The 72,089-nt window shown below is 41.5% G+C and overlaps 2 protein-coding genes across 4 annotated transcripts; both read right to left on the bottom strand.

The window, feature by feature from the left end:
• Positions 1–17,212: 17,212 nt before the first annotated feature.
• On the bottom strand, positions 17,213–21,562 carry CRLK2 (Protein kinase superfamily protein). 3 transcript variants are annotated; one of them, XM_078992835.1, is made up of 9 exons: positions 21,224–21,562; positions 21,069–21,127; positions 20,047–20,432; positions 19,287–19,440; positions 18,912–19,038; positions 18,412–18,497; positions 18,251–18,322; positions 17,784–17,987; positions 17,213–17,665 (listed from the first exon to the last, which is right to left on the bottom strand). In XM_078992835.1, the coding sequence occupies exons 3-9, from the start codon at positions 20,373–20,375 to the stop codon at positions 17,369–17,371; spliced, it is 1,269 nt and encodes a 422-aa protein (XP_078848961.1). In that variant the 5' UTR covers positions 20,376–20,432; positions 21,069–21,127; positions 21,224–21,562; the 3' UTR covers positions 17,213–17,368. The 3 variants fall into 3 exon arrangements, with proteins under 3 accessions (XP_078848961.1, XP_078848960.1, XP_078848962.1); XM_078992834.1 differs by lacking the exon at positions 21,069–21,127 and having other exon boundaries at positions 21,224–21,561; XM_078992836.1 differs by lacking the exons at positions 21,069–21,127; positions 21,224–21,562 and adding an exon at positions 20,816–21,057.
• Positions 21,563–22,923: 1,361 nt separating this feature from the next.
• On the bottom strand, positions 22,924–40,359 carry BIG (auxin transport protein (BIG)). Its single transcript, XM_078992833.1, has 14 exons — positions 39,931–40,359; positions 39,686–39,795; positions 38,710–38,857; positions 32,688–38,626; positions 31,822–32,439; positions 31,567–31,747; positions 31,271–31,505; positions 26,675–31,192; positions 26,351–26,573; positions 25,864–26,268; positions 25,627–25,770; positions 24,518–25,543; positions 23,923–24,441; positions 22,924–23,839 (listed from the first exon to the last, which is right to left on the bottom strand). The coding sequence occupies exons 1-14, from the start codon at positions 40,169–40,171 to the stop codon at positions 23,117–23,119; spliced, it is 15,030 nt and encodes a 5,009-aa protein (XP_078848959.1). The 5' UTR covers positions 40,172–40,359; the 3' UTR covers positions 22,924–23,116.
• Between the last annotated feature and the right edge of the window lie 31,730 nt (positions 40,360–72,089).

Raw genomic sequence — 72,089 nt, 5'->3', positions numbered from 1 at the left:
TTAACCTTCAAGGTTCTCAGTCAACAAGGTGTTGACTGTTGGTATTTTCGCTCAGAGAACATTTATTTTTTGTTTTCGATCAGATTTTTTTGTTGGTGAATAATGAGTTTTTCAATCACCAAGAAGGTAAGTGAAACCTCATGTTCTCAATCAGGTGATGATAAAGTTAATAAATATCGTGAGCATAATGAGTTATTAGTTAGAGAAGTTTCGATCTTAAAAATGAAATCTATGAAATTAAGAAAGTAAATAAGTCTCTTAAAGAAAAACTAGATGCTCAAAATAAAGATTTAATTAGGATTACAGAGGAATATAGCACCAAATGTGTTCACCATCGTTATGCCAAAGAGAAAATTGTCAAATTAACTGCCGAACTTAATGCGTTAAAAGCTAAACTTAAAGATGTTGAATTTAACTTTTAGAAATTTGATGTATCAAGTGAGATAGTTGAATCTATGATAGAAAAACAATTGAAATGGAAAGATAACCAGGAAAACGGCTTAGGATATCATATAGTATTCCACCTCCTTTTAATGATAATTATGTTTCTACCTCTAAGACCATAGAAACAGAAAGACCTACTCAATATGGTCAACCCCTGTATCAAATTCAGTTAAGACTGAACAACCTGGCTCCACTAAAAGTGTTGAGGTGAATGATACTGACGTCTCTACCTCATGTGCAGATCAAGTAATAGTGGAAGATGTGGACAATAAGGACGTTGTTAATGCTAGCTCTGTTGAAAACATTTCAAAGACTAACGTAACTTTTTCTTCAGTTTCAAATAATTGTGTGAACAAAGATATTAAAACTGATGCTTCGGATCATTTAAAAATTGTGGTGATGTTGCTTTTCATTCAAATTCAAAAAGTCTTGTTTTTGAAAAATTAAAATCCTCCATATGGGCCTTACCCTAAAGCCCAATAATTTTCCTTAGTCCAAAAGGTTGATTTCAGATGGCCCAATAAGGTCCAAAGAAGTGGCCCAACCGAGGCCCAAAAGATTTGAAGCCCAATCAGACTGACTATATGATGCGTACTCAACTGTACGCTAAGCGTACTCGTTGCATGGCTTGTACGTTGCGCGTACTGACTTGTACACCCAGTGCACTCCTTCATTAAGCTCTTAATGCTTAAGTCCAACGGTCCAAAACACAGATCTTAGCCCTAAAGCGTATTTAGAACCATAAAGTCACTGACTTGGTGACTTTGTGTGCCCCAAAAGATCCCAAATTCAACTTATAACATTCTACTTTCATAAAACTAGCCATAACACATGCATGGAAGGATCTAAGCTTCAAAGATGACAACTTTATGAATCTAGGACCAAAAGAACACCAAGAGTGGCAACTCTGAGCTTCATAAGTGATATTAAACCACAAGATTTCATCTATGGGACCAAAAAGGGTCCAAAACTCAATCAAAGGAGATATAAGCTTCTAAAGAGCAAGATTAAAACTGTATACCTCAAACAAGCCAGAAATGGAGCAAATAATCCGAATCTACAAGCTCCTCCTTGAACCACCCCCTTTCTAGGAACCTTCTCCTTCTTGAAAATGGGACAAAGCACACCAAATCGACACTACAAGCTCAAAAAGCAAGATAGACGCTTAGGATTTTGAATATTATGCTTAAGGATCTAAGGAGGCCGCGAAATGAGGGTTTAGAAGCCATAAGGATGCTTATATAGTGCCCACACTTGAAAATTAGGGTTTTCATTAAACCTTGCGTACGCCCTGCATACACCATTATACACCTGGCATACATGCCCGAAGGCACAATCCTGCCTCGCATCAGTATGCCCCGCATACTACTTAACCCTTAACCCTAATATACTCTGAAGGCCACAATTTCCTCATTATAAATCTGATTATGACGATCCATATATCCATGAAAAAGGAAACAAGAAGCTCTACAGTTCAACCAACCCATACCTGCCTTACCATTTCCCGAACAAACCTCTAATTTCCATAAAAGCCCGAGTTGACGAATTACTGAAATACCCTTTGGCTCCAAAGCACAAACCGAATACCCAGATCATCCAAATTACATCATCCGCCCCCAAAAGAGTCCAAATCTCCATTTTTCAAGGGCCCTAAGCCTGCTAATAGCCAATCCCTGATCGGCACTCCAAAATGGGAAATGATTCGAAACAGTGTGTTACAACTCTCCCCCACTTAAATTAGATTTTGTCCTCAAAATCATTCCTCGCCATTCTTGACATGCCAAACAACCTAAGCAACACGTCCACAACCCCGAGCATACCCTAGCCTTCCCCAGGGCAACTGAAACCAACCCTCGTAAGGCTCTCCAACCCGGAGATGAACGAATCACTTGTAACATAACCACATTTACTCAATCTGAAATCTGAAGTCTCAAGATGGTCTGACTCCCTGACAGACCACCCATACTGAATCATTTTTTAATCCATTCCACTTATCTCCCAACTAACTACTCAACTTTTGATAACTTCATGTTCCCATTAGAAAACGGAATTACATACCAAATATCCTTACAGAACACTTATACTTGACAGAAGGCCCGGATAATCCTTCAAGTACGAGACTTATCCCTACGAATAATTTACTCTGAGATTATACAAACCCAACTGCCAGTGACCTAACATTTCCTCCGAATAACAAGCTACTCCACTTATGAGTTCCAAATCAATAATATCACCTTGACTTATCTTGATGCTCGTCACAAATAGAACCCATATAAGGCACAATCACAAGAGCTTGATTTATCAACCAAAACTGAATCCATTCATTACCCTTGAACCCTTCGATCGATGCCTTGGGGATAGAGATACCCCAACCCTTATCCCACTAAAAAGAAAATATGTCTCTTTATCTCGTTAATAGATCTTCTACTACTCTACAACATCCCAAAATCATGACAAATTTTTCATTTTTAAAACCATTCCAAAATCCATAAATTACACAAAACATAGTTTCCAAAAACCAAAATCATGAATCAGAGTATCCCAAAATCATAATTCAGATAAAAATCCAGGATGATGTGTACAATCACGCCTTCGCCTTTCCCCTGTCATCTAATGTACTTGAAACCATGAAATCAAATTGTAAGTCAAAGATTAGTGAGTTCCCCAAAAATATCCCACACATAAACATATAATAGCATGCATACTGGGACAACAGCCATCGGGATGGATTGCCCTCGGGTCCACAGTCATTGGAATGGATTACCCCCTGAATCTACAACATAAGTCTGGATTTCCCTCCCGACCTTCGTATTATGTATGGATTGCTCCCAATCCCACAACATAAGTCTTAAATTCCCTCCCAGCCCTTATTTTATGTTTATATTGCTCCCGGGTTTCATGGATCTCGCACTAAGCAGTATTTACTCAACCTAACCGTACTATGTTGACATATGCAACAGATAGACATATAACTAGCAATAGATAATCAGGTAGATCTATAGATCACTACAGAATAGCAACATCTTGTATACCAAGATACATCATACAACCTAGTGGGACGGCCTTGGTGCCTTCAACCCACAAGTGTGTGAGGAAAAGTCACCTTAATCAGCTATCAGAGAGAAAACACGAGCTAGATTTGTTGACCTCAAACTCCTTACACAATCAATTCACCATAACATCCTTAAGTCAAAACAAAGGTAAAAACTTCAAACCGACAAGTCCTTAGACTAAGACTAATTCTCCTAAGGGCAAAAGGACTTGTCGCCACAAGTCCTTAGACTAAGAATAATTGACCTAAGGGCAAAAGACCATTGTTCCCTGCCCGAGACCTACCCTAATAGTTGACCAAAATTCAACAGGTCAAAAAGGCAATAGTCAACTTCCATTGACCTACGCACTACGTACTCTAGCTCTACGCATGGCATAGAGCCTTATTCCAAAATATGGGGTCCATATCCAAAACTTCACATTAAACACTTATTTCCTTAATACATTTCACCCAATACTCAGATCTAACCCTAATGAGCATTCTAAATCCTAAAATTTCCAACTTTATGACTTTGCATGGCTAAAAAGTGTCCCGGTCTAAAACCCTAGCTTATTACACAATCCTAAGCTCCATACCTCATGCATGGATGGAAAAAAAAGGACCAAGATTGCATTTTTGTGACTCCATGCACACAAAAACATCTGAAAATGCTACTCATAAGGTTTGGAGTAACTCATGCCCAACTAGACCAAGAATACGGGACAAAAAGGGACATAAACCTAAAAGTTAACAATATTTATCAACATATTCATCAAGTTCTAAACTTTATACCTCCTGGAGAATGCTTATGAGATGTAAATATCAGATCCACAAGGCTTGAAGCTTTCCAAGTGCTCCCCAATGGAATCCTTCCTTCAAAGATGAACCCAAAACACTCAAACAAGCTCAAAACTCACCAATAGAGATTAGGGTTTCGAGGTGGCTGCTTAAAGGGCGTGGATGTTAAAAATAAAAGGCCTCAAGGGGTTAAAGCCATTAAATAAGACTAAAAATCCTGAAATTTATTTTTGCACTCTGGCACGTATGCCCTACATACACAGACTTACGCCCTATGTAAGTCATCAAAACTCTGCCTCCAAGCATCCTTCTACACGCTGCATAAAAGGCCACATTATGCCATGCATAATGGCCAAAACTTCACCATTTATATTTTAATTAGAGATAGAAATTTACCTGTAGGACTGGGTGTTACATACTCGACTAGTACTTAACTCATTAAGTACTTAATCTCAATATATATGTTTATTAACACTTATGTATTCTATACAATACCAATAGTGTCTAGACATACTTACATACTCATACTTATGATTATATTACATATAATCATACTCTTTCTGCATCTAAAATGTCTTAGGTATTTAACAAATACCTTTCTCAACTAACAATACATTCTCTAGGTATACGTACATGTTCCAATACATGTTTCTAAACGTATACTACATACATGCTCTAGATATACATACATTCTTTGTTACAAGATTTAAAACTTATATTCATAGTCTATCTTCATCTACTAACTTGAGGGCATTCACTTAGTGCCTCAAGATCCAACATATATATATATATATATATATATATATATATATATATATATATATATGTATGTATATATATATAATCATCTAAAGAGAGAATGAAAGCTATAACTCATATTATTAGTTAGTGAAAACTAACTACCCTTTGCTCCATTCTTCAATTGATGCATTTTGATCCATCTTCTTTGATCTTATGCCTATTCATACACATATACATGTTTCTTAATACTTGTCTTATCCTATTAAGAGCTTAATGACTTATGTCAAAATGACCACTTAATGGATCAATATTCTAACTTCACATTTTCTACTTCTAATATATTCTAACCAATGAGTTAAGCATCACATACTACCTAATTCATTATAATCTACATCTAATGCATCAAATTCACATTACCACTAGTTAGGGTTTCAAACCCTAACTTCACATATATGGATTTCACCATGGAAATCACATATAAAGCTTGTTCAAGGCTTCTAAACACTTGATTAAACATTACTAACAAGCCTTCTTAGAACAATCTTACATAACTTGCTCAAATCAACAAAACACCATTAAGCCCTAATTAGCTTGAAATTGGAGAAGATGATTACCTCATGAGCTCTTGATGTTCAGTCCAAGCCACAACACCCTTGCTCGCCTCTTGATCGTTATCCCATCTTAAAATCGTTGGAGCTTAGCTCCAAAGGATATGGGAGTGTTTTTTGTAAGAATGAAGCTTAACAAATCTTTAATTTGTATCGACACTAACTGCAGTGAAGTTTCTATCGCGTTGTGGTGCGCATAAGTATATCGTGGTCAACCTCATGTCGAGTCGCGGTGTATTTCTCCCATAACAACCTACTTTGGCCACCGCGTTGTGGTACAAAGTAGATTGCCTACCTCTTATGATGAAGAATCTCGTCTGAATCCTTGTCATCCATCACCGTGTTGTGGCAATCTCCTTACTACGTCATGGTATCTGGAGATCAACAAAGTGCATTGTTGATTCCAATCTAGCTTTGGGGATAACTTTTATCCTAAATTCTAATGCACATAACTTCTTTGTTTCAAACCTGTTTTCTATGATCTTTATATCCACAAAAAGGTAGGGACATGCTTTATATAACATCCGGAATCCCAGATATATTATTCAATATGTATTTTTTTTAATTATGAGAAGGGACTCGGCGAGTTGATGTGTAGACTCGCCGAGTAGGGTCGTGATTGTTCATCCGGGTTCGCATTGGACTCGGCGAGTCCATGCTGTTTAATGAAATACTAATCCTACGGGGTTGGAGCCTATTTAAGGGTACTCTTAGCCTCCCATTGCGGCTACCAGTCCCTTGAGAGCACCCTTAGTGATCTATATCGTTTGGAAGGAAGGAGAAGCCTTCATTGATCTTTCTTTCCTTGGCTTGGCAAAAAGAAGGTGATCAAGAGCAAGAGGAGGCTGAAGAAGGTGTGATTCAAGTGGTTTCAGAGTCCAGAGATTCCAACTTGAGGTATTCATTCGAACCTTCTTCAGTTTTAGTATTGAACTTAGAGATTAGGGTTTTCTAACCTCTTGTGAGGATGTTTATGTGGAGCAATTGGTCTCTTATCGAGTCTATGCTTTGGATCTGGACTCAAAGAGGTTCAGAGACTTCAATACAGTATGCTTTATGGGTCCTTGAGGGGTGATTGGACTTAGGTTGCCATTTTTGAGACTAAATCTCCATTTAATGCCATTATGTATGTTTTTAAGCATCAAGTTTCGAGCTTTATGTGATTATATTGATTGGGAAGGTCAGATCTATGGAATTGAGGAGCATATCTCACCTCAGGATATCAAAAGAATTTGTGCATATCATGTACTCGCCGAGTTGTTCTCGGGACTTGGCAAGTTGAGTCAAGGTAGCCCCGCGATTAATGCCTGGGGACTCGTCGAGTAAAGGAAGGGACTCGACATGTTAAATGGGACTAAGGAGTTAAGTGGAGACAGGTGGACTCGCCGAGTTGCCCAAGTGCACTCGCCGATTCGGGTCAAAGTTTGACCGTTGACTTTGGTTGACTTTTAGGGTTTGGTCAGCAGCGAGGCCTTTGAGTCAGAAGAGGGGTAAAATGGTCTTTGACCCTTCTGAAGATGTTAAGAAAGGTTAGAGTACAGTTATATTTATGGGATTATTTGCCTTATGTGTTTAGGCGGAGGCTAGATCGCATTCCTACCGAGTCAGTGATTTACCGAGATATCAGAGGTGAGTCTTCTCACTATACTGTACCCGGAAGGGTGTCTATGTGTGACCGGAAGGTCGGATATGTCATAAGTTGTATGCATTGTATGTGATTAAGTTAACCGTTTGTATGTGCTATGTATGCTATGTTTGTTATGGGCTGGAAGGCAATATGTTATGGGCCGGAAGGCATTGTGATGTGGACCGGAAGGTCGACGCTGGTAGGACCGGAAGGTTTACCGGGTTGGGACGGAAGTCCCCTGAGACACATGGACTGGAAGGTCATGGCCTGGAAGGGCGTATGCATGTAAGTGGTATCTTGGGGAACTCACTAAGCATTTATGCTTACAATTGTTGTGTTATGTGTTTCAGGTACTAGTGAGGACCGTGGGAAGGCGCCGACGTGATCTATACACATTGACGGAAGATTTATTTTATGATCTTGGGATTTGACATATTTGTACTATGATTATGATACATTGGATTTTATGGCTTGTTTTGGATGAAACCATGTTTTAAGAAATGAAAATTTTGTTTTGAAATTTCACGTTGTTACAAGTTGGTATCAGAGCCTTGGTTTGAGTGATTCGGGTGCACCTTCGGGCGTAACTGAACTCAAACCGAGGATTTGAGAAAAAAATTCAAAAAAAAGCATAAAATTTTATAAGAGATTTTGTGATAACCAAAGAAGAAGCAGTGTGTACGGTCATCCAGCGCCCGAACAGTAAAATCCCCGAAATACCCTTACAATATGTGTTATGAGATATGTTATGATATGTTATGCATGCTTGAGTAGACTAGGTATTCATATTAGGACTAGAGTGGTCTGATTTGTGATGCCTTAGTCTAGGGGAATCCTGCTACTATGAGATGCCTTGAGAGCGAGTAGGTAGCCTATGCATAGCAAGAATAGAGTACTCGCGTTCCGGGGTCCAAGGAGGAGGACTTGGGGTGAATGCTGATGCGGTGTAATCAGTAGTATAGGGCCCATACTACTGAAGACACCGGATCAGTGGGCAACCCAAGTAAGAATCCTTTGGGTATCGGAGGCCGAGTAGGGTTGCGTTATCGAGTGCGAGTATGCTTGATCGAGTCTCTGACATTTTTATGTTTTATTTCAGAGGCAGTATGGTTGGGACACGCCACAGACCTAGGACTAGCGGTGTGAGTGACGAGGAGCTTCGTCAAATGATCCACGATGAGGTGGCTGCGGTAATCAGGGTCAAGATTCCGGAGATGTTTGGGTCTATCAAGACCATGCTGTTGGAGACTTTTGATGAGCGGTACGTCGCAGTGACTGAGGCCGCAGCCGCTGCAGCTATAGCAGTTGTGGCTGCTGCCAGACCTCAGGGAGGTGACTCGTTCTTGTTCTGGGAATTCGGCAACACGCAGCATCCGGAGTCTGATGGGATGCAGGACCCGATCGCTGCGATGAGATGGATTGCTGACATTGATGGATGCTTCTATACGTGTTCATGTCCGGAGCATTTGAGGGTACGGTTCGCTTTAAACTAGCTCCGCCTAGGAGCGAAGGATTGGTGGAAGTTCGTGACGGCGAACTTCACTCTTGCAGAGATTTCAGCAGTGACCTGGGAGAGGTTCACCACCATGTTCAGAGACGAGTATGTTCCCCCGGTGGAGAGGGAACGACTGATTCAGGAGTTCTTGACCCTCAAGCAGGGTAATGATTCAGTTGTCGTGGTCACCCGGAAGTTTCATGAGAGGGCGATGTTCTGCCCTGAGCAGGTATCTACTGAGCAGGCACGGATGAGCTGATATTTAGGTATTCTGAGGAGGGACATTCGGGAGTTTGTATCGAACTCGACATACCGGAAATTTGTTGAGCTCCAGGAAAATGCTCGGAAGAGGGAGATTGAGTTGGAGACTCAGGCCAGGGAGGAGGCCAAGTCTCAGAGGATGGATCGGTGGTCAGCTCAGTCTCAGCCGGCAGCCAAGCGGAGCAAGTCCGTCGATTCGAGGATGGGAGGCCAGAAGGGCCGCACTTGCAGAAAGTGCGGCAAGGGTCATGAGGGGGCCTGTCGATCAGGTGCTTGCTACAAATTTGGCAAGGAGGGGCATATCACCAGGGATTGCCCCAAGGGATTTATGGTTTTCTTCCATTGCAACTAGATCGGCCATCGGAAGGCTGAGTTTCCTCAGCTTCACTAGGGATCAGCACAGGGATCTATGCTTGCTGCTAGGGTTACCGAGACTAGACCGGCGAAGGCCGAGGCTCCGAAGGCTCGTGGGAAAGCTTTTCAGTTGATTGCGGAGGAGGTATGCGCGGTGCCCGATGTCGTGGCTGGTATGTATTCTTTCGTGTATTTACTTTCATGTTGAGATATTGTGCTTATAGTATGATATGCGTAGGTATTTTTCTTGTGAATTCTGTACCTGCCTTGGTATTGTTTGACTCGGGTGCGAGTCGTTCTTTTGTATCTTTGGCTTTTAGTCAGCACATCAGTATTGATCGGGAGGTGATGAGTCGACCCCTGAGGGTTTCCATAGCTGATGAGAAAGCGGTATATGCCACCGAGGTGATTCGAGGATGTGTACTCGAGATTTTTGGTGTCAAGTTCCCTATAGATCTAGTTCCTATCGCGATGGGAGATGTCTGTGTCATCGTGGGCATGGACTGGTTGAGTAAGTTTGGAGCGGTTATTGACTGCGAGAGACAACTGGTGACCATACGATACCCTAGTGGGGGAGTGCTTACTATGTATGGCGAAGGGACCCGGTGTGGGTCAGCATTTTGTTCGGTTGCCAGGGCGAGACAGAGTTTGCAGCAGGGCTGCAGTGGATTCATAGCCTATGTGATGGACACACGAGTGGCCGCGGGGAGGCCAAGTTCGGTTGACAAGGTTCCGGTAGTGTGCGAGTTTCCGAATGTTTTTCCCTAGGAACTGTCGGGCGTGCCTCCGGAAAGACAAGTGGAGTTCCGTATTGATTTGGTTCCGTGAGCAGCACCTATCGCCAAGGCACCTTATCGCCTCGCGCTGCCAGAGATGCAGGAGTTATCCTTGCAGCTTCAGGAGCTGTTGGGGAAGGGGTTTATTCGACCGAGTAGCTCACCTTGGGGAGCACCGATCCTTTTTGTCAAGAAGAAGGATGGTTCACACCGGATGTGTATTGATTACCGGGAGTTGAACAAGTTGACGGTCAAGAACCGGTATCCGTTACCTAGGATCGATGATCTGTTCGATCAGTTGCATGGGGCATCTTGGTTCTCCAAGATAGACTTGGGGTCGGGTTATCATCAGATGAGGGTTCGGGATGAAGATATCCAGAAGACTGCATTCAGAACTCGTTATGGACATTACGAGTTTGTGGTGATGCCTTTTGGGCACACCAATACCCCAGCTCCGTTCATGGATCTCATGAACAGGGTGTGCAGGCTGATGCTGGATCGGTCGGTAATCGTATTCATTGATGATATTTTGGTATATTCGAGGTCTAAAGAGCAGCATGAGGAACATTTGAGGGAGATCCTTGGAGTTCTGAGATCGGAGAGGCTGTATGCCAAATTCTCCAAGTGCGATTTCTGGTTACGAGAGGTCCAATTCCTAGGGCATCTTGTTAACCAGAAGGGGATATTGGTCGATCCAGCCAAGATCGAGGCGGTGATGAGATGGGAGGTGCCGAGATCACCCACTGATATCAGGAGCTTTCTGGGATTGGCCGGATATTATCGGAGGTTTATTAGGGATTTCTCCAAGATTGTCGTGCCACTTACCAAGATGACCTGGAAGGGTGTTGCATTTTCATGGGATCCGGAGCAACAGTCCTCATTTGAGACACTTCGCAAAAAGTTGTGCTACGCTGCAGTGCTCGCACTCCTGGAAGGGATGGAGGATTTTGTAATATATTTTGATGCATCAATATCTGGGTTAGGGGCAGTGCTTATGCAAAGGGGGCACGTGATAGCGTATGCGTCGAGGCAGCTGAAGCCTCATGAGTCGAGATATTCCACCCACAATCTGGAGCTGGGGGCTGTGGTGTTTGCCCTCAATATCTGGCGGCACTATCTGTATGGGGTTTGGTGTACCATATACATGGACCACAAGAGTCTGAAGTACTTGATGGATCAACAAAACCTGAATATGCGCCAGAGGATATGGTTGGATGTGGTGAAGGATTATGATTGTGAGATCCTGTACCACCCGGACAAGGCTAATGTCGTAGTCGATGCTTTGAGCCGTAGGGCGGAGAGCGCCCTGATTCGAGATGTTTGTATGAGGTTGACAGTGATGACTCCAGTATTGGACACTATCCGAGGGGCCCAGGCTGAGGCTGCGAGACCAGAAAACCGAAAGAGGGAGCGGGTTGTCGGGCAGGTATCGGAGTTCGTTACCGATATTCGGGGACTTATGACATTTCAGGGTCGGATTTGGGTACTGTTTGTGGGCGGGACACGTACCATTTTGATGGAAGAGGCACATCGATCGAAGTTCTTGATTCATCCAGGGGCCACTAAGATGTATTTGGACCTAAAGAAGGAGTATTGGTGGCCCTGTATGAAGAGGGATGTTGCATGGTTCGTCGAGAGGTGCCTAACTTGTCGCCAGGTTAAGGCCGAGCACTAGCATCCGCATGGTAAGTTGTAGCCGCTGGAGATTCCCGAGTGGAAGTGGGAACAGATTACCATGGATTTAACACCAAATTGCTAAGGACTGCGAGGGGAGTCGATGCAATTTGGGTGATTGTTGATAGGTTGACGAAGAGCGCTCATTTTCTTGCTATCAGTGAGAGCTCTTCTGCTAAGAGGTTGGCAGATTTGTATGTGAGGGAGGTGGTATCGCGGCATGGGGTTCCTATGTTGATTGTTTCAGATCGAGACGTACGATTTACCTCCTGATTTTGGAAGAAGTTTCACGAGGAGTTGGGTACGAGGCTGCATTTCAGTACCGCATACCACCCACAGACGGACGGGCAGAGTGAGCGGACGATTCAAACACTCGAGGATTTGCTCCGAGCATGTGTTTTGGATTTTGGCGGAAGTTGGGACACATATTTACCCTTGGCAGAGTTTTCGTACAACAACCGCCATCATTCGAGCATTGGTATGCCACCCTTTGAGCTGTTGTATGGGAGGAGGTGTCGGACCCCCATATGTTGGGGAGAAGTGGGGCAACGTGTAATGGGTAGTACGGAGATCGTGCTTCAGACGACAGAGCAGATACAGCAGGTCAGGCAGAGATTGTTGACCGCTCAGAGTCGCCAGAAGAGTTATGCAGACAGGCATCGGTCCGAGCTCGAGTTTCAGGTTGGTGACCTCATACTCTTAAAGGTCTCTCCTTGGAAAGGAGTGATCCGATTCAGGAAGAGGGGCAATTTGGGGCCTCGATATATTAGACCTTTCAGGGTAGGCATGGTAGCCTACCGTTTGGATCTACCTGCGGAGTTGGGGCAGATTCACGACACTTTTCATGTGTCGCAATTGAGGAAGTGTATAGCCGACGAGTCGGCAGTGGTACCATTAGAGGACATTCAGGTGGATTCAGGCCTGAACTATGTGGAGAGACCAGTGGTAATTAGGGATCGGAAGATCAAGGTTCGGAGGAACAAGGAAGTGCCTTGTAACAACGTAAAATTTCCAATTTAATTTTTCATTTTTAAATCACAAAATGTATATCATATCATAATCTCAAAAACATAACAACAGTGTTTTCAAACAAATCCCAAGATCTCTCTAACATAAACTCCATCGGTGTAAGTGTGTACAAGTCAAGCCTTCGCCTTCCCCCGGTCCTCGCTGGTACTTGAGACAGCAAACACAACAACTGTAAGCATAAATGCTTAGTGAGTTCCCCAAAATACCACATATCACAAATACGCCACTCAAGGCTAAACCCGACCCTCCGGTAAAGATGTCTCAGTGGGACCCTCCAGTCCCGCAGCTCGTCGGACCCTCCGATCCAGTCATAGCTCGTTGGGCCCTCCAGCCCGGTCAGTATCGTTGGGCCCTCCAGCCCGGTCTATATAATCATGCAGCATACAAATAACACATAGCACGAAATCTCTAAGACAACACATAAACTCATACATAGCACATGAGAACCTCTGGTCAACTCGAAATACCTACTCAAGGTAATATATAGTGAGAAGACTCACCCCGCGTATCTCGGTAACTCGTAAATCTCGTAACTACTAGTGCTCGATCTCCCGAGCTATCGTCCTCCTACAACACAAGCATAACTCTACTTAATACCACATTGACTCTAGCTGACTAACACTATAAAGTCAAACTAGTCAACCCTGGTCAACGGTCAACGGTTGAGCCGACTCGCCGAGTCTGGCGTGGACTCGCCGAGTCCCTACGGGAACCCGATCCCCCTGAATCTCTTCCGACTCACCGAGTCACTCACCCAACTCGGTTACTCAGCCTCTGGTTCGCAATCACTGAACAACCCGCACCAACTCGTCGAGTCTAGGATTGGACTCGGCGAGTGCATTCCATGCACAACCTCAAACGACCTTCTAAGGTCAGATCCACTCTAGTAACCCATAGATCCAGTCCCCTTAAGTTTATTTACCACGTAAAGTCCAAGTCTTGGTGTTCATTAAGCATCGACTAGCTCATTAATGGAGTTTTAGCCTCAAATACATTGATCTCAACCCAAAACCTCCATGGATGCACATAAATCTTGGGCAAAGAGGTGCTTTGGACCTCTATGGGTCCAGATTCAGAGCCATAACTCACCAAAGAACTATGAGGATACTAGACCTAGCCACAAATGGGTTCAAAAACCCTAAATCTATATGAACATCACAAATACAAGGAAGAATTCGAATGGTACTTCAGATGTGATGTCCTGGACCTTAGTTCTTCAATAATCCACCCCTCTCTTGCTTCCTCTTGGCTAGATCTCCTCTTCCCTTGCTAGACAACAACTCCAAGAATCAACAATGGCTCCTTCCCTTACTTGAATCACTCAAATGCTCTAGGGTTTCACTCAGGGGGCTAATGAGTGCAAATGACGGCCATAAGGCCCTTTAAATAGGCCTCAAACCCGAGAAATTAGGGTTTCATTAAACAGCGCAGACTCGCCGAGTCCACCAAGGCGACTCGCCAAGTCCGGGCATCAATCCGGGTGAAAAACCGCGTCTCAACTCGGCGAGTCTACACACCAACTCGCCGAGTCCTTCCACAAAACTCAAAATAAAAAGATTAATTAATATACCTGAAATCCCGGATGTTACAAGTGCCTTTGGTGCAAGTGCAGTGGCAGCGCAGGAAGGGGTCAGAGCTGACTTGGGAGCCGGAGCGTGAGATGCGTGAGCAGCATCCTGAATTGTTTGTAGAATGAGACTTCGAGGACGAAGTCTGATTCTAGTGGGGGAGAATTGTAACATCCGGAATCCCAGGTATATTATTCAATATGTATTTTTTTTTTAATTATGAGAAGGAACTCGACGAGTTGATGCGTAGACTCGCCGAGTAGGGTCGTGATCGTTCATCTGGTTCGCATTAGACTCAGCGAGTCCATGAGTGGACTCGACAAGTCCACGCTGTTTAATGAAACCCTAATCCTCCGGGGTTAGAGCCTATTTAAGGGTACTCTTAGCCTCCCATTGCGGCTACCAGTCCCTTGAGAGCACCCTTAGTGATCTATATCGTTTGGAACGAAGGAGAAGCCTTTACTGATCTTTCTTTCCTTGGCTTGGCAAAAAGAAGGTGATCAAGAGCAAGAGGAGGCTGAAGGAGGTGTGATTCAAGTGGTTTCAGAGTCCAGAGATTCCAACTTGAGGTATTCATTCGAACCTTCTTCAGTTTTAGTATTGAACTTAGAGATTAGGGTTTTCTAACCTCTTGTGAGGATGTTTATGTGGAGCAATTGGTCTCTTATCGAGTCTATGCTTTGGATCTGGACTCAAAGAGGTTCATAGACTTCAATCCAGTATGCTTTATGGGTCCTTGAGGGGTGATTGGACTTAGGTTGCCATTTTTGGGACTAAATCTCCATTTGATGCCATTATGTATGTTTTTAAGCATCAAGTTTCGAGCTTTACGTGATTATATTGATTGGGAAGGTCAGATCTATGGAATTGAGGAACTGATCTGACCTCAGGAGGTCAAAAGAATTTGTGCATGGCATGTACTCGCCGAGTTGTTCTTGGGACTCGGCGAGTTGAGTCAAGGTAGCCCCGCGATTAATGCCTGGGGACTCGTCGAGTAAAGGAAGGGACTCGACATGTTAAATGGGACTAAGGAGTTAAGTGGAGACAGGTGGACTCGCCGAGTTGCCCAAGTGCACTCGCCGATTCGGGTCAAAGTTTGACCGTTGACTTTGGTTGACTTTTAGGGTTTGGTCAGCAGCGAGGCCTTTGAGTCAGAAGAGGGGTAAAATGGTCTTTGACCCTTCTGAAGATGTTAAGAAAGGTTAGAGTACAGTTATATTTATGGGATTATTTGTCTTATGTGTTTAGGCGGAGGCTAGATCGCATTCCTACCGAGTCAGTGATTTACCGAGATATCAGAGGTGAGTCTTCTCACTATACTGTACCCGGAAGGGTGTCTATGTGTGACCGGAAGGTCGGATATGTTATAAGTTGTATGCATTGTATGTGATTAAGTTAACCGTTTGTATGTGCTATGTATGCTATGTTTGTTATGGGCCGGAAGGCAATATGTTATGGGCCGGAAGGCATTGTGATGTGGACCGGAAGGTTTACCGGGTTGGGATGGAAGTCCCCTGAGACACATGGACCGGAAGGTCATGGCCTGGAAGGGCGTATGCATGTAAGTGGTATTTTGGGGAACTCACTAAGCATTTATGCTTACAGTTGTTGTGTTATGTGTTTTAGGTACTAGCGAGGACCGTGGGAAGGCGTTGGCATGATCTGTACACACTGATGGAAGATTTATTTTATGATCTTGGGATTTGACATATTTGTACTATGATTATGATACATTGGATTTTATGGCTTGTTTTGGATGAAACCATATTTTAAGAAATGAAATTTTTGTTTTGAAAATTCACATTGTTACACTTTACAATCCTGTTAAGCCACTTCTTATTGACTTAATACGGGTCTTAATCTGTTAATTCGCAAAGTTTGCCCAAAAACATAAAATTTATCATTTTACCCTTTTGGCTAAAATGCATCTTTTCATGCATTTATTCTTTTGAACTTACTCATCTTATATCATCTAAGTGACTTAAATTCATCTTGACCATTTTCATGAAGTCACAACTTCATAAATCTTCTAAATTCCCATTAATGACCATTGTGCCCCTTTTGGTCAATATTTGACTAAAAGTCAAATCTCTCCAAATTTTAGGTTCTTACACTTTGAATCCTTCATGTTTTAGTTGAGTAATAGTACGTTGACATTTTCACTGACGGATTCTCTTTGACACTTGTTTAGTTACTCACTTTGATCCAGTTTAGCATTGAGCTTCCTCGACTCAAACTATAGGAGGCATGTTAGCACTTAGAGTGGACGGAGTAATGCTTGGGCTCCTGCAGGCTAACAACGGTACCGCCTATGTGACCGATCCGAGGAGGCAAGACCAAAGGAGGGCTCCCTCTCCCTCTCCCTCTCTCTCTCTCTCTCAATAAATGTTTAAGGACTTGTACTATATATTGTTTTGTATGTTTTTAATTGAATGGGTTGAAAAATATATTATTTTTATGTGTTGTGGGTGGGAACGATAGAAGAAATCACCCTTATGGGTAATGTATTTGTTTGAATTAGAGATTAATATTTTAGCTTTAATTTTAGTTTGTGCGTGTATTTGATTGTACATTATTGTACTACTCAGGTATTAACATTGTATTTCTCATGGGATAAGATTAATATCTTGCAGTAAGCACATGGTTACAAATAATCACCAAACCAGCAATCTTAGTTGAAACAAAATAATTGACCTACACAGAAACATCATGAAAAACTTGAGCACTATCCATCATGTAATGCAGCTCATATTTATAACGATAAGGTTATTCCACTAAATGGAGTAAAAGAAAAAGTTTGTTGCAATTTTAACATAAAACTTTTTGTATGTATTAATAAAATGATAAAAATATCTATAGCATTTTTGCCATTAAACCATGTATCTTTCCACTATATATATATATATATATATATAGTGTCACAAATCACAACAAGCTTACTACATCCAGAAACAAGAATCTTTCAAGATTCAGCTATACTTGTCATCTTCTTCAATTCATTTTGTTGTAACTCTATGCACCCAACGACCCCGGAAAACTCTTCGGCTGCAAATGACATCGTACTATCTTCCCTAACCAAACGCCTCTGTTTGAGCTTTGTAATGGCCTGTGAAACCTCTCCAATTGAAGGCCTTTTTCTTGGTGTCTTATGCAAACATCTGTGTGCTATTCTTGCCATGCTCCTCACATCCACTGGATCACACTCCCCTACAAGTGCCTTGTCGAGGATCTCATCCACCCCATCTGAACTCATTGCTGCCTTTTTCATTTTTTTTTTTTTTTAAAAAAAAGAAGAAGAAGATTTAATAACAAGAAAACACACCCTAAGAACTAATTAAAAGTGTTGAAAGATTAGGAATTTAGGAGTATTAGCTTACTAGATTGACATATTCCATGAGATTTTGTTGTGGATGAATAGCAGTGATGAGTTCAAATAAAATGATTCCAAAACTGTAGATGTCACTCTTCATTGTGAACTTGTTTGTGGAAATATACATAGGATCGATGTATCCGTATGTGCCTTTAAGCCCCGAGTTTCTTCCATCATACACCTCTTCTTTTGATAGCCCAAAATCTGCAACCTATTATTTACTTTTACATTTTCATGTCAAATATCTCACCCATTTTCAACAATACAAAAACAAATTGAGGCTTTAACTCCTAACTTATTCCAAATTTGGCCTTTGTTTATTTACTTTACTTCCATTTCTCTAAGTGTGTAGTTGTTTTCTCAAATAGTTTTTAAACATCTTTTATCTAGACATCACTTTAGGGGATGCATGTATACACTAAATGACCATTGTACCCTTAGTTACGGAAATACAAGCTGAGATTGAGATCTCACCTTGGCTCTCATGAAGTGATCGAGCAATATATTTGCAGACTTCAAGTCTCGATGTATGACAGGTGGAACTGCCTGTGCTCAAGATGAAGATATGAATGTGAGTGAGTCCATTGTTGAAGATATATAAACCACAAAATAATAATACTAATAAAAAAACAAACCCCATCATGAAGGTACTCTATTCCATGTGAAATATCAAGGGCAATTTGAAGTCTTTCTTCCCAATTCAACGCCTGCTTCTTATCATCTATGTATGGTTTTACACACCAAAGGTTCCTTAATTTAGTATCACACAACACAAGTAGATGATGTAGATATTCAAAGGGTTAAATGTGTATTTATTCAACAATGTTTCATCTTTTTTCCCAATTTAGGAAACAAAGTGGTTTTCAGACGAAATATGTAACCACGTTTCATTCTAGGAATTAAAAATGGTTACTTATGCAACAATGATGACTTTTTTTACCAATTTATTTATGGGTAACATAAAATATTGAATCTTTTGGTCCTACAATTAAACTTTGTTGCATATTTCTTATAAAAAGAGCCATTTTGTTGTATGAATTGGTAAAAAGTGAAACATAAACATTGTATTAGAAAAGCATTTATTTTTTATGGGCATTTTGGTAAAAAGCAACAAGAAACGAGTGATTTTACATACCATATAGAAAACTTGACAAGCTTCCATTACTCATATATTCATATATTAACATCCGTTGTCCTTTATCTACACAATACCCCACAAGATTCACCAAGTTTCTATGATGCAACCTTCCCAAAAGAGAAACCTGCAACCACCACCAAGAAAATTAAACTTCCATTTTTTAAATATTTTTGGAAAGTGGCCTTCCTATGGTCTTTTATAAATTAATAAAGGAAATTGAATCAAAAGAAGATTTCTCATAATTAATCAATGACATGAGATATATAATTCGATTAGTAGCCATTAACTATTTCAGTCAGCTAGGTGAAAGTGAAACATACATGTGTTTAGATCTTGCAAAAAGGGCATAAAGGTAATTTGACATGTGGTTACCTCAGTTTGAAATTCTTTCTCCCCTTGTTTGGAATCAGAAGCAAGAGCCTTTACAGCAACAACTTCACCAGCAGGCATTGTAGCTTTATATACTGGACCAAAAGACCCTTGTCCCAAAATGGTTGTAAAGTTTTTTGTAGCTTTTTGTAAGTCTCTGAAAAGTAATACAACCTCAATAAACGTATTTCTAAAGAGGGTATTTTGGTCTTTCAATAAAAAAAAATTATTTAAGTTTAAATACTTATTGTTTATCACTTTACTTTAAATATATATATATATATATATATATATATATATATAATAGAACTCTATATTTTAATTAATTTCAATATATAAAGAGGGCATTTTGGTCTTTCAATAAAAAAGAAAAACTAGAATCGACTTCCTCCCACCCTCCCAATCAAACATGAAATTTGTAAAAAATTCAAAACAGAATTGAATTCCATCTATTTGGCAACTAAACAAACCTTGGAATGGAATCTCAGATTCCAATTCCATCACAATCCACGAACCAAACATGCCCAAAATGTATTATAAAATAATCCTTTTCTTTCTTTTTTCTGAGTACTAATTTTCAAATTACCTTTACACAGCTTTTAATATATCTTACAATAATAAACGACTTTAGGCACATTTAAAATGCACAAAAAAACCCTACTCGACACTTTTTATCCAAAACTTTTCATTCTTGCATCATGTAACATGTTTCTTTTTGCAATTTAAAGAATTCATAAGATTAAAGTTTGAAAAAAGAACATACTTGTAAGAGTATCTTGGTAGGCCTGAAGCTGAAGCCAACTGTTCTTTACCATTCTTATTCCATTTAGCAAGAGGAGAAGTTTTTACAGGATAAGTCGATACTTTAACACTCACTGAATTTGTAGAAAAAGATTCACTCAAAATATTACTTGTATCCACACCATTTCTACGTATAGGAAGAGTTGAAGCATTATGATCATTTGCACATTTTGTAAGGTGGGCCCGCCTTTTATACCATCTTATACCAAAGAATGCAAGTGATGCTATAAGTATGCCAACAGCTACACCAACACAGATTCCAATGATCACTAAATCAGCTTTGTGAACCATGTTTTCTATCTCTTTGTAGCATCAATGAGAACATCTTGCAACAAATGTCTTCAAGTTCTGAGACATAACAATGGTATATTATATAGTTAAATTATCTACACAGGAAAGGGTATAATGGTAAAAAAATTGTGAGCTTTTCCCCTAAAGCAGTTTTGTTTTGGACTTATTCAGTTATTTGTTTTGTTTTATAGTAGATTGAGTTTGCTTTGGGGGCATCAACACTTATGTGACACAAGAGATAACTGAGGGAGGTCTACAAGATCTGTCAAATGTCTAAAATACCCTTTAATAATTACGAAAATAATATAATTTTGTCAACCCAAATTAATATCATCGAAATGTATTTTATGTAACAAAAATTTATGTGTTGAATCACAGAAATGAAGATCGGTGTTCGTTCCAGATGAATATCAGATATTATGATTTAGACAATGGTATACAATGTGATTCAGGCAAGAAATCGTCAATTTATGCAGTAGTCAACACCACTATTCAAATGCTTATCGGCAAAAGGGGGTAACTGGAGGTGGCAAAGAACCCTAAATCGTCACAAGGTAGAGCTTCAAAGCAACATGAACTGAACAGATCATTAAAGGTTAACCAACACATAATAAACAGCCGAACAAGAAATTTTTCAAGGACGTGTGAATCTAAGGAACCCAAGTTTCCTTGGGTGATTCGTGATCCTCTCACCCGCTGCCGAATCAAATTGAATTGTTTTCTTCTAAAAACCTCGCGAATCAATAAACCCACTTCCAAAAAAAACACCCAATTACTACAAATCAAGCGGTGAACACCAAGTAGCAAACACAATATCAATCACATAAGAAAAATGGATGAATGTTTACCTTTTTGTAGAGCGAGGGAGATCAGTTTCTACAGTGGATTATGGAGAAAAAGTTGATCAAGAAACAAGACCGAGTCGAGTGGGTTTTGGTTGAAATGGGAATACTTTAGTAGAGATGAAGGAAGTAAAGAAGTAAAGAAGTCGAAGTCTACCAAGGACCAAAGATTAAGACAAATTGAAATTTCCAATTTGGGTTTTGTGAAAACAAAAAACTAATTCAACCAAAGACTACTACCGCCGGAGGCCGGAGCGGGTGTACAATTTGTTTAATTAATGATTGTGGCCAGTGTTTATGACTTTATTCCATGCCAAGAAGGTGGTTACATGTTAATAAGATCTACGAATACATTATTTTAGTGAAGTGAGGTGCTTACAATTATTTTTTTCTTTTAACTCGATTTATAGTAGAAAACGAGAAATGAAACTCACACTAGAAATCTGTAAATGTAAGTGGCTGAAAATCATAAATAATATAAGGACAAAGTTTGTAAATAGAAGTCAAAGTCAACTCATTCTTTGTAAATCTGTAAAGAAAAATAACTTTATTAAAATAAATATATAAAAAAAATTGAAAAAAGTTTTAAAAAAATATTTTTTTAAACACTAAGTTTTAAAATAAAAAAAATTAAAAAAAAAAAAAAATTGAAAAAATCTGTAAAAAAAGATTTGGACCGTCTCAAGATGACTATCTCATGCTACTAAAAGAAATTGTAAAAAAGATTTGGACCAATCTCAAAATAGTTATATCATGTACTATACCATATATTATCGAGATATAAATTCTCCTCCGTTTATTTATAATTTGAAGAGACCTGGTGATACGACGATCATAAAGCAACAATCATGGAAAAGTGTCACTCTGATAAGCCTAAAACTAGAACAAATGATAGTATTTAATTATTAGTCGATAACAATTTATGTAAAAGATTAGTATCCCGCACACTTTCCACTTGAGTCGTTAAAAAAATAAAAATACTTATTCTAATATCAATCTACATACCACTTCCTTATATATTAAAGATATATATGTTGTTACCATAGCAAAATACATATTGACTTCAATTTACGGATTTTACATACCATTTCCCTAAATGTTGATAAATGTAGAATCGGAATTCGGTAGTATGATTGAAAAATATTTAAAAGCCTATTTTCATTCTAAAAAGGTAGAAAAATCTAAAATCTAAATTTGCTTATATAATGCTTCATTTTATATAATGCTTCATTCTATATAATGCTTGCATGGGCCCCATTACATAACTTTTTTTAAGAAAAAAGATGGTTTATTAAAGAAGATAAATCACGTTGAATGTTGGAATGTTGGAATGATGCATAAAGTAGAAACTATCACAGCACATGCTATACCTAATTCTCCAAAATGATCGGTTGAAACGTCGTTTGCATCCATTAAAAGTTTAGCCACTTGCTCCATTCCCTTGGTATAACGAAATTACATAAATCTCATTGTCTCAATCACCAGTAACCATCATATAGTACTTTCTTCCACGACTATGCATAAATACAAGTTGATTTAAACAATGTTTTATCGTCAACTGGTCAACGGCATGTATGCAAGTTTTCATATCCACTTATTTTAAAAAAAATAAATGCTATTTTATAAATAATCGTCACAAGAAAAAGTCTGTTCTAGTCTACACCTTTAAATTCCATTTTATTAAATCACCAAAGATAAAATCAGCATTAAAAATAACTTTTTAATTTTAGCTTTCATTCAAGTAACTTTTCCTTAACTTGTTGGACTATTCTTACAAATCTTCAAAAATATTATTCACCACACAAAGCTACAAATAAGGTGAAAGTATGTATGTATTTCAAGACCCCCACAACAAACAACACACATAACAAGTCAAAACTTTGATGGAAATTTACGAAACTAGCCTTTCCCAGCATCAATAGCAGCATACACGAAATCCTCACACTTACCAGATGACATGACATCAGCCAACACACCGATGACATCAAACGCCTCCTGTAAATCAGCAACAGAAGTCATATCATCCAACCACGACAACATCTCTTTTGAAAATCCCACCAAATCCTTCACATTCACTAATCTCTCCTTCATCACCACCTCCCACCTCTCCAAATCCTTCTCATTACTATTACTATTACTCTTCTCCAGCAAATCCTTTTTCTTTTCAACCTTGAAATACCTCTGCAACTGTTCGATCAACCCCGTGTACACCAACATGGGCTGGATGATGGCCAGTAGCTCCTCCGGTTTGGCGGCGGTTGGCGGGCGGTGGGTTGACCGGGAGTGGGTCCGTTGCATGTAGGCGTGGTAGATACCGCGTTGGAGGAACGTGCGGCGGTGTTGGAGCCAGGACTCGTGGGATTCCGATAAAAGGGAAGTCACCATCATGAACTGGACGGTTTCTTCAGTGGCGGTGGTAGGTGGTGGGGATTTGGAATCCGGTGTGGAGGACGCGAGATAAGATGCTACGGATTTTGCAAGGTTGTGGCGTTGGGAAGGGTCGTGGTCGAGGAGGTAACGCGCCATTTGGATCATGAACGGGAGGAATTTCGCGTTGCTTTCTTTTCCTCCGCCTCGGCTGTCTGTGCTGAATGATGCTCCTGTTGCAAATCTCGCAAGCATCTGTGCAAAAACATAAATGAAATTAAAAAATAAAATTAAACGTTACAATTTATACTACAATGTTACATAGTATTAGTACATACCAGAACAATATCATAAGTCAACAAGCGAAGTCGGCTTCCATCAGCACGACCAAGGGCGTTAAGGTAATCCCAGTACTGGTCAACATAGCGAGTGTATTGTGCCACTGGAACTGCGGGACCCTTTAAGGGGAAGAGATTATTGCAAAGTGTCTCGTTGTTTCTAAGGGCAGCTCCATCCCATTCCTTTTTGGGGGTTTTTAAAGCAGCATCGGCTCGTTTAGCCTCTTGGTGACATTGGAAATGTATGATGTTGAAATGGCTGACACTTGTGTAGACACAATCGCCACGTGTGCTGCTGCTTCCTCCTGAAGTGCTACTCCCGACACCAAGGTTTACCCTTTTGCTGAAGGTGTAAACGCCGAGTAAGTCGTTTGGTCTTAGACTGTATCCTTCTCGGCATACCATGCAAGCTAAACCCTCTTCCTCTTCTTCCATTTCTTCTAAGCCTTCTAGAAGCGGTTGAGATACAACGATTCGTTTCCCACCATCAGATGCCATTTCTTCTTGCATCCCAAGCGTCTGTTTTAACAAATTTTCAGATTTATTTCCTTCAAAAAAAAAATGGATACGAAAAGTAACAAGAGAAGAAATTTACCTGGAGCACGTCCTTTCTTTTCATTAGCGCGAGTCGTTTCATTTCGTCTCGCGTGGCATGGCGTAAAGCGCTGACTTTCTCAGCAAGGAAGCCGTCGCCTTTTCCTTCTTTATCTGAAATTGTATCCAACAAGTTTTCAGCTCTTGCTCCAATTTCGTTTTCTCCCGCTACACCTTCCAAGGCGTGTAGTAAAGGTAATATCGCTCCTTCATCGATGCACTTCTGTGTCGCCAGGTGTCCCATTGAAAGCCCTCTGAGCATTGAGAGAATGAGAGGAACGGATGGAAGTTTTAAACCGGAACCCCATTCCGGTCTAGACCGGAATCCAGATTCCCCAGTGAAAGCGAAACTGTCCTTTAAATGTCTAACTGCAGATTCGGTAATTTTGGTTTCCAGTATGATGTCTTTTAGTCTCTCCCCGCAAGAGCTCGTCTTCATTGATTCGGAAACCCTAACGAAATTCTCAACCGCGAATCTCTGTTTCGATGCTTGTAAAAAGACGGTTTCGTCCTTGGGATTTTCCGCATGTTGTTTCTGCAAAGTGTCGAATTCGACCCAGTTCTTTAAGAAAGGATCGAAGTGTTGCACGAGTGCTTCCATTGCAGCGGGTTCACCGTAAGTCAAGTAAGGTAAAATTCTAGCAACCATCTCGGTGTTTCTCTGTTGTTTGCTTGACTTTTTTACCCCTAGTGGGTACGACAGTCTCTCCAGGAACATGAGGACTATCTTCTTGGCTTGCTCGCCAGCACCAGCTTCTTCGTTGGAAACAGTGAGGGCGTTTTGGGTAATGTTGATATTGTCACTTTCGTTGGCTTCCATTGTTAAACTTTCTACAATTAGAAGAATTCCTTCAGCTGGCTCAATGGCATCAACAGAAAACGCACGTCTTGCGATTTCAAGGAGTAGGCTTAAAGCTCCAAGTTTCAATAAAGCTGTTCTGTTTCCCCTTATTTTGCAGCAGTGCATTAACAGATTCAAAACAGCCACTAATTGCTCCTGGTTTGACTTCAAATCATCTCGCAAACGCTTCAACAATAAAAAAAAATTGAAATTAGAAATTTAGAATGTGCTAAAAAGTCGTGCATTTAAGCACAGAATATTATTCATACCTGAACAATATCCAATAAAATTTCCAACCCGCCACATTCCCGAACTGCCCCTGCTATAGCAAACTCAACTTCAGGATCTTGGGACTCTTCTCTGTCCTCATCCAATTCTTTAATCATTGGTTCAGTAGCTTCACCATCTAACCCCTGTTAATAGCCAACAAGCATTTAAATGGAGAAAATAGCAATAATCTACTTTGGCAAATAGAGAATAGTAAGTTGTGAAAAAAAATAATAAACCTGAAGTCTGTAGGTCACTGTCATGGGAGGAGAATCTCTTGCTGACGTGGCAGCGTTGGAAGAAAGCAATGTGGCAGCAGCAAGTGCGTTTGTGGATTGACTACTTGACTTTTTCCAGACTTGTTCATAAACTTGGGCGATGCTTAAATCAAGGGAGATTATGTTTCCAGCTACTAGAAGTTCCATACCATAATCATCCTCAATAAGACCTAAAAGATCCAACTGGTTACAAATTTTGTTTTTAACATCACGCATTAATGGACCTATTTCAGCACTTGAATAAGGATTTTTGGTCATTGAACCACGGATGAACTCTTCTTGCGTGTGTGCCTTGTTTAGTATCAAATGGTATACAGCTTCGGGTTTTGATGGGCATATCAGGTTACAAAGTTGCTCCAATATGAACTGCAGAAGAAGTCATTGCAATTTTACTTGTGAATGAATCAAACAGAATAAAATGCCAGGATAAACAGTAGCTTTTACATACCAAATTAGATCGCCCTCTTTTATCCTCCCCATGAGTCTGCAAACCACGAATGCATGCCTGGATGAAATGTTTTTTATTTTCAGCACTTTCCAGCAAAAGACTATCAAGAAGATCCTTTAAAAGTCGACTGCAATCACTTATCAGCTTTGTTTTCTGCACTATTAATCCCCTAACGACAATAAGGGCCTCAAGGACTTCCGAGAGCAGTTGTTCCTTCATGAACCTGTCATCAAGTGACATTTATCATTTATATATAAAAACAAGGGTTTCAACTATCAAGATTTGATAAAGAACAAAGAATATATATTGAATTATTGGTTATACCTGGATCTGATATTTGGGACGTCTAAAAACTTTCCAAGGAGCTCGATGAGCTTATGAAGGATGAAACCCTGTGAGATGTCAATACGCAGACTCCTCTCCAATGATTCAACATTACTCACCTCCTGTGTGATCAGCTTACAAATTGTGGTCAAACATCCACGAACAGTCAAGAAAAGGCGTGCATCTTCTGTCTCAATCATTTTAAAGAGCAATTCGAAATACTCAGCAGCGTTTTCACCAGCAGAAAGGGTTGCAGGCAACAAAGACATGAGTAGGTTTAGTAACCGAAACCGTCTTGATGAGCCTTGTGCACAAAGCAAACTGATCAACATGCACATCTCTGATCTTATAGATTGAGAACAAGCACTTAGAACCAGTTCTGTAACCCATGAACCCAATTCAAAAGAAGCAATTTCACTCTTGTTTGTCTTGCAAGCACGACGTTTCCATCTAAGAGCATACTTCAACGCGAGAAACTCATACTTCTGAGGGCGTGACCTCTGTCCAGGTATAGTTGTTTGTGAGACTTTATGTCGCCTTACAAAATCAAGATACGAAGCACCTCGTTCCCATTCTGAGTAACTTAAGAGCTGTATATCATGAGTCTTCTGAGAACCATTTAAGCTGGTTTCATCTTTTTGTAAGGGAACCGGAACTGGGTTGGGTTTTGATCCTGCTTGTTCTTTGTCTGATGAATCGGGTTTCGGAGGAGTGCAGGCTTGTGATATGATTCTCAAACAAGGAAGAATGACGTGTTCAGATATAGAAGGATGTTTTGCGCCCAATTTGATTGAAGAAAACAACAGCTGGAAAACGACACGTAATCTTGACTCCCAAAATTCATCAGCCAATGAGCAGACTTCTGAAAGCAAGAGCAGCTCTTCACGTGTGGCAAGTGCGATATCCATGGAACGATGATGTTCGAGACAATACATTACTTTCTTCTGAATCAAGACATTCAGTTCAGAGACTGCGTTTTTGTCACCTTCAGAGAAGGCACATAGTGCTGCCCGGGCTTGAACTCGGGCAGTTTTCGGACCTTGATGGATGTTGTTCTCGAATAATTCAGATAAGATTCCAGCAGACACAAGCTGTTTTTTGGAACTTGAGTGCTTTGACAAGACTTGCAGCAATTCAAGACACTGTGTAACGAACACAGTCGCACACCCGTAACAGCTGTTTGGTGACCTGGACACCACTAGTCTGGAAGAGGCTACCGAGTCATCAGAATGTTTTTGATGCAAGTAATTCATTAAAACGCGTCGAAGCCCTTGAAGCGTCTGAATGCTTTTACTGACTGAATCGAAAGCAGCTTTGCATTTTTCACCATACAGAACACCAAGAAGCGCGATCTTACGGTTTATCTTACATGAAGGACCGGGTAGAGAAACCATCATTTGCTGAACGGAATCTTTCTGTTGAGAGTCCATGTCGTTTTCACCAATGCTTGATACAATCTTCAGTAAAGGTTTTTTGAACCCTAAAAGCTGCTGGTATCTCCTATGAGCATTTTCAGATTCAGATTCAATAGCAGCCAACCCTCTCTTCATATCATCATCGTTCTCCATGTTATCGAATGTGAAACTCGGTTTCGCCATGAAATTGAATTCAAACCGACCGTATTTGCTGTAACCACACTCGTTACATAAAAAGGAATCCAGATTTTCATAATTGATATTCCGACACTGTCTACACTGGTAAGCATTCTCATGACAGTTCCCACAGATTCCGTGTCTATCGGTTACAGGACGACTGCATCGTGGGCATTGCAGAGGTTCAAGAGATAACGCCTGAAGATTTTCATAAAAGGAATCGAGTTCAATCATGAAGTTACACGCGGTGATCGGGATTGGGAAATCCACTTTGAGTTCGGTTTGATTGAACGCCAGATGGCAGATTTTCGCGCGTTTCCATAACGCCCAGTTGTTTTTAAGCTCCGCCAGGTCAGCAACGGGTCGATTGTTGTAATACAGATTCAAGACTTTGACCGATTTAGACTTACGAGCATCGTGAACATTCATGGTGACACTCTGAATGGTGTAGCTTCCTGTGCATTTCACTATTATCCGATTGTCGGTGAATTTCGTTTCGGATTTTAAACTCTCTAACTTCATTCTACTGTAAGGAAGCTCGGGGCAACTGCACGCGACACATGGCTCGCTTTCGAGGTAGTAGCCGTCAAACTCTACCAACCCACTTAAGGTGTTGTAGATGCGCGAATTCGGATGGTTGGCCAATAGCTCGTTTTGTAAGTGAAGGGTATCGAATATGCATTTGATGACATCAGAAGTCAAACATCGGTCAACAATCTCGTTGCTTTGTTGTTTCGTGTTGTTGTCGGGTGCTCTTCCTAACAAACAAGTGACAAGTTCTGTATACTCCATGATGTTTTGACCATACATCGGTAAGCATTTGACTTTTTCTAACAGAATCGCCAACATTGTTTCTTTAAACGACTGCTTCCCATGATGCCAAGCTCCATACAACACACATTTGGCTTCCACACGAACAGAGCTTGAATTCCACTCGAGTAAAAAGCAGTCAACAAACTGTCTCAAAATGTCATACCCTTTATCAGCAAAAATCTCCACCATTGGCTCCATGTCCATGTAGGATTTATCCAAACCAGATTCCGATCCCGTTCCTGTTCCTGTTCCCTCGTCTCCTTTCTTTTTCTTTTGTGTCCCGGATTTGCTTGAACTGGTTGTGGAAACAGTCTCACCTCCTTCGATTTTCTGTAATGACATGCTAATATCTTTCCCGTTGTAGAAGGACAAATTCAAGAGTTTAAGAGATTGAGACACGCATTCTTCTGGGAAATAGAAGACGCCATTGAGAAGAAAACGCAACACATCGCCATGTCTCGAACAATATTTCTGCCAGTTTCTGGGACGTGAAGAAGCTACTTCAGCCATGGTAGACAAACATTTCACCACCTTGACACTTCTTTCATAGGAAAGAGTGCCTTGAAATCCACCCGACTTGTTCACGTGTTTATACAGCTTCTTAACTTCACTTGAAAACTGCCACGAGTCTCGAATGCTGTAGTAGTGTGTTTTGCTACCACATAGATGTAAGAAGAGTCTCCTGGCGTATCTTCTTACGAAAGTTGTATTGGGATTATTGATGTAGCTGCATAGAACGTCTTGATACCCATCAAGCTTTAAATCCTTTCCAGATGGGATTTTGAAGAACTTTTCTTTTTCAGCACCTTTGTTGTCATGCTTCTCGGGGCGTACTAAGCTGTAGACTAATCTGAAAGTGTTCTCCAACAATAACCGATGATAGTCTGCAAACATATCCGCTCGATGAGATTTCGCATACGAATCGGAGAAAAACGGGGAGAAATTACCCGCGGGTATTTCTCTACGGATAGTTAACAGGGCCCCACATCCTGAACCAGAGTTAGCAGCACCATGGGAAGAATCAAAACCAACAGAAGGAGACTTAAAAACATGCATCAGCTGTTGTAAAATATCCATGAGGTAGTTAACAAAATCTTGTTGGCGAAGGGACCCACACGCTCGAAGGAGTTGGGAATGGAAACTGTTTTTCTCTTGATCATCTACAGCTGTTGAAGTAACTGGAGCAGAAGAGGGAATCTGGACAACGGTTTTTTCATGTGCATCGGTTGATCCACCGGGTTTCGCGTTTGCCACTGAACTATCGCCACCTGGCTGGTGCCAGTTTCGTAACATTAGTGTAAAGAACATGAAGACTAGAATAGTGACTTCTCCGAAAGAAGAACGTGACTTTGCTGTGAAAGGTTTGTTGATGGAAATTTCTTCTAGAAACCATTTTATTAACTTTTCAAGATCTAAACTTTCGGGCCTCGAGCTGTCAACGAAAGGTCCACCTACAGCAGATGATAGCCTGTAGAAGAGCTGCATAACCGGAATAGCACGAACACCGGAAGTAGTCTCCATCCATCCGTTTAAAAGTTTGAGAAACTCTGAAAGAATCGAAGAGTTAATCGCCCTTTTTGAAGCAGAAATCGTAACGGAATCAGTAACTGAAGGGGGAAACTCGCCGGAATCGTTCGTTTCCAATACATGGATTGCGGGAGCGGAATTCGTGATTCCGGAGTCTGATGACGCAACTGGAAGCAAACATGGATCGGTTAAATCATCGGTAGAGAAGTGCATTTCGTTGCCTTCTCCACTATATGTTTCAGCTTCGATTGGAATTGCTGACATGGGATGGTCTCGCGAGTGAGGTGGGGGGAGTCGGTCAGCATCAAGGCTTTCATAGCAGCCTTCACATAGATCAAAATCAGGGCAGACTGTACAATGCCATCTTCTCCTGAGTATAGGAACAGTGGAACAACCATCGCAGCAGTATTGAACAGATGAAGTGATGGAAGAATCTTCCTCAACCATAATCCGAGTGTTTCCGCCAGCTGGGTTCGCCACGTCAGCGCGTGTGAGAGCAGCGGTTGTACTGTCTGCTCCATCATCTGTACCTAACATTGTTTGCTTCGGAAACGGAACTTGAAGTAGCCTCGAAGATATCGCCAAGCTGGATAAAAAATTGTTCAATAGAAAATATTCAGAATATAATGTTAAAAACCGATGACTAGAGATAATAGATATTCACCTGCTAGATGTCTGAACAGCCTCGTTTTGGGAAAAGAGAAGCTTCTTAAAAAGAGAGACAGCTGGCACAACGGTATCACCCCCTGAGTCTTTTTCATGTGAAACCAAACACTCGGCGTAAGAGTAGATAAGGTCCACAGATGCTATAACAATGTTGTTCATGGTCTGTGTTTCAGGCTGTTCTATGTCCAAAATCCCCCATAGAACCTGCATAAGCCCATCAACCACCTCCGAACCTACAAAACATCATTTTCAGAAACAATTGACATAAACTGATAATAAAATTTAAAACCATACCATGTGTTTCAAGAAAAGTGGCCAAGTTAGAACGACGGTTGAGTGCAATTTTGGAAACCGCATGCATCTGAGCTGTAAACTCTTCAATAATCCACCCTGATGTACTTCCACCAATTCCAAGCCTTGACAATAATGTGGAAGTTGATTTCACCACTCCTAGAAGCCGCATTGTGTCTTTAACCTGTGAATGTTGTAAATTGTAAATTAGTAAAAGCATAATATAATAAAACTGAAGTAGAGAAGTGACTTGTGTACTTGATAATATATTTCTCGTTTAGGAAAAATGGCTTGAAGAACGCGACATGCAGCAGCTTGCAACATAGGTTCCCTGTCGCTTTCAAATATGGTTTCCAACAACTGCTTGCATTTTAGTTTGTTCAGCTCTGTTTTTACTTCCTCCATATTTGAAGATCCATGTGGCTTACATAACGCGTATAATCTGGACAAAAGGTTAAGTCCATCTGCAACAACCTGTTCTTCAATAGGAGCAGCTTGACCAGTGCGACGTTTTTTCCCAGATCCTGAAACCCAAGAACTGCTACCAAGCACACGCGCCTCCATGTCCAGTACTGCATCCATTTTCTCCTTCCAACCAAATTCATCCTTTGCTCTACCATAAATTTCTAAAGTGTCTATTCTTGGTAAAGTTGATCTGTTGAAAGTTGGTCCTATGGAGATTGTGATTTCTTCATCAGCTAGAAGGGATTCTGCAACTGTAAATGGGATGTCATACCATGACCTCATGCCTTCGTCTAGTTTTATAACTCTTTGGAAAATTGTTATCTCTGATGGTATATGGTTTGCTGATGTGTTCCCCACATGGACACGAAATCCAACCATTACTATGTCTGGATTCGAATTGGAAACTGTTACCTGGAATGGAAAAACACAAGGCATCAATCATGAATCCATATGAATAATAGGTATGTTCTTTTTCTAGATTGAATACACCATTTATTTAAATAGAAGACTAAATGACCATTTTAGCCTTACATTCCAATTTTGATGTGAGAAGGGTTGTGTGGAAAAAGACCAAGGACAAATATGTAAGTGGTTAACCAAGAAAGCCCATTAAGTCAAAAAAAACTAAAAAAAATAAACAGCATTGTAACAAAGCATACCTTGAACCCTGCAGGCGTAGGACTTTCAAGAAATCCTTCTTCTGAATTCAAACTCTGTTTTGCACCTTCGGAATCACCGTTCCTGATGGCATCACCACTTAACTTCACATCACCCGTTATGCAAACTGTTTTCTCAAAAAAATCAAGTGGGAATTCCGGCTTCAAACTAGCATAAGCTTTACTGTTGAGAATATCAGATCCTAACTTCTTAACTTTATCTGGAATCACATTTGCACCAGCTTCAACCCCAACAGGAACATGTGTATATATCTGAAGACTACCATCATCATGCAAAACAAGACAATGAATCTTATCTTTCGATAACGGCTTATACGCGGTTATACCCACCAACACTAAGGTCGAATACACTCCATTCCGCATGTTCTGTGCAAGAACATCATGTTCTCCAATCGAAACAGTCAAAGCAGCGTTTGACTTCACACTCGAAAAGCAAACAAACAATCCACTTCCAGGAAGTAACTCCTTGAAACGATGCAATCCAGCTGGACGATGTTCATCTTCATAAATAGAAGACATCTCAGATAAAGACAACGCGCCATGATCAAGTCTCCCTACTAAAGTCGTCCCATCTTGGTATGACACAAACAGAAGTTTGTAAGTTGATGAGAAATACAAAGAGGAACCTTTCGCGTGTGTTTCCTTTTCCTTTCCGGGGGTTTTGACAATTTCTTTTAACGTTTTGGCACCGGAGTTTCCTTCGTTTGACAATTCCAGTCTGTATAAGGAACCGAGTTCAGAAAGGACAAGAAGAAAAACTTTTGCTTGTGAAACGACAGCGAGTGTTGCATCTACAATTGTGTCATCTTGCAAAGTGATGTAGTGGATTGGACTTATGTTGTCTTGAGAGAGATCGTATATTTTAACGAATTTGTTGGTGACCACCATGAGTTGCACTTGGGACCCGGGAACCCATTCTACACGTCTTATGTAAGCACCTTGTAATGCAAGCTCAATGGCTAAACGATCTGTGACCTCGCCACGATGACTTACAGTCAAAACCTGGCAATCTTCATAGCCTGCAACTGCAAGATAACTCTCAACCAATGGGTTAAAAGCAAGATGCACGATTTCAAAACGAACAACGTTTTTTGATAATGGCTTCACGTTCGCCTTGTCAGCAGTAACAGGTGCGATAGTCGCCTGTCCGATCAGCTGGCCCACATCAAATATAGCTACTTTATCACCTTCTCCAACAGCAAGTCGTCCACGTGTGCTGACACTAAGCAATGATTTCACCAGGGAGCCGCTAGCTAAATGGGCTTTGAGTTCTTTAGCATTTGAATAATCTGCTTTTATCTTTAAATCCAACGAACCACTTTTATACGCCTTTTTTAATTGTAGAAGATCGGAACTGAAACTAAGCACTTTATCTTCACCTAGTGAGATATTCTTGTCCTTTGAAAGGTTGGAGTCTCTTCGGGTGGTTATAGATGGTAACAAGGAAGAACAAAGTTCAAGTACACGATCTTCAACATCAAGTCCTTTTATCAATTCTGGCATTGCTTCTTGTATCTCTCTTGGGAAAGATAATCTGACAGTGTTGTTGTCATTGTCCAACGACCCATCCTCATCAACATCTGACTCACTGTCTACCTGATCCCCTTCTTCTGTGAATGGTAGAAATGAATGAAGATTATTACCACTACGGGTGGGCGTGCTGTTACTGTTGCTGTTACCTCCTGTAAATTTTCTAGGTTTCAAACATTGGCAACTGCTACCTCGTACACCCCCGGCCCCACAGTCACAGAAAAACCGACTTGATCGGGAGTATACAACGCGATGTCCACGATGACATACCTTTGCACATACAGAACAGCAGCCTTTCGAAACAGTTAAATCACATGTGTAACAGAAGTACCAGTGTTGTTCCATGAAATTGCTCCCACTGGATGTGAATGTACAGACTTTGGAAGCGAGGGCCCGTTCACTGTTTCCATCATCGAATTCTTCTTTATCGATGCTGCCAACTTCACCATCTGATGTCCCATCATCTTCGTCTTCGTCTGCTGACGTGGCACCACAGTCAAGAGGTGTGGATGTGGGCCCACCTTCTTGATTGGAAGAAAGAAGCATTGTGTCTGGATGTTTCCTTGAATTCAACCTTGACGCCACCTGTCCAATTCTACGTGAAGACTTGTCAACCAGCTTTGTGACACTGTTCTTATCACTGACCATGGATCCAACAAACCCGAAGAGAAATTTTAGGCCTTGTAGCAGACGTTCATCAGAAGCTAGCTTTTTCATTAGCATCACTGTTCGCTCCAAAAGGGGTTTCATTGAGGCCTCGCCACTTGAAAGTTGAACAACAAAATTCAAATATGATTTTGCTGTGTTGACATCATACAGCATGAAGGCGTTATCAAGCGAGATCAACAGGGCTTCGTATATATGCGAATGCAACCCTTCAGATTGTGGCTCAGGGGACAAAAGTGAGATGATAAACTTCATGGTTGACTCTCTTAGGGATGATGAACTTCCGTTTGTTGACCCTAATAGCCTCTTTTCAAGCCATTTGGAGAGGTGGACCAAATCCATGTCAAGGAATTTCTTCTGTAAATCTGGCTTGAAATTAGGGCATGTGTCTCCAGATAAAAGATCAACAAAGAAAGTAAGGACCTTCACATTAACCGATTCAGAGTTGCAATTATCCAATGCATCGAAAAAGACCAAAAGATCCCCACGCTGAGAGCCAAATGTGTCATCAAGCTCTTTAGAAAGATCTCCATCAGATATGAAAAACTTTAGCACTGGTGCCCTTGAAAGATCCTTCATGATGCTGTCTATGATATCAATAGCTTTGGAGACTACACATTCATTAACAGAGCTATCAACAGCTTCTCTACCATTAATATCCCGCAAAAACTCGTACATGTTTTTCATTGTAAAGAAACACATGTAATCAAACCCTTCCAACCCATCACTCAAGCTTCCGTATATTGCATCACATTGACCATGGAGACTGCGGAAAACCCTATCGGTTTTAATTTCCAAGATTGATTCAAGAATCTCAAGGCGTGTGATGGAGGTAAGTTCTTCAGCTTTTATCATCTTCAGAATCCCATCTAGAACAGAAACGATTCCTTTAATGGTAAGAATGCAAGAAAGCAGAAACCCACTGGGGACCTGATTGTTACATGGGAAACCATGCATTGTAAACTCCAGAAAGACCTTATTCCAGATTCCAGGTGCCATCTTATCAACAGCAGTACCCAACTTTGACAAAAGCTCACAGATACTCTCCAATTGTGAAGGACTGAAAGCGCATTTCTCAAAAATCACATCTTGTAGGGACTTGTCAAATCCAGTGTGTTTGAGAAGCAATAGTGGTGAAAACTTATTGGTATCACCAAAAGTAGAAAGTAAAGTCTTCTGGTAGATGTTTCTGTACCTCTGTAATATTACCGATAACGCCCTCAGAGATACTGCAACCGTGTCTGCATGAAGTGAACTGCTCACAAGCTTTTCAGCAAGTGTAAGAAATTCAGCATCTTTAGATGTCTGGGATAAACCCACCGAGTCATTTTCAATATTGGTGCCATACTTCTGGTTTCCAGCTCCAAGTAAAGAGAGTACAAGGGATAACCATGATCCACTCCGCAGGAAATCCCATCCAAGTTCTTCAGTTTCAACTATGGGCATTGATTGCAACTGTTCTAGCATACTGTACACTAACTTTGAAAAGTCAACACCCGTAGCAACTCCTTGACTACCCAAGATTGAATGACCAAAGTACAAAAGATGTTCTATGTTAGTGATGTCAAGAGTCTGAATCAAATCCACAGAAGTGTGAACAGAAGGGATGTCCCAACAAAGCATAAGAATGTATCTTTCAAGAACCAGATCCTCCATTGTCAATGCTCGTTTTCCTCTCCAAAAACCTAAAATCGAAGAAAGTGAAGCACATACTTCAGCCCAACTCAAACCTAAACATTCAACCGCAAGATCTTCTCTGTGTGCTGAAGTGGTAAAAGATGTGACATCAATCAGTTGACTCAAAAAGTTACTGTTGACTTCCCCTTCTATGGTGAAAATCCGCATCACATTCTCCACGGACGTAGATACCCAAAACGTACCATTGCTTGCATTACCCCGAGCAAGAGGAGCTTCCCTTAACTTGGATTTCAACTCTGAAAGTAAAGTTGGGGGACAAACATTCGGATAAAATATCATGTGTCTAAGAATTAAAACCAATCGTGAAACCAACAATCCCCAACATGACAATTGGGTGCTGTTGAAACCATTAGATAGAGGCTCGATTGATTTAATGGAGGAAAATATGAAATCCGCGTGTCCTGCTTTTTCTTCTTCAGATGACAAATGGAATGACATTAAGAGAATCTCAATGTGAAAGACCGAAGGCAGACTATCGATAACTTCTTTAAGAGTAGGACATTGTGTACAGACTGTTTTCACCTTCTCGAAAACAAATTCCGAAAATACCCTTTGGACTTTTGTTCTCAATTGATTCCCAGACATCCCATCTCGGCATATAAGCGTATGAGCTAAAACCGCGAGTGTCTGATGATTGTAGACAAAACAACCGTTTTCTACAGTCAGTATTTTCCCAACAAGGTACTCTTCGAGGGTATCAGATAAAGCATGGAAGGATAACAAGTTATGCAACACCTCATAGCAAACCTCATGAGTATGAACAAACTTCCTATGCTCGGACAAAGATACCCCTACACCTACACCAGCATCAGGACTTCTTTCTCCAGCATGACACCCTGGACAACTCAAAATCGAAAGCATGATATCGATATGATACGAGTTAAGCTTTCTACACGCATCCTCGTATATTGTAGAATGCCATTCAGGTGAAAAAGCACTTGTTTTCAAGAATATAAATAGTTCACTTGCAGCATGGAGAGGCATAAGCACGTTTGTAACAGAACTAGCAGTGATAACAGATTGATCATACCCATCCGTGGACCCCACCGACCTCCCACCTTCTGAGAAAAGGTCACCAAACAAAGCTTCATCCTCATGGCAAACTGTACTTTCAGGTTCCAAAGTAGAAGACGCCTTTGTTAAACTAGAATACGATCTATCAAGTTTTGGCAACATTTTGACACCCTCAGAGTGGAGAAAGAAAGCAAGGTGCATCAAATTGTCTACCCATTGCTTTGATGTTGGAAATATTACTTTTAGCAACTCCTCAACTGTGTACTTCTTCACCAAAGAGATTCCCCCACATGAAAAGGAATCAACTTCATGTAACCCTTTCAATTCAAGAGCTTGATACTGCTGTTTCTTTATATCTTCAACTAACTTCAGAACATAAAGAACAATACGTGGGAAGTAGGCCACTGGCAGCTTTATATTTGTAACAGACTTGTCATACCTCCATACATCAACATCCAGATTCTCAAAAACAGAAACTATTACAAACACCAAGGTGTTCTGAAACACAGTGCTGTTGCAGAAAATTGTGTGAACTAAGTGGAGAAACGCCTCCAGTAGCAACAGCACAAGACTTTCGATACTGAACTCAATGGAAACATTGTTTGTGGCAAACTCGTATCTGCTTGCAAACAAACTAGGCAACACGTTGATAAATGATGCAAAAGATCCCAACAGCTTAGCATCGTATTCAACATATGGGGCGTCTTTGGTGACACTCGAAAGTAATTTGAAAATTCTCGCACAAAATGATAATCTTTTCCTTAAATTGATGCTGTCTATCTTTTCATCACATCTATCAAGATTCTCAACGAGTCCCATGCAATATGAAACAAGGCGTTGTATGCATCTCAAGTGAACAACTGCCCAGTGCTGCAAAAGTGGGACTAGCTTATTTAAATCTTGAGAACTTCTTCCAGTTGTCCATGAGTTCATGTTATCATGTTGTGTCCATTCGGAAGCTAATGTCATAAGGAGACGATCCACTGGCTTTTTTTCCTTCGAGCAACTATTCCCTTTTAAAAAGAATATAAAGGTTTAAGAAACTTTGCAACTAAATCATGAAACAAGATGCAAAGAAAGAGGAAAAGATGAATACCTTGAAGAATACATTCAATGTGGTCTTGTAATTCAACATTCTCGTTTCTTAATGTGATGGACTTCAGTAAGTCTATAAGAAGATTTATAGAAGGGTGTGACACATCAGTCTCCTTAATCGTTCCATCAACTAGTGCGATCTCCAATAACTGCATGATTTTTTAGAAGAAATAAATAACAAAGACAGAGATGCAAACAAACATAACTGTGCTTGCTCTGGACCAATACATTTGTAGACACCATATGTCAATTAGGATCTGAAGCCTTTTAATTGTGTAAAACTATATTGGAAGGATGATATAATGCATCTTTACATGCCATTTCCATGTAAGCTACTGTGTACAAGGAGCATAAAGATATTACATTGATTTTCCAGGGATTGGTAGTGTGGTCATGGATTTAATTGATTTTTGGAAATCAAGGATACAGAGGTGCAATCCTATAGAACAAAGCATGTTCAAGTAAGGTACTAAGGTAGTACATTGATCTAATTGAAAATGAGCACTTATGCAACACATGTTATACTAGCTTCTTTAAATTAAAATATTACTGAATATTTGGAACACCCAACTTAATGTGTGCCTAGTGAGAATAATAGAATATCGTCCTGAATTTTAGTCTATAACCCTTATCATAGAATCATGGCTACTAATAGACAAAACAGAGCATAGACAATTAGAGTTTATCAAGAAAGTGTCACAATCGCATGAAAGTAATTTCCCACAGGTGTCCTCATCAAGTTTAACTCCATCCAGTTCAAAAACAGAAACAACGGTCTCTTGCATAAAAAAATGGTGCATGATGCCATTTAGTAGCATACAGATAACCCTACATCATCAACTTCCTGATATTTACTTAGTGTGGCAGCGTTATGAATTCCTTAATAACATGAAATCAAAACAAAACCATAAAAGTTATCTTCCGATCGTGTATACTCTATCAGCCTGCATACTGAACCATTAAACAAAATTACAAACCTGAATGAAACTTATATCATCACTGGTAGCAACTGATTTCTCCAAACAACAAAGAGCAAACTCCAACGACTGCTCCATAACGGCAACAATTATCGGTTCTACTTGCTCGACTGTCAAATCAGGGGGAAAAAATTACATATATACATATAAGATATAACACTTGAACAATCACACGAAGCACAACACAACTTAAAACGCGAACCGAAATCAAAACATATATACATAAACTCATAATAAAAATGTACCGGAAATGGATCGGGTTGAAGAGACAATCGCGTATGCTACGGAAATAACGGCTTGAATCTGAGCCTGGTCCCAGTGCTGTAGCCCTAATTTTCCATCACTATTGATCTCAACGCCTTGTTTAAGGATCAAATATAGCGTCTCGAGCCCTAACTTTTCAGACCGAAGTCTAATATCGTTCGACGACGATGACGACTTGTCGTCGAAGAGAACTCCGACCAGTTTGGCGATTTCTTCAGCCATGGCCGGATAAGTTGATCGGGGAACCGATGATGAATGCGTGTGTGTAACTGATCGATCAGTACAATTTTACAGATACTTTATGTGATCGAGAGAGAGCAGAAAGCTCTCGTAGGACTGCGTTTCGATAAATTTCTTTAATCAAAAGAGAGTTTAGTGGAGAGGCTTATTAGTGTGGACAAGACACAGAGGCGGTGGGACTTGATAGAAAAGAAATGAAAAGATTAAAAAGAAAAAAAGGAAGACAAATCATTTCTTAATCCCCAAGTTTTGATTTGAAATTTTTTTTTGTAAAGATAAAAATAGAGAAAACTTCAAATTTGGTCCTTGTATTTGGTTGATTTCTTTGGCTTCAGCATTTGTGGTTTTAAGATTACAAATTTTCAATAAGTTTTGTTGTAGATTATAATCTCTGTAAATAATCCTGATCAAATGGCATTTGTTAACTCTTGTATGTTCCTCATGCAAGGGAAAAATGTCTCTTCGGTTTCCCTTTCACGTTATTGTCATTATGGAAACAGTATATATCATATACTCACTCTTTTACGCTTTAACTTTCAGTTGTCATTTTCGTCTTCTTTTTCCTCCATTATCATCCTTAAACCCGAGACAACACCAACTCTACACATGATTTTTTATCATCGCAACTACATTGGTGTGAAGATTGTGAAGATGGTGTTTCAATTGTGGAAAATTTGACCACTAAACCAACGTTTTGATATGAGAGTCATATATGGTAAGCTCTTTAGTATTCATTAATGTGATGATCATCGAAGAAAAAACAATTACGATGGAGAAAACTACTAATATGCTTCATTTTTTGTATTTTGCCTTGAACGGAAGCAAATTCTAACACGTTTTCTATGAGGCTTCATATGGCGGGAAATTCAATAAATTCCTAGGGGTTAGATATATAAATGGACAAGTGAGGTACATTGGCTTACTAGATATAGATAGGAATGGCAATGGGGTGGGTTCGGGGCGGGGCATGGATTCCCAAACCCGCCCTGATAACTTTCGGGTATCTTATCGGGGCGCCCCATTGGGTTTCGGGTTTTCCCGTCGGGTTTCGGGTATTTTATCGGGTTTACAACAACTGATAACGAAATCTTTATTCTCTTTTAGGGTACCCAATGTCTTATAAAATATACATGTTCTAGCAACTCTTTTAAATTAAAAACATGATGCATCAGTTTAATAAAATAAACTGGACGTTATATAAAAAATTATTTGATTTAAGTTTTGTTTAATACGTCAAAACACATAAAAATGATCATTAACACCAGATTGTTAATAACTAAAAAAATTGTTCACGATAAGTATTTTATATTTGAACGTGTACAATTAACAGCAAAAATTTTTGAACATATTATATATATATATATATATATATATATATATATATATATATATATAATCGGGGCGGGGCGGGTCAGGGCGAGGATAACCCACTCCCTGCCCCGAACCCGATAAAAAACCCGATAATGACCCGTTACCCGACCCGAAATGATCGGGTTTCGGGTTTCCCCGTCGAGTTCGAGTTTTTTTGCCATCACTAGATATAGACGAGTTTTATGTCCATTTACTTTGCACAAAATTCATAGAGTTTAGTATACCATAATTGAAATCCGTTTACATTTCTGAAATCACCACGACTGGAACAATAAGCATGCATTTTAGAAAAAAAATTATAAAACAAGATTATGACACGAAGATCAAGAAATCGACATTTGTATCACAAAATATATTATACAAATTTATTACCCAACAATTTACTTTACATAAAATATCCAAGAAATATGTTTTTTTCTGTACAAACACAATCATTTACAATTTGCAAAAACAGATTTTTATGATTTTATTTTCAAACACTTTTGCACATCTCTCAAATTGGCAGTCCCCTCTCTATCACATTCTTGTATACCACCGGCAAGGGAAGAAGAATCGGTGGCTGCCACCACCTCTGCAACTCCCTTCCTCCCTCTTTTTCCCTTCTACAGAGTGCAAACGACCACCACACCCAAACACCCTCCGGTCGATGGAGCACCACCCAAACCCACCCTCTTATTTAGTTTCAAATAAAAAGGACCATCCAGTGGAGTTTGCCAATAATCTAGAAGGCAACGACCCACTTTCTCTCGATTTCGTTCATTCTCTCTTTTGTTTTCCTTTTTGTCCACTGATTGAATAAGCCAAGAACCACTAATGGTGGGTGAAATGTCGATGAACACCAAGAAAATGGTATCCATATTTTCCTTATTCCTGCCAAATATAACAATCCAAAATACCCTCTGAATCGTTACTTCTTTCTTTTCGATAAACTATCAAGGAGCACCGGAGGTGTGCTGATTTCCGACGAAAATCAAAAGGATGCAACATCCCATGTTTACCTTTCCTCCTCCTGTTGAGAACCCACTATCAAGCACCCCTAGAACTGTTGCTATCGTCGGATGCTTTCCTGCCGCCAAAGGCCTTCCCTTTCGAGAAACTACCGACGAGCCAAGGGATTGCCATCGCTACCAATTGTCACCTTTGTTTCCTCCTGCGTCTTCCTTCGATGTTGCCGCTAATTCAGTTTCTTCAACCTCTAACTAACGACGACGAAATCACAAAGAACTAGGAGGGATCATCATTCTCGACGGCCTTTGTAACACTCTAAAAATTCAAGTCAGTTTAAATTTTTCAAAAACAACCCATATTCATTAATTCATTACAAAAAGGTTTTCAATACAATTATTATCAGAGTCTTCCCAGAACCATATCATAAAACATAAACATTAGGAGCGGTACGATCACGCCTTCGCCTTGCCACGGTCTCTTGAAGTACCTGAAAAACATTAAACCACAACTGTAAGCCCCAAATCTTAGTGAGATACCCCCAAAATACCAACCACATATACCATACACATAACATATCATAACAGAACAGAACAGCCATGCACTACAGGTCTACTGTGTGACTGGTCCGCCGCACCGGCCTTCAATCCACGTGGTTCACCCTCCGAGTCTAGCCATATCCATCGAGTCTGCAGTGTGGTTGGTCCGCCCGCACCGGGCCTTCAACCCACCTGGTCCACTCTCTAAGTCTACAATATGACTGGTCCGCCCGCACCGGGCCTTCAGTCGGCCTGGTCCACTCTCCAAGCCTCGACACGTCTGGTCCACCCTCGTAGGGCCTACAGCCTATCCAGACCGCTCGTTGGGCCTTTGGAATATCCATTCCGCCCTGTGTATGTTGGCCTACAGCACAAAGCAGGACCCGCCTCAACCCAACCCCAGTCAACCAACCATGTGCACATAAACATATAACCATATAACAATTAATCATCAATCAACCGATCTAACAGATCACATACATAGCATACTCTAAACAAGATACCGACCTAACCGGTCACTAATATAGCATCATCCTATGTACCAGGATACTGACCTTAACCAGGTCTCTAACATATACCATCCTAACTACCAGGATGCAAACATAGCAAAGCAATAACATAACAACAATACCCGAATTACAATCCGATAAAAGGTCGACCTTGGTGCCTTAAACCCTGTCGATATAGTGAGGATAACTCACCTTGCAACTGCTGACTGAAAAGATAAGATCACGCTGCTCCAACCTCCGACACGAACTCCACCACTGATCAATACCAAATGACTGAACTCAATAAATACCAATAATCACCAAAATACCCCTAGAAGTCAACTGGTCAACTCTTGGTCAAAGTCAAAGTCCTCAGTCAAAGTCAGACTTCCTGACTGACTCTACTCACCGAGTCAGCCCGCTGACTCGTCGAGTCCCTATGCTCTAAAAACACCCATATCGTGACCCAACTTGTCGAGTCAACCCAAGACTCGCCGAGTTCAAGGATCTTCGAGTCCTTTTCGGTTCAACACACCGAGTCGTCCCTTGACTCACCGATTCATAGCTCAACCAAAAAGGTTAGGACTTCACGACTAGACTCGCCGAGTCCAAGGCAATCTTCATCAGACTCGCCGAGTTGTTCTTCCAACTCGTCGAGTTCCTGCCTATCTTCATCCAACTCGCCGAGTACACCCATGTGACTCGCCGAGTACATCTAGTTCTTAACCCATACAGTGGCTTTTTAAGCCATGCAGGGACTCTAATCCATAGATCCAACCTCCTACAACCTTCCCCACATGTACAAGTGCAAACTTTACGTGAAACCATGGGGAAATAAGTCCAGAATACTCTAGGGCTAAGGCTTAAGGCAAAGGAACTTCACCAACCACTCTAGGACAGCACCTTTACAACAAATAGGATCATTACAAGCTTGGATCTGAAGTTTCAACTTCAGATCTAGCTTCTAAATTCAAAATTGATTCCACTCATACCATAAATCCCCAAAACAGCAACCAAGAATGAATCTAGAAGAAGGAAACTCAAGGTAACAGATTGTTACCTCATAAATGATCTAAAGGAGGAGTAGATCACTAATCTACAATGATATCCAGATGCTAGCCTCTTGATCTTCAACCTTCGTCTTCTCAATTTCTCTTCCCAAGCTCTAATTCTTCATAAATGAAGGTTATACATGATTTTAGTGTTCTCTGGGTATTGGAAGGTAACAAAGAGGCTGAGGGTGGGTTATAATGTCCTTTATATAGGGTACAACCCCAAAAATTAGGGTTCTCTCCAACCAACACCAACTCGCCAAGTCACTCCTCCGACTCGCCGAGTTGGTCACTTAGCACATGACCATATTCGCGACCCGACTCGGCGAGTCTACCCATTGACTCGCCGAGTCGGTCTTCCATATTTACACTAAGCACCCTGAACTTTGCTCTTCTGAACTCGGGGTGTTACAATTCTCCCCCACTTAGATTAGGCTTCGTCCTTGAAGCTTGCTACAGCATGCAATTCCAATAACCATCACCCCAAACTGCAACCTCGGATCTCTACTGACTCAGATCCTTCCAATCACTGCTATCATCTAAAAAATGATCCAACTCCTTGCTTACCGATTCATATCAACTGTCTCAAGCTGACCACTGGCTCTTTCCTCAGATAGCGACACTTATCACTCTTGATCTCCATATACACTTGCCTCTCACAAGACTAGATAATACCCTGAGCCATCGAGTTCTGATCGGGTACTCACTGCTACCAATTGCTATCCCTTGCCTCGATTAACACAACCGTATCGAGTTCACTGCTGGGACTTATCCCTCTTCCTTTCCAAATTCGACTCTACTCTTTTCATGCTGACGGGATGATACATCCTTCAGCTCCCGAGCACTCTCATGAGCTCTCTTCCGCAATCGCATAAATGTGCTGACCGTGCTCTAGCATCCTCGGGTTTGGAACCCAACACACTGACGGTACCTCCAGACATCCCCAAGGATGAACTTCCACTACATACATAACCTCCTAATCACAATCATACTGAGAATCCAAGACTCCACCCTTGCATCCCTTCTGAACTCCTATAGTTCTTCATCACTGGAAACCCTTCCGTGATTCCATCCGACATCCAACCCGGATGTACTTCTATATCATTGGCACAACATAATGCCTAATAACCATCCTGAAATACTTCCAATCATCCTTTCCCGCTACTGCTCACACTTCCATGAATCAACACTCCCTCCCGGAGCTACATACCCTTCCTTAACCAAGGAAATCTACCAACCAACCGTGCTACTTCAAGCAAGTACCACGGTGCTTACACGCCTACTCTACATTATCTCTTGTAGAGTAACCGCTACTTCACACACTACACATGCTCTGAATCTGCTCACTAGGACTCTCAGGTCCTCGCACTTCCTTCCACTAACATGATCAATACCCGGGGTCAGACCTACCTGTTTCATCGCAATGTGCTCAATTCATCTCCTCATACGGATCTATCAACACATACAAAGTCTTCAGCATGACTGGACCGCCTTACCAGGCCTTCAGCCAATCTGGACCACTCTCAGAACCTTCAACATGTCTAGACCGCCCTCCAGGGCCTTCAGCTTGTCTGGACCGTTCTCCAAGCCTTCGGCCTGACTGGTACTCCCCGAACCGCTCAGACTATCAGATATCATCCCGAACTATCCTTCCTGGGACTCTCTCCCGAACATACTGTTCTAGCCCTCAAGGGGTTCTGAACTCTAACTCCATTCCGATCCCGGAATCCTTTCCATGGCCTAACCCAGGCCTAACATCAAACACTATCTACCCTGAATCCATGGCCTGCTTCCGGCCCCCACTAGTCTGCCACTTACTTATACCAGCCCACACTCTTGGCTGACTGAAACACCGCTGACTCCTAAACAGCTAATCAAACTCAAATATTTGTCGATCCTCTTGAGAATTTTCCAATTCTCCCCACTTAGAGCACTGACTACCAACCACTGGTGACCCACCGGCATCACTTAAACATTATCACTCAACAAAATTCTCTTATACTTGATCTGATTCCGAAACGAGCAACCTCCACAAAATCACTTATTCGACATTGCACATTTCGATCTCTAAGGAAGTTCGACTCTTCGCTACAAAATTCTCAAATCGCAAATGCTATACCCGACAACAAGATCAATCAACCCAAAATCTGACCATCAATCCCTTGGATGCTAACTGAATCCGACCCCTAACTATTGACCCCTCAATAATACCATAAACCCGAAAGACCAAACGGATACAATACCATAAATTATGCGAACAAGACTAGCAGATATAATACTCCATTACAACCATAAGATAACAAGATATCAAAAAGGAAACATACCCGCAGCTGTATCCGGCTCTGCCCTGACCTCCTCTGCTATAAGTTGAAAAGCACGCCCCTGACCCTTGGGGGCTCTGCTCCACCCTGACCTCCACCCATAATCCTCAAAGTAGCCGGTGCTGGAGCCTGCACCGGTCCTGTAGTAAGCTGTGGACAGTTGGACCTCATGTGACCAACCTGATGACACTGATAGCAAATCCTCATATCCTAGACTGGGGCTGTCTGACGGAATTCCCTTGCGTAATGCCCCTCTCTCCCGCACTTGCGATACGCACCACCAGACCTACAAACTCCAGTGTAGGGGTGTGCAAAAAAATTGTGAAACTGAAAAACCGAGCCGATCGGGTCGATCCATAACCGAAAAAAACCGAAACCGAAAAAAACCGGGTACATGCGAGTCGGTTACGGTTTGGATATTCACATACCCGCGGATACCCGAACCGAACCGTATTATATTATTTATATCTATATATATTATTTTTATTATGTAATGTAAATATTATAGGCTATAGTGGTACAATCGGATTCACATATTTTTGTTACAGTCAAATATTTTTTACAACCCAAATGACAAAAGGCCCAAATGGTTTACTCATTCTTTGATTTCTATGGCTTAGGAGTTACCGAGAGTTAGAGGTTTAGGGCAAATTTCAAAGAACGACACCACGACATCCATCGACCATCATCGATCGTCCGACTCACAGACTCACACCTGCTCGCTGCTCGCCGCTCGCCTCTCGCCTCTCCCCGGAATTCCGCCAGCCATCGACTCGTCGTTCTCGCCATTGGAAATTTTGAATGCAGCAACGTCGTTCGTCTTACAGGAAGGGCTGATAGGCAAAGGCAGTTCACTACTTGTTTACTTCACCGTTCTCTGATTCTCTTTACTCGATAATTCGGTATCTCCTTTCCCTGATTCTCTGTACTTGCCAGTCGCCACTTGGTAATTTGGTTATTCTCCTTCTGAGCAATGTCGACTTTCTCCTTCTGATTTTTTTTTCTTTCACAAAATTTTGATATAGGCTATCTGTTAAATGTGCTTATACCAATGTATGTCATCTATTAAATGTGTAATGTGTTTATATCAAATTATCAATTTATGGCATGCCTGTATGGATGTATGTATAATAGTCACAAACTCACAGTATGGTACTTGGTATCTATCTATCTTATTACAACTTTAGATTGTATATTTATATCAATATCAACTCATGTAATGAATTATGTAGGTTTTTCTTGATGAATTAGTTATGAATATTGAATACACACTTTTAATTATTTATTCAAATCAATTTGTTGTTGACAGAAAGGAAAATTTTTGGTTCTGAATGTTGTAAAATAGGCTGAACAAATGCTTGTTAATAACCCGTTAAGTAACTTATTCTCTTCACTTAAGTTTCATGGTGATTTTTTTTCTTCAATATTAAACTTTCATACTTTTTTATATGTTTTTTTAGAAAGAAAAATGGCTGAAATGGAGGTTGATGGTGATTCTTTACCAACACAACAATCTGGAAGTTCAAATGCAAGTGTGAATCCTTCACCTACAACAGAAACTTCTAACTCTAAGAAAGTGGATGAAGGGAAAAAGACCGAAAAAAGAAAGCAAAAGGCGGATACTTCTTAAGCATGGCAACATTTTACAAGAGATCCTGATGATCCTAATTACTCTGTTTGTAATCATTGTACCAGATGACTGCATTGTCCTAGTAAGAATGGAACTAGTTCTATGCGGAATCATACAGCACGTTGCACTAAAAACCCTGATAACATCGACAAAAAACAAAAATTGTTGATGTTTCAAAACCAAGTTTCTTTACAAGAAAACGGAGAAAGTGTTTCTACATTTGTCCCTTGGAAATTTGACCAAGCCAAGTGTGGATATATGTGTGCTAGAATGATCATCATTGACGAATTACCTTTAAAGACTGTCGAACATGAAGGGTTTCGTAACCTATTGAACATGTTGCAACCACAATTTCAAATCCCTTCAAGAACCGCTATTACCAATGATTGTTTGGAGATATATAAGTCAAAAGCGGAAAAGTTGAAGAACTATTTTGCTAAGAACAGACAACGCATTTCTTTAACATCCGATCTGTGGACTTCTAGGCAAAATCTTAGTTACATGTGTTTGACAGCTCATTTTATTGATAAAGACTGGACCATTCACAAAAGAATAATAAACTTTTATCCTGTTTCTGGTCATTCTGGTGAGATAATTGGAAAATATGTGGAGAAGAACTTACTTGATTGGGGACTAGACAAGGTTTTCACAGTTACACTTGACAACGCTAGTTCAAATGACCTTTTTATTCGATACCTAAAAAGAAGATTGAATGCATGGAAGCATAGTGTATTGGATAATCAACATTTGCATATGAGATGTTGTGCCCACATCTTAAGTCTTGTTGTCAAAGAAGGTTTAAAAGATGTAGACACAAGTATTGCCCGAATTCGATCAGTTGTGAAATATGTGAGGTCTTCTCCGGCTAGGCTTCAACGCTTTAAGGGATGTGTTGTGAAAATGAAAATTGAGAGTAAAAGCCTTGTTTCTCTTGATGTTGAAACAAGTTGGAATTCAACATACTTGATGCTAGAAAGTGCCATCAAGTTTCAAGATGCTTTTGATTTATTGGAGGAGCAAGATAGTAAGTACAGGTCCGAGCTTTTATCATTGAAGGGGTTGCCCAATGAAGAAGATTGGGTGCATGTTAGGTGTATGTTACCTTTCTTGAGAGGTTTTTATACATCTACTTTGCGTATTTCTGGCTCTTTGTGTAACATCCGGAATCCCAGGTATATTATTTAATATTTATTTTATATGAAGTATGTGAAGGAACTCGACGATTTGATGCGTAGACTCGCCGAGTAGGGTCGTGATTGTTCATTCGGGTTCGCATTGGACTCGGCGAGTCCATGAGTGGACTCGGCGAGTCCACGCCGTTTAATGAAACCCTAATCCTCCGGGGTTGGAACCTATTTAAGGGTACTCTTAGCCTCCCATTGCGGCTACCAGTCCCTTGAGAGCACCCTTAGTGATCTATATCGTTTGGAAGGAAGGAGAAGCCTTTATTGATCTTTATATCCTTGGCTTGGAAAAAAGAAGGTGATCAAGAGCAAAAGGAGGCTGAAGGAGGTGTGATTCAAGTGGTTTCAGAGTCTAGAGACTCCAACTTGAGGTATTCATTCGGGCCTTCTTCAGTTTTAGTATTGAACTTAGAGATTAGGGTTTTCTAACATCTTGTGAGGATGTTTATGTGGAGCAATTGGTCCCTTATCGAGTCTATGCTTTGGATCTAGACTCAAAGAGGTTCAGAGACTTCAATCCAGTATGCTTATGGGTCCTTGTGGGGTGATTAGACTTAGGTTGCCATTTTTGGGACTAAATCACCATTTGATGCCATTATGTATATATATAAGCATCAAGTTTCGAGCTTTACGTGATTATATTGCTTGGGAAGGTCAAATATATGGATTTGAGGAACAGATCTGACCTCAGGAGGTCAAAAGAATTTGTGCATGGCATATACTCGCCGAGTTTTTTGGGACTCGGCGAGTTAAGTCAAGGTAGCCCCGCGATTCATGCATGGGGACTCGTCGAGTATAGGGAGGGACTCGACGTGTTAAATAGGAATAAGGAGTTAAGTGGAAACAGGTGGACTCGCCGAGTTGCCCAAGTGCACTCGCCGAATCGGGTCAAAGTTTGACCGTTGACCTTGGTTGACTTTTAGGGTTTGGTCAGCAGCGAGGCCTTTGAGCCAGAAGAGGGTAAAATGGTCTTTTACCCTTTTGAGGATGTTAAGAAAGGTTAGAGTATAGTTATATTTATGGGAATATTTGCCTTATGTGTTTAGGCGGAGACTAGATCGTATTCCTACCGAGTCAGTGAATTACCGAGATATTAGAGGTGAGTCTTCTCACTATACTGTACCTGGAAGGGTACCTATGTGTGACCGGAAGGTCGGATATGCTATATGATATATGTATTGGTTACCCGTTTGTATGTGCTATCTATGTTATGTTTGATATAAGCCGGAAGGCATTATGTTATGGGTCGGAGGGCATTGTGATGTGGACCGGAAAGTCGACGCGGGTAGGACAGGAAGGTCTACCGGGTTGGGACGAAAGTCCCCTGAGACACATGGACCGGAAGGTCATGGCCTGGAAGGGCGTACGTGTGTAGGTGGTATTTTGGGGAACTCACTAAGCATTTATGCTTACAGTTGTTGTGTTATGTGTTTCAGGTACTAGCGAGGACCGTGGGAAGGCGCCAGCATGATCTGTACACACTGACGGAAGATTTATTTTATGATCTTGGGATGTATTTTATTATGATGACATTTGCTAAACATGAGACTTAAGAATATTATATGATGGTTTTATTGTTCAAAAAATGAAAAATTGTTTTGAAAATTTTACGTTGTTACACTTTGTATGTAACTAGCAACAATTACTTTCATGGAGTCTTTGACATTGGAGCAATGATTAAAAAAAAGATGCTAACAAGTGATGATGGTTTTAAAAAGATGGCTGCTAAAATGAAGGAGAAATATGATAAGTATTGGAGCAATTTATCAAACATAAATGTGTTTTTATTTATTGCTCCAATTCTTGATCCACGATACAAGTTAGGTTATGTTTCCTTTATTATTAGCCAAACTTATGATGAAGAAAAAGCCAAAATTTTGTGTGATCAAGTAGAGAAAGTATTGCGAGATTTGTATGCTCATTACTCGCATGAAGTTGGAGTTATTAATGAAAATTCGACAAGTAGTTCCGAAAAATTTGATGAAGAGATTGTTATTGATGTTGATGATGATCCGAAACGTTTCTTGAACAACCAATATAAAAGATTGTTGGAAGAGAACTCAAGTGGTACATGTAATTTACAAGTTGTCTTTCTTTTATTTTTGTTATTTATACTTATATAATTGATTTATTTATTGTAATATTTTTTGATAATTAATTTATTATAGCTGCAAAATGTGAGTTGCATTGGTATTTGGGTGAGCAATGTGAGTCTTTGGATAACAAGTTCGATATACTTAGTTGGTGGAAGAAAAATAAAGTAAGGTTTCCGGTCATCGCGGCAATTGTTAGGGATGTTTTGGCAATTCCCGCCTCAACTGTAGCTTCAGAATCTTCATTTAGTACCGGGGGACGTGTTATTGATGCATTTCGTAGCTCATTGACCCCCAAAACGGTGGAAGCATTGATATGTTGTCAAAATTGGCTTAGGTCCAAAAACGTTCCTATTGATATTGAGGAAAGTTTTGAAGCTCTTGAAAACTATGAAGCCGGTATGACTTTGTTTTTTTAAGTTTTATAGTTTTATGTTTTATTAAATCTAATGTATAATTTTCGTTGTTTTAGAAGTGAAAGACTTGCCTCAAGCTATATTTGCCCTTACTGTGGATGATTAAAGTTTTAAGATGGTAAACTTTTGTAGTTAATTGTTTTTTTGTGCTTTAAAGTGTTGTTTATATGCATTTTTTTGTGCAGTTTTTTTAACATATTTTATTGTTGCTTTCTATACATTTGGTAGCTGTTTTGTGTGGTTTTTGAGCTAATTTGTGCAGTTTTTTTTTTTTTGTGTTGTTTTTTAATGTTGTTTTGTGCAGTTTTTTGATGCAGTTTTGTATAGTTTTCTAATGCTGTTTTATGCAGTTTTTTGGTGTTGTTTTATGCAGATTTTGGTGCTGTTTTGTGCAGTCTTTGTGTTGTTTTTTTTTTTTTTTTTTTTTTTTTTTTTTTTTTTTGCGATTTGTACTAAATGTTGTTTTTTTTCTTTTGCAGGTTTGGTGTTGATTTTGAGAAGATTTGTTGCTGTTTTTTGTTTTGTTGAAGGGATTATGGATGTTTTGTGTGTTATCAAACTAGTGTTAAACACTTTTAAAATCTCTTGTTGAATTATATTGCTTTGGATGACTTTGTTTTGAAGGATATTTTACAATTCACTTGAATGTAGCTTTTTTTTATTAATTTTGTTTTTTTACATTTACTTATTTACTGGGTAACCGTGAACCGAACCGTGGTTACCCGCCTTCACACGGTTCGGTTCGGTTCGGGTTTTTGTATAATGCGGTTCGGTTTCGGTTAGTGCAAGTAAGGTATCCGCCCTATGATCACGGTTCACAATTTCATTACTATCCGAGCCGAACTGTAACGCCCGTGTTTCTGGGATAAAAACATTAATAAAGTTGTAATAGTCTAGGTCAACCTTTGTAACTCATTTTAAAGTAATAAAGAGGAATTATGTGAATATTATGTGAATTATATGCTTATTTGCTTAATTATTATGATTTAATAAATTAATAATAAAAATAAGCATTTAAAATAAATATTATAAAAAGCCGATATCTTTTAAGAAAGTTGTAGTGGCCAAATCAAGGATTTCGGAGATATAAAGAACATCGAAATCCGAGTTATAACGAAGAAGTTATGACCTGTCGAAGTTTCACAACAAAACCGGCACGACACCGGGAAGCGTAAAAAGTGAATGTTACGATAAAGTGCTTTTTAGCCTTAACAATCTAAACTAAAGTCGTAGTATTCGTTAAACCGAGAAGTTCGATAAAAAGAACGCCCAAATCTGACTTCGTATGAGGAAGTTATGATTTTTCTAAGTTTTAGCTTAGCAGTAGACAGCTAAATACTCGAATTTAAGATCGAGCGAAATTTAGCCGACACAACCTAAACGAGAATCGAAGGTCTCGTCAATAGTAGTACAATGGTAAAAAGACTGACGAAAACGGACGTTGGATGAAGAAGTTATGAATTTCTAACGGATTTTCCTGTCCCGGTCTGTTAAAAATAATAATATTAAAATTAAATTCAAAATTAGCCGATGAAGTCTAAACAAAAGTTGTAGAGCATGATTTTAGCTATGCATGCATATAAAGAACGTCAAAAACGGAGCTCGTATGCGAAAGTTATGGATTTTAGAAGTCCGGGGCTCAAAATTCGGAAATTTTCATATGAACAGTAACCGGACACGTCATCGACGCCGAAGCTGCTGCGTCGCCGAGTCATGGCCGAATCTGAGACCGATGCGTGCCAGCCTATGATAGGCCGAAGCCGAGGTCCAGCCGGAATCAAGTGCGTGACGCCTCCGTGGAAGAATCCGAAGCAGCCACGTCTCGCCTTCGCATCCTCCGATGCGCCCTTCGCATAGCATTCGCTGCATCCGACGCGTGTTGCTTTCGGATTCGACCAGCCTCGCGACCTATCCTCTTCTGAAGCGCCTCGCCTCCATGCCTCCTCTCCTCGCAGCCACGCCTCCCTTCCGTGTCCGAGCTTCGTAGGAGCTACGTGGAAGCTTCTCAACCACGGAGACCTCGGCCTCGCACCCTATAAATAGGGGGGCTGCGAGATCTCCCGACTACTTTTGAAAAGTTGTCATTTTACACCCCTAAACTTATATTTTGACTTCCCCCGAAGCTCTGGTATCATTTTTAAAGCCCGGAATACGTCCCGAAGTGCCCGAAAACCCGGAAAATTTTATCTTTTCGGTTTTGAAGCTCCAACTCTCGCAGAGCCCGGTTTCTCAATAAAACTCCCAGTTTTATCAGAAACGATCATTTTAAGGAACGAATTGCTGTCCGATTATCATTAAATCAAGTGAGTGTATAGTCACTTTCATCTTACACATAGATATGAAGTATTTTCTATAAAATACATGTTATGTGTAATTATATTGATTGTTTATTTGAGATGATTGTTGAATACAATGTTTTATACAAGTTATAAATTGTATATGTATTTTATCTACAAATATGTTGGGTAGAACATGGGTAGACAAAATAGTTGATGTGTGTTAAAATGATGAGAGGCCTCGATGTTGTTGTTGTTCCAGTCATCTAGCGGAGTATGGATGGCGACCACGGACTCTTGTAGACAGTCCAGCAGAATGCTAGCAGGCTCGCAACCTGTAGGTGTTGTGAACGATGTGTTCACCGGTGTACTCCATCCCCCTCATGGTTGCCTTTAGGACATTTATTGTTGAGGAACCCCCTTAGCAGTAGTGTCCATCCCGATGATTAAATCCTTAGACTAGGTCCCTTGTATAGGTGTTTAGGGACGTAAAGTGAGGATAACGGGAATGGGTAATCAGGGTTATTGTTGGTTGATGAAATTAATAAATTTATTGTTGATCGATGAAATTAATAAATTTATTATTATTTGTGGGTTGAAAACCCTATATGCTCACCAGGCTCCCAAGCCTGACCCACTTAGCTTTCTATTTTACAGGTAGTGGACTCAGAGCATAATTATGATGATGATGAGGGACTTTTGGATTATAGGCCATTAGTTGTAAATAATTGTTGTAAGGCTTATAATGTACTGTTTATACTTATGTACTGTATCGAACATGACATCCCCAAGTCTTTTAATGAAATACATTTCTAAGGAAATGCTTTTGATAAATCTTTATCATATTATTGTTTTGGGACAAATTTCGCATTCTTTTATTAAAAGGTTACTCTGATTTTGAAATAAAGTATAAACAAAACCGGTCTTTTCTGGCCGTGAAATTGGGGATGTCACATGAACCGCCCCGTGAACACGCCTACTCCAGTGTGACGCTTCCCGCACTTTCCACAAGTGCGGCTGCTCTAATCTCCCAATCTAGTATCAACGGTTTTGGACCATTTCGGAGCCGGCTGCGACTGTGCCGAAGCCTGCCTCTGCTCCCTCAACTGTAACTTAATCTCCAACTCATGCCGCCGAGCGGCCTCCTACAACTCTAGCAAAGTCTCGCACCTCTGTGTAGACACAAACTGCCTGATATCCCTCTTGAGCATACTCAGATATCAGGACATCTGAGCCTGCTCTGAAGCAAAATCCGGACAAAACATCGCCCTCTCAGTAAACATCCTGGTGATATCCGTCACCGACTCTGCATCCTGATTCAGCTCCAAGAATTCCTGAGCCAACCGTTCCCTCTTAACCCGTGGAATGTAACGGGTACTAAACATCTCCCAGAACTGATCCCACAAAACCGCAGCCCAATGCGCATCCGAATATGACCACGTGGTCAATCTCCACCAATCCTTCGCCCCGAGCCTCAATAGGTTCAGAGCACACCTCACTCTCTGATCAGTAGGGCATGAACACATGAAGAAACACCCCTCCACGCCTGACAACCATCTCATAGCATCAATCTAGTCCTGAACTCCATCGCAGGTAGGGGGCTTCGTATTATCGAAGTCCCGATACTGAAAACCTCTACCGACTCCTCCCCCTGCCGCTGCTACAACCATTGTAGCTGTCGCGACAGCCGTCTCTGTAAAACTTGCATAGCGCTCATCAAAATACTCGACCATGGCGGTCTTGATCAACCCAAACAGTTCCGGCAACTCGGCCCGGAACATAGCAGCAACCTCATCATGCAAGATCTCACGAATCCTAGCATCCAACTCGTCTGTGCTCATCTGACTAATAACCTCGGGTAGTGCTGACCCACCCTGACCGCCCTCTCATACTCCAGATCCGGATCCGGATCCGCTCCCAGCATGCCTCGTAACCACCATATTGAAAATACCACAAAACATCAGATACTTCTCACTAACCCGAGAACCGACTCTCAACCCAGCCCTAGGAGTTATGACTTCCTTGATACGTGTATGGGTCCTGTGCTTTAAGTAGTACGGGCCCATACTACCTTCCACACCTACCCATATTTATATCAAGTATCACCGCAACACCCTAGCGAAGAACAGACATAACAAGCACACAACCCTCACTCCTAGAGGAACACTGGAAATCTGATACATAAAGAAACCCTAAACTACCAGGCATCATAAATCAGGCAACTCTATAATGCAATTCCTAAAGATCCCTAGCCTAGTACTAGCATGTTGTTCTATCATATCACATAAACAATTAATTTGTATGGTATTTTAGGGCTACTTACTGGCTCCGGTTGATCGTACCCCCGCATCCTCCTTTACTCATTTTTGAAAACCATTTTAAATTCTCTTTTGAAAACTCTCCTTGATTTTAGACTGGATTCACACGAATGTTCCTCCAATTCACTGAAACCAAGGCTCTGATACCAACTTGTAACACTCTAAAAATTCAAGCCAGTTTAAATTTTTCAAAAACAACCCATATTCATTAATTCATTGCAAAAAGGTTTTCAATACAATTATTATTAGAGTCTTCCTAGAACCATATCATAAAACATAAACATGAGGAGTGGTACGATCACGTCTTCGGCTTGCCACGGTCTCCTGAAGTACCTGAAAAACATTAAACCACAACTGTAAGCCCGAAAGCTTAGTGAGATACCCCCAAAATACCAACCACATATACCATACACATAACATATCATAACAGAACAGAACATCCATGCACTACGGGTCTACTGTGCGACTGGTCCGCCGCACCGACCTTCAGTCCACCTGGTCCACCCTCCGAGTATAGCCATATCCATCGAGTCTGCGGTGTGGTTGGTCCGCCCGCAACGGGCCCTCAACCCACCTGGTTTGAAACATCCCTAGTCCAGGAGTGCAAGTTCGGGGTTCAAAGTGTAAATTTGAAGGGCAACTCGGCAAGTCCATGGGTGGACTCGGCAAGTAGGGTCGCAACTCAAGTCGGGTGTTAAGTGGCCAACTCGGCGAGTCCAACGCTAGACTCGGCGAGTAGGCGCTGTGCAAAGAAAACCCTAATTTCGGGAAATGAGCCCTATATAAAGGACATTATACCCTCTCCACAGCCTCCTTACCTTCCCTTGAAGTCCAGGAAACCTTAGAAGCGTGATTGTGAGGGATTTGAGTGCATTGAGCCTTGGAGAAGAAAGTTGGAGTAAGATCTTGGAGAGTTAGGAGGCTTGGAGCAAGGGGCTTTGCTTAGATTCGGATTCCTTGCTGATTGGGGGCTTCTCTTTGAGGTATTATCTCGTTTTGGGTTGCTATTCATGTAGATTCATCATTTTTGGGTTGTATGGAAAGTTTGACTTGTGGTATTTAGTGCTTGAAGGTTAGATCTGAGGTTGCTACCTCAGATCTGTAATGGAGAAGGTCTAGAGTGCATTAAAGTCCCAGTTATTGAGTGATTGGTGAATCCATCTTGTCCCAAACCCTAGCCCTAGAGTGTAAATGCCTAGATCTCTTTGGATTCACGTAAATTTTGTCACTTTACGTGATGGAAAAGTTGTAGAAGGGTAGATCTATGTTTTGGATCAATTGCATGGCCTAAAAGGCTTATGTATGGGTTAAGAACAAGTGGTACTCGGCGAGTCACAAGGGTGTACTTGGCGAGTTGCTTGAAGGCGGACAGGAACTCGACGAGTTCGAAGAACAACTCGGTGAGTTGGTTGAAGATAGCCTTGGGCTCGACGAGTCTGTTCTTGGACTCGGCGAGTCTGGTCTTGAGGTCTTAGCCTTTCCTGGTTAAGCTAAGAATCGGTGAGTCAAGGGATGACTCAGTGAGTTGGAAGGGGGTCCTTTTCAGTGTTGGGGGACTCGGCGAGTCAACGGGCTGACTCGGTGAGTAGAGTCAGCCAGAAGGTTGACTTTGACTTTGAATTTGACTTTGACCAAGAGTTTACCAGTTAACTTCCAGGGGTATTTTGGTAATTATTGGTATTTATTGAGTTCAGTCTTTTGGTATTATCAGTGGTGGAGTTCATGTCGGAGGTTTGTGCAGCATGATCTATCTTTTCAGTCAGCAGTTGCGAGGTGAGTTATCCTCACTATATCAACAGGGTCTAAGGCACCAAGGCCGACCCTTTATCAGATTGTAATCCGGGTATTGTTGTTATATTGCTGTTTTACTATGTTTGCATCCTGGTAGTTAGGATGGAATCCGTTAGAGACATGGTTAAGGTCGGTATCCTGGTATATAGGGTGATGTTATGCTAGTGACCGGTTAGGTCGGTATCCTGCTTAGAGTATGTTGTGTTACGTGATCTCCTAGATCGGTTTGATTGAATGTGAATTGTTATATGATTGTATGTTTATGTGCACATGGTTGTTTGACTGGGGTTGGGTTGAGGCGGGACCTGCTTTGGGCTGTAGGCCAGCATACCCAGGGCGGACCAGTTATTCCTAAGGCCCAACGAGTGGTCCGGATAGGCTGTAGGCCCCACGAGGGCGGACCAAACGTGTCGAGGCTCGGAGAGTGGACCAGGCCGACTGAAGGCCCAGTGCGGGCAGACCAGTCATACTGTAGACTCAGAGAGTGGACGAGGTGGATTGAAGGCCCGGTGCGGGCGGACCAACCACACTGCAGACTCGATGTATATGGCTAGACGTGGAGGGTGGACCAGGTGGACTGTTGGCCGGTACGGCAGACCAGTCACACAGTAGACCCGATATGCATGACTGTTTGGTGATTCGATATGATATAGCATGCTATGTGTTTGGTATATGTGGTTGGTATTTTGGGGGTATCTCACTAAGCTTTCGGGCTTACAGTTGTGGTTTAATATTTTTCAGGTTCCTCAAGAGACCGTGGCAAGGCAAAGGCATGATCATACCGCTCCTCGTGTTTATGTTTTATGATATGGACTTGGGAATACTCTGATAATAAATGTATTGAAAACCTTTTTGTAATAACATGATTAAAATGGGTTGTTTTTGTAAAGTTAAATTTTGTTGAAATTTTTGGTCGTTAAAAGTTGGTATCAGAGCCTTGGTGTGAGTGAATTGGAGGAACATTCGTGTGAATCCAGTCTCAAATCAGGGAGAGTTTTTAAAAGAGAATTTAAAATGGTTTTCAAATTAAGTAAAAGGAGGATGCAGAGGTACGATCAGCCGGAGCCAGTAAGTAAACCCAAAATACCATGCATGATAATTGTTTTCGAGCTTTGATAGAACAACATGCTAGTACTAGGCTAGGGATCTTCAGGATTTCATGATAATGTTGCCTGTTTTATGATGCCTGCTAGCCCAGGGTTTCCTTATGTATGAGATTTTTAGTGTTCCTCTAGGAGTGAGGATTGAGAGCTTGCTATGTATATTTTTCACTAGGGTGTTGTGGTAGTACTTCATACAAATATGGGTAGGTGTGGAAGGTAGTATAGGCCCATACTACTGAAAGCACAGGACCCATACGCGTATCAGGGAAACCATGACCTCTAGGGTTGGGTTGGGAGTTGGCTCCCGGGTTAGTGGGAAGTATCTGAGATATTATGGTGTTTTTCAGTATGGTGGTCACGAGGCATGCTGGGAGCGGATCTGGGTCAGGATCAGGAGCAGGAGAGGGAGGATAGGGCGGGTCTGTACCGCCCGAGGTTGTTGGTCAGATGAGCACGAGCGAGTTGGATGCTAGGATTCGTGAGATCCTGCACGATGAGGTTGCTGCGTTGTTCTGGGCCGAGCTGCCGGAACTGTTTGGGTCGATCAAGACCTCCATGGTTGAGTATTTTGATGAGCGTTATGCAGCTCCCGCAGAGACGGCTGCCGCGGCGGCTACAACGGCTGTAGCAGCGGCAGAGGGAGGAGCTGGTAGAGGCTTCCAGTATCGGGACTTCGATAATATGATGTCCCTACCTTTGATGGAGTTCAGGACCTGATTGTTGCTATGAGATGGTTGTTAGACGTGGAAGGGTGTTTCTTCACATCTTCAGGCCCTGCTGATCAGAGGGTGAGGTTTGCCCTGAACCTGTTGAGGCTTGGGGCAAAGGATTGGTGGAGATTGACCACGGGGTCATATTCGGATGCTCAGAGGGCTGCGGTTTCATGGGATCAGTTCCGAGAGATGTTTAGCACTCGTTATGTTCCGCGGGTTGAGAGGGAGAGATTGGCTCAGGAGTTCCTTGAGCTGAAGCAGGATTCAGAGTCGGTGACGGAGATCACCAGGATGTTCACTGAGAGGGCAATGTTTTGCCCCGAGTTTGCTTTGGAGCAGGTTCAGATGTCCCGGTATCTGAGTATGCTCAAGACAGTTATCAGACAATTCGTGTCTACGCAGAGGTGCGAGACCTTGTTAGAGTTACAGGAGGTCGCCAGGCAGCGTGAGTTGGAGCTTGAGTTGTAGTTACGAGAGCAGAGGCAGCCTCCGTTGCAGTCGTAGCTGGCACCGAAACGGTCTAAGACCGTTGATTCTAGATTAGGAGATCAGATCAGCCACACTTGTGGGAAGTGTGGGAGGGGTCACATCGGAGTTTATCGATCCGGTGGTGCATGCCGCAAGTGCGGAAAGGAGGGGCACTATGCGAGGGATTATCGGTAGTCAGCGCTGGTTCGAGATTTGAGGATTTGTTATCATTATCATCAGGTTGGGCACTTAAGGGTCAACTGTCCACAGCTTGCTGCGGGACCGGTGCAGGCTCCAGCACCGGCCACGTTAAGGATCACGGGTGGAGGTCAGGGTGGAGCGGAGCCCCCAAAGGCTCAGGGTCGTGCTTTTAAGCTTACATCGGAGGAGGTCAGGGCAGTGCTGGATGCAGCTGCAGGTATGTTTCTTCTTGATGTCTTATTAATTTATGATTATTGTGGAGTATTGTTTATCTGCTAGTCTTGTTGCATGGATTTCGGTATTGTATTCTTTGATTTTGAGGGTTATGGCTTGGTTATGGATTTAGTGTTGGGAATTTCGTTAGTTATCTTTCATGAGGGTTGTTCGTGGGAATTGGGTGTTGGTCTGGATATTGGGTAGCATCTATATTTTGAGGAGTGGTTAGTTGAAGATCAAGTTTCTTTCGAGATCGGGGTGATCAATGTTGATGTGGGAATTATGAAGGTTGCTCGTGTTAGTGGGAATCGGTTCGCATGTAAGTGTTTGTGTCGGGAAGGTTGTTGAGGAAGGTCGGCAATGGTGACCGGTGGTTGATAGTCGGTGCTCTAAGTGGGGGAGAATTGGAGAATTCTCCGGGAAAAATCGATGAGTATGAAAGGTTGTTTAGCTACATGGGATTCAGTAGTGGCTTGGTCAGCCAAAGGCGTAGGCTGGTATGAGTAAGTGGCAGGCGTGCGGGGCGGGATGCAGACCATTAGCGATTGATTGTGGAAGGCCTAGGATTGGGCCGACACTGAGTATATGGGATGGAGGTAGAGTTCGGAACCCTAGAGGGCTAGAACAATATGCATGGGAGGAGTTTCCCGAAGGAGTAACTCGGAATGTTGATTGCTAGTTGAGCGGTCCGGATAGACTGAAGGCCAATACGCGTACCAGTTAGGCCAAAGGCTCGGAGGACTGTCCAGCCAGACTTAAGGCCCTGGAAGGCGGTCCAGGTCTGCTGAAGGTCATGAGAGTGGTCCAGTTTGGCTGAAGGCCTGGTAAGGCGGTCCAGTCATGCTGAAGACTCTGCATGTGTCGTTAGATCGGTGTGAGGAAATGGATTGAGTATGTCGTGGTATGTTAGCGTTGTAAGGTCTGGCCCCTGATATTGATCATGATTAGTGGAGGTAGTGCATGGACTTGAGAGCTTTCGCGAGTGGATTCAGAGTATGTATGGTGCATGGGATAGCGGTTATGCCATAAGGAAATGGTGTAGTGTTGGGTGAGCACCGTGGCACTTGTGGTAGTGTCAAGGCAGCCTAGTGGATCTCCTTGGTAAGGAAAAAGGAAAGGAATGTAGCTCCGGGAGGGAGTGTAAGTCACGGAAGTGAAATCACTAGTGTGAAGTTATGACTGAAGTGTTTCAATTATGGTTTTTGCGCAGTGTGTGCGGCGGTGATATGGAATCACATTCTGATTGGATATCTGCCGAGGTCACAGAAGGAAATTCTGAGGGTGTAAACTCAAGAGGCTCGTAAGGGATGCATAGATGGAGTCTTGGATTCCCAGCTCGATTTCGGTTAAGGAATTGTGTATGTAGTGGTAATTCGTCTTGGGGGATTTTTGGAGGAATTGTTAGTGTACCGGGTTTTCCCAACCCGAGGATGCTAGAGCCAGTTCAACATGGGTACGAGATTGCGGAGGGGAACTCATGAGAGTTTCTATGAGATCAAGGGATGTATCATCCTGTCAGCATGGACTGGTTAAAGTTGAATTCGGATCGGGATTCTGGTGGTTCAGGGATTATCTCTAGCTCGTATGAGTCAAATGATTGTTGTGAATTGGAGCGAGTGAAGTATCAGGGAGTGGTACTCAGTGCTTAGGTGTGATTATCAAAGGATGAGGCCGGTGGCCGGCTTGAAGTGGTGGTCAGGACACCGCAAGAAGGAAAGATGGGTTTTGAGCTTCGATGGTTGTGTTTTGAAGAATCTGGTCTCGTTAATGCCAGCAGGTGAATTGAAAGAGTAGTTCTGAAGTTGTGTTGCCGTTGGCTTCGAGGACGAAGCCTAATTTAAGTGGGGAGAATTGTAACATCCCTAGTCCATGAGTGCAAGTTCGGGGTTCAAAGTGTAAATTTGAAGGGCAACTCGGCAAGTCCATGGGTGGACTCGGCGAGTAGGGTCGCGACTCAGGTCGCGTGTTAAGTGGCCAACTCGGCGAGTCCAAAGCTAGACTCGGCGAGTAGGCGTTGTGCGAAGAAAACCCTAATTTCGGGGAATGAGCCCTATATAAAGGACATTATACCCTCTCCACAACCTCCTTACCTTCCCTTGAAGTCCAGGAAACCTTAGAAGCGTGATTGTGAGGGATTTGAGTGCATTTGAGCTTTGGAGAAGAAAGTTGGAGTAAGATCTTGGAGAGTTAGGAGGCTTGGAGCAAGGGGCTTTGCTTAGATTCGGATTCCTTGCTGATTGGGGGCTTCTCTTTGAGGTATTATCTCGTTTTGGGTTGCTATTCATGTAGATTCATCATTTTTGGGTTGTATGGAAAGTTTGGCTTGTGGTATTTAGAGCTTGAAGGTTAGATCTGAGGTTGCTACCTTAGATCTGGAATGGAGAATGTCTAGAGTGCATTAAAGTCCCAGTTATTGAGTGATTGGTGAAGCCATCTTGTCCCAAACCCTATCCCTAGAGTGTAAATGCCTAGATCTCTTTGGATTCACGTAAATTTTGCCACTTTACGTGATGGAAGGGTTGTAGAAGGGTAGATCTACGTGTTGGATCAATTGCATGGCCTGAAAGGCTTCTGTATGGGTTAAGAACAAGTGGTACTCGGCGAGTTGCTTGAAGGCGGCCAGGAACTCGACGAGTTTGAAGAACAACTCGGTGAGTTGGTTGAAGATAGCCTTGGACTCGGCGAGTCTGGTCTTGAGGTCTTAGCCTTTCATGGTTAAGCTAAGAATCGGTGAGTCAAGGGATGACTCAGTGAGTTGGAAGGGGGTCCTTTGAATTGTTGGGGCACTCGGTGAGTCAGCGGGCTGACTCGGCGAGTAGAGTCAGCTAGAAGGTTGACTTTGACTTTTACTTTGACTTTGACCAAGAGTTGACCAGTTGACTTCTAGGGGTATTTTGGTAATTATTGGTATTTATTGAGTTCAGTCTTTTGGTATTATCAGTGGTGGAGTTCGTGTCGGAGGTTGGTGCAGCGTGATCTATCTTTTCAGTCAGCAGTTGCGAGGTGAGTTATCCTCACTCTATCAACAGGGTCTAAGGCACCAAGGCCGACCCTTTATCGGATTGTAATCCGGGTATTGTTGTTATATTGCTGTTTTACTATGTTTGCATCCTGGTAGTTAGGATGGAATCCGTTAGAGACATGGTTAAGGTCGGTATCCTAGTATATAGGGTGATGCTATGCTAGTGACCGGTTAGGTCGGTATCCTGCTTAGAGTATGTTGTGTTACGTGATCTCCTAGATCGGTTTGATTGAATGTGAATTGTTATATGATTGTATATTTATGTGCACATGGTTGTTTGACTGGGGTTGGGTTGAGGCAGAATTGCTTTGTGTTGTAGGCCAACATACCCAGGGCGGACCGGTTATTTCGAAGTCCCAACGAGTGGTCCGGATAGGCTGTAGGCCCCACGAGGGCGGACCAGACGTGCCGAGGCTCGGAGAGTGGACCAGGCCGACTGAGGGCCCAGTGCGGGCGGACCAGTCATACTGTAGACTCAGAGAGTGGACGAGGTGGATTGAAGGCCCGGTGCAGGCGGACCTACCACATGCAGACTCGATGTATATGGCTAGACGCGGAGGGTGGACTAGGTGGACTGTTGGCCGGTACGGCAGACCAGTCACACAGTCGACCCGATATGCATGATTGTTCTGTGATTCGATATTATATAGCATGTTATGTGTGTGGTATATGTGGTTGGTATTTTGGGGGTATCTCGCTAAGCTTTCGGGCTTACAGTTGTGGTTTAATATTTTTCAAGTTCCTCAGTAGAGACCGTGGCAAGGCAAAGGCGTGATCGTACCGCTCCTCGTGTTTATGTTTTATGATATGGACCTAGGAATACTCTGATAATAAATGTATTGAAAACCTTTTTGTAATAACATGATTAAAATGGGTTGTTTTTGTAAAGTTAATTTTTGTTGAAATTTTTGTTCGTTACATGGTCCACTCTCTGAGTCTACAGTATGACTGGTCCGCCCGCACTGGGCCTTTAGTTGGCCTGGTCCACTCTCTGAGCCTCCGTACGTCTGGTCCGCCCTCGTGGGGCCTCAGCCTATCCGGAATGCTCGTTGGGCCTTTGGAATATCCGATCCGCCCTGGGTATGTTGGCCTACAGCACAAAGCAGGACCCGCCTCAACCCAACCCCAGTTAACCAACCATGTGCACATAAACATATAACCATATAACAATTAATCATCAATCAACCGATCTAACAGATCACATACATTGCATACTCTAAACAGGATACCGACCTAACCGATCACTAATATAGCATCATCATATGTACCAGGATATCGACCTTAACTAGGTCTCTAACATATACCATCCTAACTACCAGGATGCAAACATAGCAAAGTAATAACATAACAACAATACCCGGATTACAATCCGATAAAGGGCCGACCTTGGTGCCTTAGACCCTGTCGATATAGTGAGGATAACTCACCTCGCAATTGCTAATTGAAAAGATAAGATCACGCTGCTCCAACCTCTGACACGAACTCCACCACTGATCAATACCAAATGACTGAACTCAATAAATACCAATAATCACCAAAATACCCCTGGAAGTCAACTGGTCAACTCTTGGTCAAAGTCAAAGTCCTCAGTCAAAGTCAGACTTCCTGACTGACTCTACTCGCCGAGTCAGCCCGCTGATTCGTCGAGTTCCCATGCTCTGAAAACTCCCATATCGCGACCCAACTCGCCAAGTTCAAGGATCTTCGAGTCCTTTCCGGTTCAACACACCGAGTCGTCCCTCGACTCACCGATTCACAACTCAACCAAGAAGGTCAGGACTTTGCGACTAGACTCACCGAGTCCAAGGCAATCTTCATCAGACTTGCTGAGTTGTTCTTCCAACTCATCGAGTTCCTGCCTATCTTCATCCAACTCGCCGAGTACACCCATGTGACTCGCCGAGTACATCTAGTTCTTAACCCATACAATGGCTTTTTAAGCCATGCAGGGACTCCAATCCATAGATCCAACCTCCTACAACTTTCCCCACATGTACAGGTGCAAACTTTACGTGAAACCATGGGGAAATAAGCCCAAAATACTATAGGGCTAAGGCTTAAGGCAAAGGAATTTCACCAACCACTCTAAGACAACACCTTTACAACAAATAGGATCATTACAAGCTTGGATCTGAAGTTTCAAATTCAGATCTAGCTTCTAAATTCGAAATTGATTCCACTCATACCATAATCCCCAAAATAGCAACCAATAATGAATCTAGAAGAAGGAAACTCAAGGTAACGGATTGTTACCTCATAAATGATCCAAAGTATGAGTAGATCCCTGATCTACAATGATATCCAGATGCTAGCCTCTTGATCTTCAACCTTCTTCTTCTCAATTTCTCTTCCCAAGCTCTAAATCTTCATAAATGGAGGTTACACACGATTTTAGGGTTCTCTGGGTATTGGAAGGTAACAAAGAGGATGAGGGTGGGTTATAATGTCCTTTATATAGGGAATAACCCCGAAAATTAGGGTTTTATCCACCCAGCACCAACTCGCAGAGTTGGTCACTTAGCGCATGACCACATTCGCGACCCGACTCGCCAAGTCTACCCATTGACTCGCCGAGTTGGTCTTCCATATTTACACTAAGCACCCTGAACTTTGCTCTTATGAACTCGGGGTGTTACAACCTTCTTCATCCCTCTCCGTGATCTGAATGACCACCATCAGAACTTCTCATCGTGACTACTCCAGATTCGTTCGTTCCTTCCAATCCCCAATCAGATGACGAAGACGATCCCCTTCCCTGTTGTTTGTACCAGTTTACTTAAACCCCACCTCCTTATTGTAACACTTAACCAAATTGGACCCTGACTTGAAATAGTTTGGCAGATCAACTCCATTTTGCATTAAAAGACCAAAACAAGCCAATTTAATGTAAATTAATACAAAAGTAGTCCTTTTTAATTTAATTTTTCCCAAGATCAGTCCCTAGTACAAAATAAATTATAAAATAGCCTTTTCTTTTAAACATAAAATATTTGAAAACAAGTTCCTTTGGTTTAAAACATTACCAACTAAACACGGAAATGTTTGAAAGTCCAAGAATGGTTACATTGAGATTTCTCACGTGAAGCTTCACCAAAAAGCATATCGGGATCGAGATCAAGCATCGAATGTGAGTTTCTACAGCCCCTCTTTTACAGTTTCATATTTGGGGAGTAATACATGCGCATTTATAAAAGTCTTGATATTTTACAAGTTTATATACATAAAAGGGCATTGTACTTAGCTATCATTTGAAAGTTGTCAAATAACAATCTAAAATGTGATAAAACACCAATAAATTTAGTATGTTAAAGTAGATTGTTAAAAGAGGATATATTTATACTTTGTGTAATATATTAATTAATATTAAGAAAAATCACAACATTATAAGTAGATTGCTATAGAGATATAAGTATATCTGTCAAATCATAAATTGTAATCCTTGTCGTATATATGCTCGAATATGTTAATAAAACATGAAAAGACATTATACATATAACTAAATGTAACATCCATAAAAATTCATGAAAATTTAAAACTTTTTCAAACATTAAAACCATTATTTATTACAAAATGTTTTCAAAATATTACCATATCATAGTATCCCATAAATCAAAATCATAAAATGCGAGGAGGTGCATGATCACGCCTTCGCCTTCCCACAATCATCCGAAGTACCTGAAACAAAATCCAAAACTTTAAGCCTGAAGCTTAGTGTGTTCCTTCAAAATACTGACACCATACAAACCATAACCATATCATAGTAAGTAAACAATATGCATATAGAGTCTATAGTTAGACTGTATTGCCACTACCGGGCCTACAGTCTATCTGGCCCACTCTCAGAACCTTCAGCATGTCTGGTCCGCCCACCCGGGCCTTCAACCTGTCTTGACCGTTATCCGGGCCTTCGGACTAACTGATATCCCTTAATGGGTCTGCAGTCTATTTAGTCCGCCCTGGGTTTGTTGGCCTTCAGCACAAAGCAAGTCCGCCTCAACCCAGCCCCACATACACAATTAACACATATTATCATAAGCTAGCTAGCATGTACAAACAGTCAAACCGATCTAACAGATCACTAATCATAACATCATCATATATACCAGAATACCAACCTAACATGTCACTAACATATCATCCTATATACCGGGATACCGATCTAACATATCACTAAGCATATCATCTTGCAATAACCAGGATAACAATCCAATAAGGGCCAACATTAGTGCCTTCGACCTTGTTAGTATAGTGAGGACAACTCACCTCACAATGTCGATCGGAACTGAAATATCAAACTCCCGAAACACGGATCCATACACCAATACATACAACCACAAATGATCCAGTTCCATAAATACCTAAATTACCAAAATACCCTCATAAGTCAAACTGGTCAACCCATGGTCAAAGTCAAAGTCAACGGTCAAGGTCAACAATCCATGTTGACCCAAATCATTGAGTGCAGCTTATAGACTCGTCGAGTTCCTTCAGAACTTAGAAAGTCGCAAAAACCCTAGTCAAATCGTCGAGTTACCAAGTAACTCGTCGAGTTCATGTAGAATCCAGAAGCGGGAAACCTTCATCCAATTCGTTGAGTTCCTTCAGTCCTTTTCTCATTCAGACGTTTCTAAGCAAAACCAAATCTCCAAAGTGTTGATCTAAACTCCTAGGGTGAAGTTACCACATAAAGTTGCTAACTTTACGTGCATGCAAGGTCTCACAAGGCTAAAATCGTCCATACTTAGCTTAGGTAGAGTTTTAGGGCATGGAGAAGGGCCAAAGCTTCATAAAACTTAAGGCTTTATGTCAAAGAGGGACTGGAGGAGTCCAGATCTAAAGCCATATCCTTGTAACAAGCTCCAACCCGAGAATGAACCCCCACCCCCTATTTTGCACCAAAATGCCCATAAACTTGTAACATAAGAGATGTAAGGGATTGAAAGCCAAAGCAAAGACTTTTTACCTCCAAATGAGTGACAACACGATGTAGATGTTGGATCTACAAGCCCCTTCTCGTCCCAAGCTTCTAGCTCTTCAAACCTCTTTAAGAAATGCACTAACAACACACTTTTAGCCTCACACACACTCAAAATAGGGTTAGATTGCTTAGGGTTTGCTTTTGGACGTGAAAAGGTGGTATGGAAGCTGGAAGGAAAGACTTAAGGTCCTTTAAATAGGGTGCAAACCCTACAAATTAGGGTTTTCATGTACAGCCTTGACCATCCGGCAGGTCAAGCACCTCTCGTCATACCATGCAATCTCCCTCTTCATACCTAACCACCAGTAACTCAATCGTAAATCCCGATACATCTTAGTGGCCCCTAGGTGAATAGAGAAGTGAGACTTATGAGCCTCCTTCAAAACAATATGTCGACCCCACCAGACATCGGAACCCAAACCCGACCATAGAGTATCAATAGCCCCCGACTATCTCGCACAAACGGAGTGTTCTCACCCGTAATCTTCTCAAGCTTCCAAATCTCCTGATGCATACCCTCAACATGAGTTTCCCTGATCAAAACCACAAGTGGAGAATGTAACATCCATAAATTTTACACCAAATTTAAACTTTTCAATCATAAATAAAAACCAAATAGCATTGTTTACAAATATGTTTTCAAATCAATATCCATCAGAGTGTCCCAAAATCATAACATAAGGATGAGGAGCGGTATGGTTATGCCTTCACCTTGCCATGATCTCCTGAAGTACCTGAAAAAATAAACTGAAAGTTGTAAGCCTGAGGGCTTAGTGAGCTACCCCCAAAATACCAATACCACACTGACAATATCATTTCAGTAATAATCAATCAATCAACATGCATACTGGTCCATCGACCTGACTGGTCCGCCATACCGGGCCTATAGTCTATCTGGGTCTATCTCGAGCCTTCGACATGACCGGTTCGCCACGTGTGCCTACGGTCTCCCCATGCTGCTCATAGGGTGTGTTGGCCTACTGCACAAAGCAGGAACGCCTCAACCCAACTAACAAGCAAATACTATGTGCACATAACTATCATATACTGGCATATGTAAACATCAAACATATCTATCCCTGGTCATCAATCATAGAATTTTCTCGTAACTAAAGTGCAGACCTAGCAAGTCACTAACATACCAATCCCTACAAATCATAAGAGTATAGCATACTGTCTACCCTGATTCCGATCTAACAGATCATAATCACATGCAGCATACCATTACAATAACAACTAAAGGGCCGGCCTTGGTGCCGTAAACCCTATCGATATAGTGAGGATAAATCGCCTCACAAATGTCGACTCGGAAAGTTAATTCCAACTCTCAGATCACTTGACACCGACTCCACCACTTATTATCATAGTACAATATACTCGTAAGTCCTCAACCTTATAAGGTACTCCATAATCCACTAGTCAACCCCTTGATCAAAGTCAAAGTCCTCAATCAAGGTCAATAGTCCATGTTGACCTCGACTCGCCGAGTACCCTCGACTACTCGCCGAGCTCCTTGAAGCACATTCCAACTTGCCGAGTCATTAGGGTGACTCGTCGAGTTCCTTCGATTCTCGATCAAACTTTGAGGCCACCCATCGAGTTCCCTCCTTGCAACCCGACGGATACACACGCATACATATCCAGGAGAAAACTCATCCGACTTGCCGAGTTGTTCTTCAACTCGTCGAGTCTATGGCAATCATCATCGGACTTGCCGAGTTTTTTATCCAACTCGTCGAGTTCACGGTCATCTTCATGTGACTTGCTGAGTGAACCTTGCAACTCGCCGAGTCTATTCACTTCTTTTTCTATACAGACTTATTTTGAGCCATGCAACGACTCCAAATCACAGATCCAAGCTACTAGGGCATGCTTTTCACGTAAAGCTGCAAACTTTACGTGCATGCATGGCTATAAAGACTCTAAATGCCTATTTTAAGTTCTTAACGGAACTTCATGCTCAAGAGGGACCTTAATCATGACGAAAACTGAAACTTTATGCTTCTAGAGTCCAAAGAGGGTCCAAATCTGAAGTTACAACCTCAGATCTAGCCCATAGCTTATCTTTCCAACTTATTATTTCACTAAAAACCCTAAAAATCAACCAATAGAAGAGATTCACAAGGAAAAAGGCGATGTGGTTACCTCCAGAAAATGATAATTGAGATAAGAGTTGATTCCCACACTCTACTTGCTCCAATATCCTTCTCCCACCAAGATCCTCTTTTCAAGCTTCAAACACACAATGGGCACACACACACACACGCGTATTCAGGTTTTAAGGGGCTCTCAAAGACTGCAAAGAGGCCAAAGGAGGCTAAGGCTCCTTTAAATAGAGGTGCAAACCCCGAAATTTAGGGTTTCATCTGCCAGATCCTACTCGCCGAGTCCCAATATGGACTCGTCGAGTAGGTCAATTAACAAGCGATCCCACCCCGCTGCTACTCGATGAGTAGGTTAACCAACCCGTCGAGTAGAGCTTAACCCAATAAATCTTATTTAAACAATAGCTGAGAATCAGCGCATTACAAAGAATCCACCGATATCCTCATACATGTCACTTGAGTAATGGATCCAATTGACTTGTGACTCAGAGCGTCCGCAACCACGTTCGCTTTACCCGGGTGGTAAAGGATCTCACAGTCATAGTCCTTGACTACAACCAGCCACCTGTGCTATCTCATGTTCAGGTTCGTTTGATCCATAATGTGTCTCAAGCTCTTGTGGTCTATGTAAATTGTACAGCGGACCCCACAGAGATATTGTCTCCACATC

Source organism: Lactuca saligna, chromosome 4, assembly GCF_052625555.1.
Source record: "Lactuca saligna cultivar CGN05327 chromosome 4, ASM5262555v1, whole genome shotgun sequence".
Lineage (NCBI taxonomy): Eukaryota > Viridiplantae > Streptophyta > Magnoliopsida > Asterales > Asteraceae > Lactuca > Lactuca saligna.
This window is presented reverse-complemented; position numbering and strand designations above follow the sequence as displayed.

Excerpts from the sequence above, each read along its gene's own strand:
- CRLK2 (XM_078992835.1), bottom strand. The coding sequence starts at position 20,375 with ATGGTTCACAAAGCTGATTTAGTGATCATTGGAATCTGTGTTGGTGTA. Across the intron at positions 19,039-19,286 it reads AGAAAGAATTTCAAACTGAG|GTTTCTCTTTTGGGAAGGTT; the intron begins GTAACCACATGT and ends TGGTGGTTGCAG. Across the intron at positions 17,988-18,250 it reads ATCACTTCATGAGAGCCAAG|GTTGCAGATTTTGGGCTATC; the intron begins GTGAGATCTCAA and ends AGTAAATAATAG.
- BIG (XM_078992833.1), bottom strand. The coding sequence starts at position 40,171 with ATGGCTGAAGAAATCGCCAAACTGGTCGGAGTTCTCTTCGACGACAAG. Across the intron at positions 25,771-25,863 it reads CAGTGACCTACAGACTTCAG|GGGTTAGATGGTGAAGCTAC; the intron begins GTTTATTATTTT and ends GGCTATTAACAG. Across the intron at positions 24,442-24,517 it reads AAAGAAAGGACGTGCTCCAG|ACGCTTGGGATGCAAGAAGA; the intron begins GTAAATTTCTTC and ends TTGTTAAAACAG.